This window comes from Hordeum vulgare, chromosome 7H, assembly GCF_904849725.1.
Source record: "Hordeum vulgare subsp. vulgare chromosome 7H, MorexV3_pseudomolecules_assembly, whole genome shotgun sequence".
Taxonomy (NCBI): domain Eukaryota; kingdom Viridiplantae; phylum Streptophyta; class Magnoliopsida; order Poales; family Poaceae; genus Hordeum; species Hordeum vulgare.
Window position 1 is genome coordinate 565,810,350 of NC_058524.1, and position 72,089 is coordinate 565,882,438.

At 44.5% G+C, this 72,089-nt stretch overlaps 1 protein-coding gene across 5 annotated transcripts; it reads left to right on the plus strand.

The window, feature by feature from the left end:
- The first annotated feature begins 7,141 nt into the window (after positions 1-7,141).
- LOC123410976 (protein SEMI-ROLLED LEAF 2-like) lies at positions 7,142-16,807 on the plus strand. Of its 5 annotated transcripts, none has more exons than XM_045103893.1 (20): positions 7,142-7,225; positions 8,049-8,192; positions 8,278-8,352; positions 8,443-8,558; positions 8,728-8,842; positions 8,937-9,065; positions 9,772-9,819; positions 10,362-10,552; positions 10,640-10,836; positions 10,923-11,209; positions 11,366-11,515; positions 11,634-12,155; positions 12,273-12,422; positions 12,771-12,846; positions 13,209-13,336; positions 15,033-15,233; positions 15,321-15,458; positions 15,577-15,699; positions 15,932-16,150; positions 16,231-16,807. In XM_045103893.1, exons 2-20 carry the CDS (start codon positions 8,058-8,060, stop codon positions 16,399-16,401), a joined length of 3,171 nt encoding a protein of 1,056 aa, XP_044959828.1. In that variant the 5' UTR covers positions 7,142-7,225; positions 8,049-8,057; the 3' UTR covers positions 16,402-16,807. The 5 variants fall into 5 exon arrangements, with proteins under 5 accessions (XP_044959828.1, XP_044959831.1, XP_044959826.1 ...); XM_045103896.1 differs by having other exon boundaries at positions 7,145-7,649; positions 16,234-16,807; XM_045103891.1 differs by lacking the exon at positions 7,142-7,225 and adding an exon at positions 7,319-7,649.
- The last annotated feature ends 55,282 nt before the right edge of the window (positions 16,808-72,089 follow it).

Sequence of the window (72,089 nt, forward strand, 5' to 3'; positions counted from 1 at the left end):
ACAGGCTGCAGCAACTTTATGTGAAGAAAGGTGTGCTCCCCAAGCATCTGTATATCATGCATCGGATCTTCTGCAACACCCTCTTTCCTCGCATTGGCAACTTTGACGAGGTGCATGGTTCTCTAAATGAGATGCTTCTGCTTTGTGAGGAGGCTATGACTAAGGACTCTGCCCCTCTCGATATTTCTGACGTGATGTTCACTGAGCTCTGGAACTGCATCATGAACCGCAAGGTTCTCATATACGGCCCCTACTTGTTTGCCTATATTCGCTAGAAGTGGCACGACACCTATTTGATTGAGGAGTTCCACCTTCAGGCTGATTACTTTGTGCACGATCCTATCAGGCTCCGCATCAAGGACAAATGGGCCAACCCATCCACTTCGTCTCAGCAAATGGACACTGACACAGAGACTGCTGCTGACAGAGGCACCGCTTCTCAGTCCCACTCTTCTGCTATGCCATCTTGGGCAGTGAAACTGAAGGATAAGATGAAGACTCTCTTCTGTATGCAGGCCAAAGGACAGTATCAGACTCATGTGGCCCAGAAGGAGAACCGTCAGAGGCACAAGCGTGTCCTGAGGACACTTGATGTTGAGATCTCCAGCGGCTCAGAGGACGACATCACTCCAGAGTCTGCTTGGATGCGGGATCAAGGTTATTAGTGGTCTGATGCAGAGGAGGAGGCGTCTGAGGAGGACAATGAGGAGGAGCAGGACGATCCGGATGCCACGGACGGGTCTGGGGCTGATGAGGATGAGGAGTGACCACCTGTGTCATTAGGTGTGCCCCTTTTTGGTGTCTTGTGCCAAAGGGGGAGAGAGTCTAGGAGCTGGATTTGAGAGTTGAACTTTGCTTAGCTTTGCTTATCTTTCGTGTTTGCTTTGAACTTGGTTTTCTTTTATTTGCTATCTTTGCTTTGTGTGATGTGAGACTTGAACTAGTGTGAGATTTATTTCCATCATATGTTGTGAGTCATATGCTCCTTATTTTTATATATCTCTATCTTTATGTTCACGTGCTATTCACTATGCAAATCCGGTATTGTCATCAATCCACCAAAAAGGGGGAGATTGTTAGGGCATAGTTTATGCCTAAGTAATTTTAGTGATTGATGATAGTACCGCAAAGGACTAATCGTGTGTGTTAAGATTTCAGATAACACATGTCAACGGCACAAGACGACTCGCCCCCTCTTTCCATGGAACAGACGCACGGTGTACTCTACGATTCTCTTTCTTTGAGTCATAGGAACGTCGTACTATTAAGAGGGGACCCGTAGTGGAAAGGTTTGGGTGGACTCAATTTTGCACGCACACACTTTATCTCCTTTCCCCTTACCTGCAACTTTGGAGTGGCTCCCGCCTCTGTGTTCATCTCATCTAAGCAAATGGTCCCTCAGCGGTAGTACCGCTCTGCCTAGCGGTAGTACCGCTGGAGTGCTAGCAGTAGTACCGTTGCAGCCAGCGGTAGTACCGCTAGGCTGGCGGTAGTACCGCCCATGGTTAGCGGTAGTACCGCCCCTGGTCAGCGGTAGTACCGCTCCAGGAGCTTAGTACCGCCTTCCTAGCGGTTGTACTTCGACGAACCTTTTTGCGAAGACTTTCTTGGTGGTGGTTGGCCCGGTAGTGCTTATGCACTACCATGGGCCCAGCGGTAGTACCGCTGGAGTGCCAGCGGTAGTACCGCTGCAGCCAGCGGTAGTACCCCTAGGCTCGGGCTGTGAGTGGGAAAACAGTTGGATCCCCCCCCCACTATATAAGGGGTTCTTCTAGCTATGGACCCTATCTCTTACCCTCCCAAGCTCCATTGTTGCTCCCTAAGCTCAAAAGTGCCCGATCTCTCTCCCTAGCCAATCAAACTTGTTGATTCTTTATGGATTGGTTGAGAAGGCCTAGATCTACACTTCCACCAAGAGAAAAGTTGATTCCCCCACCAATCCCTTGCGGATCTTGTTACTCTTGGGTGTTTGAGCATCCTAGACGGTTGAGGTCACCTCGGAGCCACATTCCATTGTGGTGAGGCTTCGTGGTCTTGTTGGGAGCCTCCAAGCTTTGTGTGGAGTTTGCCCAACCTTGTTTGTAAAGGTTCGGTCGCCGCCTTCAAGGGCACCTATAGTGGAATCACGGTACCTTGCATCGTGTGAGGGCGTGAGGAGAATACGGTGGCCCTAGTGGCTTATTGGGGAGCATTGTGCCTCCACACCGCTCCAACGGAGACATACTTCATGTCAAAGGGAAGGAACTTCGGTAACACATCCTCGTCTTCATTGGTTCCACTTGTGGTTATCTCTAACCTTTACTTTGTGTATGCTTATGTTGTTGTCTATCTCTTACTTGTCTTAGTAGCTCTTGTTGTTAGCTTCATAACGGTTCACCCCATTGTTGCTATTCTTGTGAACCCGTATGTTGTTTACCCTAACTTGCTAAGATTAATTAAAAAGTGGTCGTTGCCTATTCACCCCCCTCTAGTCAACCATATCGATCCTTTCAAGGTGCAACAAATCCAGATGCTACTCAGCTGCAGTGGGAGTTCGACGAGAGCAATGGTCGTATGTGCGTGACGTATCCAGATGACTAGAGGACCTTGGTCGTATCCTGGGACCAGCGAGGCGGGAACATTGCTATTTTGCTGTTTATCTTGTCCGTAGTCGGACCCTGCCTTATGAATGCTTGAATAAACGTTAAGTGGATTTGAAACTTAATTTATGGCGAGTATAAGCCAACCCATAACTCATCTCTTCTTGTATGTAACACAATGTTACCGTTCTTGCGACACGCTTAGATGCGCCCCTTTCCCCTTTTGAGGCCTCACCCCAAATAAGGAAAGAGTCGCATCTTGGATGTTACAGGATGCCCCGGAAGGCATCCCCTCTTTTCATCTCAATCCACTGGTATGTTACTTGGAGCTATATTTTTATTCATCACATGATATGAGTTTTGCTTGGGGCATCGTTTGATTTTGTTTGCTTTTACTTTCAGTTTACCACAATCATTGTTTGCTGGACACACCTATTTGAGAGAGATACCACATCAACACAATTTGTTAGAATACTCTATGTGCTTCACTTATATCTTTTGAGCTTAGCAGTTGCTCTAGTACTTCATTTACATCTTTTTTAGCACGGTGGCGTGTATATTTTATAGAAATATTATTCTCTCAGTCTTCACTTATATTTGTCTGAGAGTTGGAAAAATAGTGACGGTAATTTGCATGATTCATAAGACTAGATCAAAAATAATGAGTATCCAGACTTGGGGTGGGGGTGCCCTCATGGCTTGTGCCTCCCTTGTGGCCCTCCCGACTCCGTTCTTTGGCTTATAAATTCTTATCTACACTAAAAACACCAGAGGGAGTCCCGAAACACTTTTTAGGCTACCGCAAGTCTTTTTTTCCAATGGGAGGTCACCTGGAGCTCCGTTCCTGCACCCTGCCGGAGGGGGATCGATCATGGAGGGCCTCTTCATCAACCTTGCTTCCCTCACGATGATGTGTGAGTAGTTCACCACACACCTATGGGTCCATAGTCAGTACCTAGATGGCAATCTCTCTCTCTTTGATCTTCAATACAATGATCGTCGCATCTTTGCTTTGATCCATATGATGTACTCATTTTGTGCGGTGTGTTTGTTGGGATCCGATGAATTGTGGGTTTATGTTCAGATTATTTATGATAAATATTTGAGTCTCCTCTAAATACTTATATGATTCTTATGTGCATGATTATGATAGCTTCATAATTCTCTTCGATCTATTGAAATAGTTTGGCCAACTAGATAGATATTTCTTCGCTGAGAGAGGTGCATTGTGGTAGGTTCAACCTGGCGAATTTCCATATCCCAGTGACAAAAGAGGACAATATGTGTCTTTGTGTAGATGATACTAAGGATAAAACGATGGGGTTTATTCATATTGCTTGAGTTTACTTTGTCTACATCATGTCATTGTTCTTCATGCATTACAATGTTTTACTTAATACTCTAGATGCATGCTGGATAGCGGTCGATGAGTGGAGTAATAGTAATAGGTGCAGGCAATAGTTGGCCGATTTGTTTATGGACATGATGCCTATATATACATGATTATTGCCATCAATATCGCATAACTATCCGCTTTTCGTCAATTGCCCAACAGTAATTATCTTACCCACCGTATGCTTTTTTTCATGAGAGATGCCATTAGGGAAAGCTATGGCCCCCCGGGTCTATTCGCAACATATTGATAAAACCTTCATTACCTTGCTGCCATTTACTTGTTTTTTTATCTTGCTATCTACAATTAGCTACACACCTCACTTGCTTGCAAATAACAAGACAAGAGGATTGATAACCCTCTTGCCTGCATTGGGTGCAAGTTTTTTTTTGTGCAGCCGCTGAAGACGGTTGTGGTTGATATTCCTATTGGTTCGATAAACCTTGGCTTCATAACTGAGGGAAATACTTACCCACATTATGCTGCGATAACCTATTCCTCTTCATGGAAAATCCAACGCAGATCACAAGTATCACACTTCCCCATTCCGACAAGTCTTGCCTCCTCTAAACCCGACACGCTCCAAACCCTAGCTCCACCTCACCGCCGACCGCCATGGGTTTCCCCATCGGCCGTAAGGGCAAGAACGACCAGGAGGCCGACTCTTCCTTGGGCCCTCGTCGTCGCCCTGCCACCCCTCCACCTCCACATCCCATCCGCATTCCGCATCACGCCGCCAACGGTCCCTTCTCGCCTGAGGTCGTATGTGTCAGCCGAGGTGTGCCAACGCTATTGGGAGATGACCACGTGACTGCCATGGCCGGGCGTGCACCTCCCCAACAACTGGCACCTCTCGGTCGATCGTGTGCCTATCCCACCGATCCCGGTGACCGGTCGAGCCCGGCGCGAGGAGATTGCTCGTCGCCGCACCCGCCTGCCGACAAATCTCATCAACGACTGGAGTATGTGCCCTCCTCACCTCCCTGGGACACATGACTGTGCGTCAAGCATGATATGTGTCGGGGGGATAACCCCGGGGGTAGGCTCATAGAGCCTACTCCTTTACCTTCTACCATGAAGGAACGACATGGATCATTCTACAAAGCCCAAGTCCCCCTGGCCGGCTATGAAGCACCTGTCGGCTGGGGGCAAGACGACCAACTCTCTCTGGCCGACCAGGAAGCTCCTGCTGGCTAGAGGCGAGGCTACTACCTCCCTCTAGCCGTCTAGGCCAAGCCGGCCGGCTAGAGGCGAGGCGGCCGTGCCCAGGCCGGCTAGTTAAGCAACTAGCCGGCTAGGGAGCTCAAGTCACATGAGACCGTAGGTCATGACGAGACCCTACGGTTAAAGGTGGCTACGCGTCAGCCAAGGTACTGGATTGGAGCGCACGACAGGTACAACGTCGGCGGCCATGCCGCTGACCACCTCCGGCTCCGATCCATCATCCTGCACAGTGTGGGCCCGTCAAACTCCCACTCCATTACTGCACTCGTCATGGGAACAGTGGAGACGACCCTACTGGCGGCACATGACGAATCTCGCAAGACGACGCCGGACGTACTACACGTGTCCTCCGTCAACCTTACGCAAGAGCCTCACTGGCTAACTGGCGGGTCCTACAGCCAGGCGGGACCTCGCAGTTGGCGCGCCCCTCCAACGACAAGACAAGACCCCCGTGCCCCCCCTGGCCAGCCAGCGAGGCTGCCAGCCGGGTCCCACTTCTGTACTTTTATCCTTATTGTAGGTCGGTGAGTTCGTCTATAAAACCCCACGACCCCCTTCATGCAGAGGGTCGGTCAACTCAACACACACACACACCATACATGAGAGGTAGACGCGAGCCGGCTGCTCCTTCTTCCTCCTCCGCAGAACAGCTCCAGGAGCACATTGTAGCCTCATTGATACATTATACACTCCGGCAGGATTAGGGGTGTTATCTCTACGGAGAGCCCTGAACCTGGGTACATCGTGCGTTCCATGCTTGTACCAACCTCGTCCCCAGCGCCCTCCGGTGTCACTTCGGTTCCCACCATCTTTAGCCTACCCATGGCTTATGTTATGAGTAAACACCGACAATATGCGTCGACAGTCGTTCTTTGCGGGTCGTGCTCGGAGACCGTCACGCCATGCGCGCGCCGCAAGCCCTCCCCAACGTCGTGGACGTAGGCTGGTCCGAGGACTGACGTCGTCCCTTTCGCCATCCAGGGCACCACCCGCTCTGATGACAGTCGAGGAGGAGGAGGAGCTGGCCAGGAGGGCCATGAAGGACTCCATGAATACCCACAACGAGGCCAAGTGGGAGGGCCTCAAAGAGATGATAGCCCTCTCAGCGGCCGATGACGTTGCCATCCCGGAGTACAACGTTGCGGTGAAGGAGGATGCCATGAAGAGTGTGCAACAGCAAGAGGAGGAAGAGACCACACCATGGATCCCCACGCTGGTCGGCCAGAGGTGGTCGTGTACGCAGACCTTCCCGTGCACGACAGGGCCTGGTCACCGTCCCCGGGAGGAGGTGGTGCAGGCTCCAATGCAAGCGCCTCCGGCCACGCCTCCGGCCTGGCAGGGACTGCCGGCCCACCTGTGGCAGCCCACACCCTACATCGACCTCACAGACGACGAGGACGACGACGGTGCCAACAACTGTTGCCACGGCAGTGACTGGCTTTTTTTTATGTCGTTTTAATTTAAAGTCTGTTCTAGAAATTGCTGAACTTAACTTCGGGTGCTATTATGTTAAATTTTAAGTTTCTAAATTTGTTTGTCACGTCTATTTGCCCTGTCCAACGTGATCGACGACGAACTGGAGCTAGGGTTTAGGTCATCGGAGTATAGGACAATTTTGAAATGGACGGCCCCGTTGGACACATCCACGACAACCCCGACCGTAAAGGGACATGTGTTTCATTTTCCTATCTAAACGAATAAAAGCCGGACAAAACCGACGTTCGGATGGAACGGTGCGATTGGAGTTGGCCTTAGTACACCGATTGGTACCATGTTGAATGACTTGCGGCGTGCGGGCCGAGCGCATTGGATGGATGCCATGTGCCGCCGTGTGAATCCGCCGTCCGGTCCACAGCGCCCCCCAAGCATTTTCGCCGTGCCGCAGCTGGCAGCTTCACCTTCTGGTTCCGGTCTCTATATTCTCGCAATGATGAAAGAAGAAAAAAAGAAAGGTTTCAGTCCGTATTATGCAGTGAAAATCGCGCACGCGGCGCCGTGTGTTCCGGCGGCCACCTCGGGCGCACGAACGGTGAGGGGCGCCACCACCCCTCCCTCCCCCGTTCCTCCCACCCAACCTCTACCACCACCCCGCCCCCCCGCGCGCGCGCGCCCGTCCGGCACCAGCGCAGCACAGGCAGGGCAATGGGGGCGAAACCCGAGGCCCGTTGGTGAATAACCACCGTGGGGCGTGCCACCCCGCGTGCGAGCCTCTCTCCCACCACCACCACCCCCGCCCGCGTCTCCCTCCCCTCCACACCCACCCCCGCCCCGCGTCTCTCTCGCCCGGAGCGGCAGGCAGGAGGCGGAGAGGACGACCGCCCACCCACCCACCCACCACCGCCGGCGCCGCGGCAGGCGCCCACCGCGTCCCCCACGTCCGCCGTCGCCGCCGCAGCCCGGTCCCACCGACCGACCGACCGACAGACAGGTCGGCTTGGCCCCTCCTAGTAAATGTACGCGACTCCCTTCCCCTCGCCGTGCCTCTGAATTGTGGCTGTGTCATCGCGGACGATGGGGTCGTGTTGCAGCTCGGTTTCGATTGCGCGTTGCCGATGCTCATCGGCAAAACCACCAAAATGATTCGACTCACCGACTCGGGTTTGACCAAAATGCAGCTTGATTTGGTAGGTTTGGGGGAGAACTCGCAGCCTGATATAGTGATCAAATCTGAACCAATTGCTTTGTTATAATAATATTGGTTGGCTGATCAATCCTGACGAGTCGTTCAACCGATCTGCCTTGGGTGTTTGCATTGATGATGGCATTGCTAGGATCACGAGGTGTTTGTAAAGGCTTGCTGCAAATGTGCGTTGTGGTGGCACTGACATGTGCGTTATCAATTTTGCGTGCAGTAGTAGAGGATGGGTGTGATATCGCGGAAGGTCCTGCCGGCGTGCGGGGCCCTGTGCTACTTCTGCCCTGGGCTCAGGGCACGGTCCAGACAACCCGTTAAGCGGTACAAGAAGATCCTTGCTGAAATCTTCCCCAGAACACCGGTTGGGCCATCTCCGTCTTTCATGTTGCGGCATTACCCGGTGTTCCGGATGAACGCGGTAATCATCTTGTGCTTTTGCGACGTAGGACGAAGAACCAAATGAGAGAAGGATCGGGAAGCTGTGCGAGTATGCCGCCAAGAACCCTCTTCGAGTGCCGAAGGTTCCACCTTCTTCTCTCCGGAACCTGAAATGTTTACTTAATTGTTTTGGTAACTTGCGTGCGTTCTAATGTGTGTTCATATTTGAGTAGATCACAGTTTACCTGGAGCAAAGGATCTACAAGGAATTGAGAACTGAGCAGTATGGCTTTGCAAAAGTGGTGATGCTGATATACCGCAGACTGCTGGTTTCTTGCAAAGAACAAATGTCAGTCTTCCTTTCCAAAACTGTCTTTTTGCTCATGTCACTGGATTCCATAAGATTATTTGTAACAATGAGTCAATGAGCACCATCCTGGTGACATTTATTAGATGTGAATACAGTTAAATGTTATATCTGAATAGTTATAAATATTAAGGTGATTTGCTCAATGCAGGCCACTGTTTGCGAGTAGCTTACTAAGCATTGTACACACTCTTTTGGATCAAAAGAGGCAGGATGACATGCGCATAATAGGGTGTGAAACCTTATTTGATTTTGCTGTCAATCAGGTATGCCCGTTGGCTTGACCGTCAGTGGATGGCATTATACGATACCTAAAATGGCATAACGCCTATTTGGTGCTTACATTCTTGTGTATTCCAGGTGGATGGTACATATCAGTTCAATCTAGAAGGGCTGGTCCCAAGACTTTGTGAACTCGCTCAAGAAGCAGGAGAGGATGAGAGAGCAACTTCGCTGCGAGCTGCAGCCCTGCAAGCTCTTTCAGCTATGGTACGCTCTATCACGCCACAATATCAAACAAGTGCTACATCTTAACGTTGATTACTAAAAATGGTCAAGAAATGAATGGGACAATTTCAAGTGTAGGAGACTGTTATTGCCAAAAGTGGTTCAAAATAACACACCCGACAGACATACTTTATATTAGAATTTGATGCATTCCTTATCATGTGATGAATGAAATATCATAAGCATTAAACATTACTTCCTCCGTTCACTATTATAAGACCTTTTGGATATTTTAATATGTATTACATATGGATTGAAATGAGTGAACAAACACACTAAAACGCATCTATAATTCTCCGATTCAGAAGAAAGTTAGAACATCTTATAATAGTGAACGGAGGGAGTAAATGCTAACTAAATATCTTTCAAGCGACTTAACATCCAGTTAATGTTTCCCAACAGAAATTCTAGATAGATCCATACTATTCTCACAACTTATTTCTACAGCCAAGGATGCTCACTTCAATTGTATCCATATTATCCTCTATCGCTCTAATTTATTTTCTAGGTCTTCTATTTGTGCTCCAGTATAGTCATAGGACTCCCATGAATGATGTAAAATGGAAGTGTCATTCATTTATTATACACTAACTACTTTCCTCAAGCTTATACACTAACTACTCTGAACGTCTGGATCTTGCAAACCAAATATTATCGCCGGTCATAATATTCTTCTTGTGTTAAACAGATCTGGTTCATGGGAGAGCTTTCTCATATCTCGTCAGAGTTCGATAATGTAAGTAACATCTGCATAGTAGTTCTTTCGTTCTGTATCTTTCGTTTTCGTATTTACTACATTAAAAAAACCTATGCTTCATTCCTGGCCTATCTAAATCATAACCCAGCTATCATAGGTTTTCTCCCCTCTATTTACACTTAAGTGAAAGGACCATGAACTACCTCTCTTAAGAGGTTGTCATATAATTGTTAAGTTTTACCTCTAGCATCATTGAAATACCAAGACCACTTCTAGAGAAGAGATATGTAACTTGCTAATGCATGGGAGTTTTCTTATCGGTATTTATTTTGGTTAGTATTGTTGGAGAATGAGCAACTAACTTTCACAGAGGGCCAAAGGCCAATATATGTACATGTGTGATAAAATGCATGAAGCCCCTTATACAATGGGGATATACAGTAAAGGAGACTATACACATCTAACAAGCATCAGATTTTGAACTCCTTCCACAAGTAGACTGTATTTCCAATTGTCCATCATAGCTTTCCTTTTTATATATATTCATTTCCAGGTTGTTGATGTTTTTTTACTATGTCCAGGTTGTTGAAGTTGTATTGGAAAACTACAAACCTCAGAGGGCCCAGATTGATGACCAAGTTACCAAAGTTCCAGACAATGAATTTGCACAAGAAGTCCCGAAAACAGAGGAAAATACCTCCCCCTTTGTCATTACCGAGATTCCTTCCTGGGAGAGCATAGTTAATCCTAAGGGAGGAGTTAACCTGCCTACGTAATATAATCGCATTCCTACTCTTTGTCTGTTTGATATTTTTTCTTATTCTGTAGTTGGTTTCTCAACAGACTCCTGTTGCTGCAGGGAAGATGCTAAGGATCCTAAGCTTTGGTCCAGAATTTGTGTGCACAATATGGCCAAACTTTCTAGGGAGGCAACAACATTCCGTCGTATCTTAGAGTCTGTGTTCCGGTGCTTTGGTAGCAGTAGTTCCTGGTCACCAGATAATGGACTTGCTCTGTGTGTATTGTTAGACATGCAACTGTTAGTGGAACACTCAGGTACTTCATTTGCATTCTATGAGAGCATAGAAGTATATCGTATTAATGCAACCTAGTTTCTTATTTTGTTTAAATGACTTACACAGGGCTAAACATGCACTTACTGCTGTCTCTACTGATAAAGCATATTGAAAACAAAGCAATGGTGAAGCAACCAGACATGCAGCTTAGCATCGTGGAAGTGGCAGCTATCCTAGCAGAGCAATCCAATGCTCAGGCTTCAGCAGCAACTATAGGTGCCATAAGTGATCTAGTCAGGCATTTAAAGAGAACATTCCATATTACTCTTGGTAGCAAAGATGCGGAGCTAGTAAAAAGGAACGAAAAATTCCGGAAGGCCATAGATGAATGCTTAGTGCAACTGTCAAAGAAGGTCTGTCTTCTTTTCTGTCCATCTGAAATTTTATGTTTTATCTGCTTGTTAACTGATGCCCTCCAGAAGTCTGATCTGTGCAATTATATAATTATCTTTAAGTGAATATTTCTCCAAAATGCATGGACGTCTCATTAAGACTATTTTGTTGATCAGGTATCTGATGCTGGACCAGTTCTTGATATGATGGCGGTGATGCTAGAGAACATTGCAAGCACTCCTGTTGTGGCTAGATCAACTGCGGCTGCTGTTTATCGCACAGCTCAAATAATTGCTGCTGTACCAAATATTCAATATCAGAATAAGGTATACTCTTGAAGCAAAAAAGAAAAAGAAAAAAGAAAAAAAGTGAAGTGGTTAAATTCTTCTCAGGAAGCAGTACCATTTTCTGCTTTGGAAATTTATCTTCTTTATATGCTGTCAGGTGTTCCCAGAGGCTCTATTTCATCAGTTACTCTTAACAATGATCCACCCTGATCATGAAGCTCGTGTGGCTGCACACCGCATATTTGCTATTGTCTTGGTACCCTCCTCTGTTTCCCCTATACTTCAAGCAAGTGCTACAAGCCAGGCTAGGGCACGTGACATGCAGAGAACGCTCTCTAGGGCTGTCTCCGTGTTTTCATCTTCAGCTGCTATCTTTGACAAGTTGAAAAAGGATAAGCATTCGGACAATTCACAAGGAGAAAGCAAGAGTAATTTGCACAATGTTGGTGAAGAGACTGGAAATGCTAAACGGCAAAACCTACCTGTGTCTCAAAGCCGCCGCAGTAGCATGAGAATGCCTAACTTTTCCATGAAAAAAGGTCCATCAATGGCTTTGAGAGCTCCTTCATCTGTTAGAGCTCCCTCCATCGCTCTTAGAGGTCCTTCAATGGCTCTGAGAGCACCTTCTATGTCTGTAAAGGAAGACAAAAATTCCTCAAGCAAGTCAGATGATGAAATGGTACCTCCATAAATAATCTTTCTCCAATTCAGGATTATTAACTAAAAAGTTAATGACCTTTGAGTAAAATATTTGTTACCATGAATAATCATTTCTGCAATATGTTGATGCGTTCAGGATACACTTTTGCTGAAGTTGAGTAGTCGTCAGATCACCCTCTTGCTGACATCCATTTGGGCTCAAGCAGTATCTCCTGAAAACACTCCTGCAAACTATGAAGCCATTGCTCATACCTACAGCTTGCTTTTGTTGTTTTCTGGATGCAAGGTAACCTACTCTTCCAATCAAATTATTTTCTTTTCATCATTCTTGGCATGATTATGTGCTTGTAAAACAGACACCAGATATTTAATGCAAAACCTTAATCTCATGCTTACCAAAGATCCGCTTTGTGCAACTAAATGTTCCACTTTGCGCATGAGTGTCTGTCAACACGGGAGAACAAAGTGGTCTACATTTTCAGGCAGTTGACACCGAAAAGAGCAAAGTGTTTTATTTCTGCTTCTTCTAATGAATTAACATCTAGTCATATTTCAGCTCAAAACGAGAATGATATCTCTTATCATGAATTCATGATATCCTCTTTCTTGTGTTTTTCTTCCTTTGCTCTTCCAGGCATCAATTTTTGAGGCTCTTACCCAGAGCTTTCAGGTTGCATTTGCTTTGAGGCACTATTCACTAACTGAAGCAGGTAATACAGTCTAATTTTTTTTCCTCTTTCTTTTGAGCCCCTGTAGCCTCCTTCTCGAAGGCGCGTACTGTCCATATTCTCTCCCTTTTCAATGAAAAGAAACGCAAATCTTTGCGTTTTTCCGAAAAATACAGTCTAATTGACTATAAGCATTATTAGCTGTAAATACAAATGCAGTGTTCCACGTAACCTAAAACATGTTTTGTTGAAAATATATAACCTAAAACTTATGTTGTTCATGAATCACGATGCTGTAATAATTGTTCAACAATACAATATGATGTTGTAATAATAACCTTACACTAGAATTCAGTTTCGACTCTTTTGTACCTATCTGAGTTTTCTGTTTGTTAACCTTGTAGATTCATTACCACCGTCTCGACGCCGCTCCTTGTTTACTCTGGCTACAGCCATGACAATTTTCTCTTCAAAAGCCTTCAATGTGGCACCTCTTATTCCAATCTGTAAACAGATGATTAATGACAAAACGGTATGTGATAAAAGATCTACCTTGTTTGATTTCTGGTATATAGTTTTTGGTTATGGTAGTGTAATCTCCCAAACAAGACATGATCCTGCGAAATGATATGCTTAGATATTTGAAGTGGGATGAAGACATTTCGTTACTTTCCAGAATATCTTATTTTTCCCCTTTTTTTGAAAAGGAGGAAGATCCCCGGCCTCTGCATCTGGACAATGCATGCAACCACTTTATTAATTATTCACAAAGACCTTACAAAGTAATACATCAGTACATCTGAAGCCATCATCTTGACAACATATGTCGCTACTCCTATCCTTGATGAAGGGACGCCGATAGTCCGAGCCGAATACCAAACAGACTTCTCACCATAGCCTAACATCTACAACCGAAGGCCCCAACCGAGCCACAGTGCCGGGCCTGGGGCGTACACCGGTCCGACGCACTCTCAGAAGCCATCGCCGCTGTCTTCCACCGATCCATCTTCAGAGCTATACTGACGCATCGACCTTGCCAGGCCTACCTGCCATCGGCGGCACCACGACGCCAGACAACGCCACCATCCCGCGCTCGTCTATCATCACACGTCCACCGTCGAGACCCCGCTGCTCCATGCTGCCGAGATCCACCATTGTCGACGTGCCAGATGTTACGCCGCTCCTCCATTACGAACACCACCTGTTGCCACTGGTCCCATCCCCTCCGCCTGCAGTTTCTCTAACCGAGCACCCGAACGCCCCAGGCAGCGCCTCCAAGAAGGACACAACACACACAGTGCCGTCGCCGCCAAATCTAAGGAGATTTTGGGTCTTCACCCGGGCATGGGGTCGGGGTGGAGGGAAGGGACCTCGACAGCGCCTGCAAGGAGGACAACGGCGACCTTGGCTGTCGCCACCGTCGTGATGAGCGAATAATCGAGAGTTTCCTCCGGTCCGATGTCACCTCTACCAGCTCCTGTGAACGCACCGAGGCCGACAACCGGGATCGCAAGCCAAGTGCAGCGGGGGAGAGCCTGCAACGTGGAGGAGATCCACCGACAACTCACCACCCACGCGGTCAAGACGCCGTCCATCCGCCACCCGCGAGCGTCGCCAGCCGAGTGCGCCGTCGCCATGCCTACCGAGGCCGCCGCCCCAGATCCAGAATCCTCCACGATGACTGGAGTGACGAGATCCGCCACCGCGCGGCCCATGCCGCCGCCCGAACCTGCCGCCGCCGCCGGGAGCCGCCGCGCTACCTGAAGACCCACGCCCCATGGATCTGGGCATCCGTGCACCGCAACAAACCCGCCACCGCCGGGACTCGCCGCGTCGTCAGGAGGGCCACACCCCGCGGATCTGGGCGCCCACACCGTCCGTGGATCCGAGGGAGGGAGGAGAGGCCCTCCGCCGCCGCTATCGGACGCACGGGCTTTTCCCTAATGTTCATGTTTATATCACAAGTCCATGGCCTTTACTGAACATTTTGATTATCATATAATCACCTGAATTGTCACATTAAACATGTATAAGTATTGTATATGTTTTTAGAGTCCATTTGGTAAATACGGTGAAATTCACAGACCATGGTCATCTTCGTTTGTTTGCCCACCATGCTTATGTTACTATTCGTAATTTGTGTAACACATATGCTACATGGAGTTCAGTTGCATCTCTTTTTATTCTGGAGATTAACGAATTAGACTTGTTCATTGTGTTTTAACTAGGGCGATCCATTCCTTCATATAGTGGATGAGAGTAAACTTCAGGCTGTGAAAGATTCCCCTGAGGACCCATCCAAAACATACGGATCACCAGAGGACAATGCTAGCGCGTTGAAGGCCCTTGAAGCAATAGAAGTATCAGAAAGTCAATCTCGAGAGTGCATCGTCTCTACAATCATGAACAATATAGCAAATATTATTGATGTAATGTTCACCTTCTCACTTGCTATTAGGTTCTTCGTTTGAACCAATTTCCATGCAGCTGTGTTTTTGACTTTTCTGTTTTTGCAGGCAGAGTTGCACAGTGTGAGAAGCCAACTGCTAAGTGACTTCGCCCCCGATGACATGTGCCCAATGAGCAATCAGTTCTTTGCAGACTCTGATGAGCATTCACTATCAGGATCTCATGAGAATGGGCACCATGAAGAGGTATATGTGTCCCCTACATATATATTTGCCTACAGCTTTTACTTTTGAAACCACCATAATTTTGGACCACTGTATTCTTCGACTACTTTTGTTACTAAAATTTGAATGTGTTCAATAGGCTATGCTGATTGACCTTGGGAATGACAACGATATCTTTGGAGAAGCTTCAGAAAGTACAGCAACTTCTGCAACATCTGTACCTACTGGAGATCTTATGAGTATTGATCAGCTTCTCGAAACAGTATGTCCTTGTCAGAATCCCATGCTTTTATTTGGGTACTGTCATGATAAGATAACCTGGCATGAGTTGATTACGGGTTCTGTCAGCAATTATCTGTCCTCTAGTAGCATATCTAAAAAAATAGCACATCCAGGCACAAGACAATCAAGGTTTAGCAGGATTGAAATTGCACAATCTGAACAGAATAACCGCTTCATTAACTTACATTTGTCATCATTTTGCCATCTCATAGGTTGGCGCAGACCCTACACATCATACGGAAAGATCTCAAGTGTCAGCAGACATGCCATTCATGGAAATGACCAGCCAATGCGAAGCCCTGACGATGGGGAAACAGCAGAAGATGTCTACCTTCATGAGCTTCCAGACGAACATGCAAGCGGCTCCCCTGCCAAGCCATCAGCCCAACCAAATGGAGCTGGCTCTCTTCCATGATCCGCCGGTGCCTCAGGTATCAACTCTCAATGCCTCTGAGAAAAGCATATTAGTACATTTTAGCAAGATACTGAAATCAATGAGGCTTTGTCTAAGCAGGCTGGAGCGCAGAGCACGAACCCGTTCGCCGACGACAACTTCAAGGGCTACCCTGAGTACATGAACACCGACAACCCGCAGCCGGCAGACGACCCCTTCCAGCAACATTTCCTGAAGCTGCCGGCGTCGAGCCCCTACGACAACTTCCTCAGGGCCGCCGGCTGCTGAGGCTAATGAGCTTCAAGCCCGGAGCAGCAGCAGCAGCAGCAGCAAGTCTGTCGCGTCTCGACGCGCATCGTACCAGAAGGTCGGTCACACGGATCAGGCCTCAGGTTGGTACCCAAGACGTAGCGATCTTCCAAAAGATCTGGCCAGAAAGATGCAAACTATCCGTGCGCGCGCGCGCGCGGGGGGGTCAAGCACCGGATTGAACACCGGTTCGTTGTGTATAGTGGTATATATAGGTTGGGTTGCTGTGTTGTGGAGTAACTGTATTATGCAACGCGACGTGTAGGGGGACTGGGGGAGCAGTGCCTTCTACCATACACGAGTTTGTACATGCGTGTAAGTGTAACATGTTGCTGCAGATTGCAGGACTATATGCCGAAAATGATGTGTATAATATCTGTAAAAAGAACCCTCCCCCCCCCCCCCCCCCCCCCCCCCCAACTGAATATGCATCTGTATGGCTGCAGATGGCAGGTGCCATTGACGTTGAAATCAAACAGTTCGTAAGCAGAGCGGCGACATACGTATCACCTCAACCCGCTCGCGTCGCTCTCCAGGGGAGTGTCCCCTAGCACCGCCGCCGCCTCCCCGCCGCTGTCGGGCGCCGCTGCCGGGCAAAGCCTGTGCAGCAGCCGGCGGCGGCGGGCCCCTCTCGCGCGGATGCGTCCCGGGACCGGCCCTGGACGGTGTGGCTGCCTCGGCGAGGTTGGGCGTCGGGGCGGCGGCCCGGTGATGGCGGCATGGACGGCTTGGCGGGGCTGGGCCTCGGCGCGCCTTCTCCCCCGCTCGGGTTGGTGATGGGCGGGTCCCGTGGTGGCGGCGTGGTGCAGCGGAGCTCCGACGCGGGCTGGGTCCTCTAGCGGGCTGGAGGGCAGGGCGTCGTCCAGTGGTGCTGCCTCTGCAGCGACTGCGACCTGCCCTTGACCCCGATCTGGACCTGGATCTGGATCTGGTGGTGCTCGGGACTAGGTCATGTGGCTTCGGAGGTGTCGTGTCGCTGGGGGTGCTGCCTGGAGGACGTGCTTGGTGGCTCCCCGGTGCCGCTGGCGCGGTGGCTTCGTGGGAGGCGTGTGGGCTAGCGGAGGTGCTGTGCGTGGGGTTGTGGTGTTGGGAGGTGCTCCGGGCGAAAGCTTGCCGGGCAAGAGCTTGCCGGCCGGCGGTGGCGACGGCTATGGACGTCGTCTCACCTTCTTGGAGGCACCGTTGAGGAGTTCTCTTCCTACACACCCTCGGATCTAGTTCTTCAGGTGAAAACCTTAGGCCTGGTTGGGCTGGACGACGGCGTCGGCATCGTCGCTTCCTCCTTGGGGGTGTCGTCTTGAAGAGCTTTGGATTTCGATTGCACTCTCCAGGGGCTAGACGCTCGCGACATTGCGGTCGGCTGGGGCGCGTCCGACAATGTGGATGATCTGCGCGGCTTCTTGTGCGGCAACGATGGCCCCTTCAAGCGGAGAAGGATTTGCTGTTGGGTTCTGGTAGTCGGTCTCGTCCGGCGTGTTCGAGAGGTCGTCGTGCCTCTCTTGTCTTCTGAAGTCGAAGCTGTTTGAGGGGGATCCTTGCGGCGACGATGACGTGAAGACGGGTGGTCGGTTCTGGCGCAGGCTCGGCGCAGGTCCTGTGCTTTTCTTCCTTCAATGCTCGTCTGCTGAGTCGAAGCTGCCTGGTCGCCGGCGCGTGTGGTGGACTTTTGGCGTTGTCCGACGCAGGCCTCTACGCTTGTCTGCGGTGGAGGCTACATCGGTGGTCGTCGATGGTGAAGTCGAAGTCGCCCTCGCGGAGGCGTGATGACGATGACGCCGGATTACAACCTCGACGGAGCTCTTCCCCTAGGCGGCGTGTGTGCGTTCTTGTGTAGGTTGCCAGGTCGCTCTGTGTGCCTTGTCGTGGCGGGCGCATTGTGACGGTTTTAGTCTGGTTTTCCGATTATTAACCGGACAACTCTCTTCGACCTTTTTTAATGAGATCGGTACCTAAGGGACCGCGTTTAAAAAAAAACCCAGGCTGGTGCCAAGATCTGGACTTGACCTGACACCAGAATAGGAACATTTCCTTGTTTCCATTTTTATGCCATATTCATTGAGCCATGGCGTCATGATTATTACTCCATCCGTTCCTAAATATAAGTCTTTCTAGAGGTTTAACTAGTGAACTACATACGGATGTATATAGACATATTTTAGAGTATAGATTCATTCATTTTGCTTCGTAAAATATCTTAAAAGACTTATATTTAGGTACGGAGGGAGTATTACGTACTAGACGAGAGACGGCAAGTCTAGCTCTTGCCGCGTCCCTTTATTTTGTACTCCCTCTTCCTTCAATTATTTATCATAGAAATGTATAGAAAATGATGTATTTAGAACTAAAAATCATCTAGATACATTCGTTTATGTGGCAAGTAATTTGAGATGGAAGGAGTATGTTGTAAATGTCGTCAGCTGGCAGTTGTGTCCATGGATTTGGATCTATAGATACGAATATATGTTCCTCATATTCTCTGGGAGCTGAGTAGCATCTTTTGACCAAATCATGCAGCAGTGACTCAGCTGATTAATTAAAATTAATTAAGCTCCCCACAAAAAAAAAAAAACTGGCCATAGACCATTACAGTCTTCAGGCAAGTGTTTATCTGTCTCCATTCCATGATTTCGTTGGCCATACAACACGCCGATCGTGGAGAGACGGAACTGATATTTATTATTTTGAACACAATACAAACGCAACGTATATTCATCCTTATAAATGCACATACGCATATCATATCTCTATGAATATCTTCGAGAGACTGAACCGGCATATCATCTTAAGATTTATGAAGTCATCGTAGACGTCTCATCGTTGACGAAAATGTCTTCTTCCACTCAATACGCATCGCGGAAAATATTGAAATAAATTCAGAAATAAATGCGAGCATCAGGACTTGAATCCTGATGGATTAAGGATACCACAATCCCTCTAACCATTCAACCTTAGTTTTATAACTTCTGTATATAAAAAATGTATTGTTCTGTTCGGAAAGCCCCCTTCTACACCTGAGCTCAAATGAGCTCGGGAAGACCAGTAACTCCAAAACCATTTAAAAATGCTCAAAGAATTCTGAATTTTTTATGGCAAACTTTGGAAAAAGTTTTAAGAGATTGCAAAATTTCAGATTAGAATCACATTTGTGGAAATCGTGGCAAAAATAACAAAATCAGTGCTTTAAAATGCTTTCGAAAGTAACATTTTTAGGGTATCGATTTTGTTTTTTATCATGACTTCCAAAAATGTGATCTCATGATAAAATTTTACAAGCTCTTAGAATGTTTGTCAAAGTTTTTCATAAAAAAATCAGATTTTTAAAAACATTTTTTGAACATTTTTTGATTTTACTGTTCATCTGCTCGGGTGCAAAGACATCATGTCCGTTTTGTTCTCCCTCTTGGAGATATGTTCTCTTGTAGTAAAGCTCTAGTACACCTTTGTAGCAAAGGGTTAGGGCATCTTCAACGTTGACCCATAAATTTCCTTCTGCATCTGTTCATAAAGAGTGAGTCCGCAGACATGAATGCGAAAACCGGTTATCCAACGCTATCTGCATATCTGACCCACAATTTTTTCCTAGGTCCGTACATTCAAATAAGCGCATATATAGTTTAAAATAGTTCAAACGTCCAAATGCATCAGTAATTTTAATTTATAAAAGTTTAAATATTACACTACAAAATAGTTGTCCTCTTAACCGCATATGCTCTCAGAATTTGTGTGTACTTGTCCCACGAATCACGAGACATGCAATATGCAAGCATCCGCAGTTCGCTCATGCACTTCTGGTAACCACGGCGTCCTTCTTCAAGATGAAGCATCCATCATATGACCGGACACCATGGTAGAGACGACCGAAGACATTTGTGCATCCAAAAGCGTCGACGAAAATTGTCAACAAAGAGGGCATAGGGGGCAAAGTAGTCATCCATCAACATCAAATGGTCGCACACACTGTTTACGGTTGAGCACTCGATGATCCCTAATCGATCCCTTGAAATAGAGAACATGCACCTCCACACACTTCGCATATGCAAGCACCATCTGCATCATCACCGTCTCATCCGTGTAGTCCTCCTCATGGGACGAGTCTGACGACTCAACATAGTGCTCGTTTATGTATTCCATATCCAAATTCATTGCTTCAAAGAGGAAGGGACAAAATAATTTAGCTCGGGAAATTCACCGAACAGTTGACGGGCATGGTGAGCATCGTAGGAGCGGATGGTACCTGTGCGGCGCCGAGGAGATGTGTGGAACGACAAGGAGGAGAAGCGGTATGGAGCCCGGATGTACCGTTGAAGGTGATGGATTCGTGGAGTTTCGACAAGGATGTGGCCTTGTGACCGGGATGATGGAGCGGCGGTGAAGGAAGAGAGAGAGAAAGAATGCAGAGAAAGATGAGGCATGGACGCGCGTGGTCTGGGAGGGGTTTTGGATGGGCAGGGGGTGTCAAAGTCCTATGCGGCTGTTGCCCTGACTCCCGTAAAGCCCCCTCCCCCCTCGCCCAGTTTGTCTCGGGTTTAAGTGAAAAAGTACACCTGGACCGTTTGGCGGACCGATACAGACCCGTGTTGGATGGCTAAATACCTTCAGACAACGCAGTTCGGACGGTTGCGAGCAGTTTGATGGTCCGCTTTGAAGATGCTCTTGACGTGAGTGACTAGTTTTTTTTGCGGTGTGTGAGTGACTAGCTCTTGATGGGGTTTTTCCGAGAAAACTTTCAATCATGGTAGTACAATGAATACGAGAAATAATAAAAATTACATCTAATACGTAGTTCATCTAGCGAGGACTAGAATCACGGAAACGAGTCGAAGACGCACCACTGTCATCATCCTTCCCTCGCCGGAGCCACACAAAACTTGTTGCAGTAAACAATCGAGAATTGGTCGTGTTAAGGCCCCGTAGGACTAGTGCACCAAGACAACATCTGCCATCGATGAAAAGGCATATGTAGATTGGAAATATCAAACCTGAAGACACATGAATATTGATAAACGAAGACCACATCTGAGTAGATCCACCAAAGGCAACCACCGACTGAATCATGCGTGATCGGTCGGAGACACACCCCCACGCCCTCCAGCATTGCTATACACCAACAAAACATGGGCTAGGCGGGAAAAAGTTTATTTCATCTTCAGAAAGCTGCCGCCGTCTCGTCTTCAGCAAGACACAAACCTTAACAAAATCAAAAAAAATAAAACGAAGCCCTCCCGGTAGCACGTGTCATGATCCACCATATTTCCATGGCCTACAGCCATCGAAGACGAATCAGACCGCCGACTACGTCGACCGAAGACAAAGAGACCCTAAATTTAGAAATGGGCGGCGGCTAGCTTTTTATGAATTTTTTTTTGAGGAAAGCTTTTTATGGATTTGACTGTGAAAAGGGACAATGCTCGTCACGATTTCGCTTTGTCATTTTTTTTCTTGCGACTGATGTCATATTTTATTGTGTCATCTGCGGATATGTATGCCCACTCGTTGTCCGGCCACTGGAACGTGGCTGCCTTAACCTCAGCCGGCAGCAAAAAAGGAAAACAAAAATCACGTCTCATGATATGATATCATATTCTTCCGATAAGCCAAATGTCCAGAATGCTACTAGAACTAATAGACATGGTGCTGTTTTTCGTCTGAGAAATTCAAGCCAAAGATGCGTACATGGTAGGAGTAGTTAATTATGTTTGGTTCGGTATATATAACCCAAATAAAATCATATGGTAGTGCGTGGGAGCGGGCAGTTGAGATGGCCGTTTTCTGCTGATCTGCATACGGAAGGAAACGCGTATGCGCGTCACAACTCTCAACGAAATTAATAAAGATATATACAATAGCATGATATATCTTTTTGCGATGACATCTGCACCTGATTGCCGAGAAAATTAAGCTCACCGATCGTTCTCGGCTTAAACTGGCATTTCTTCCTAGCTGCTTCACTTTGTGGGCAGTGAAAAAAAACTGTTACTCCTACAAGATAATTATATTTAAATCGTCATTTTCTTCTTTCCAAAAGTAATCAGATGTATTGACCAAATCACCAGACATCCTGGAAATACACTGTAAGAAAATACATTCTAGTTCTACGAAATCATGGGATTTAGCTATCTCACGTATGTGAGGGCATCTCCAACCCCGACCCTCGAACCATCTGCATAGGTCCGAACCGTGTTGTTCGGACATGTTGTGTCGTGCAACGCGGACTTGTATCGGTTTGTCGAGCATTATGTATGTATTTTTTTACGAGGAAGGGGGGCTTTACGGTAGTCCGGACATCAGCCATGTAGGACTCCGACACCCCCGGCCCACTATCCTTCCTCCCAGTTCTATTTTCTTCCATTCCGTTCCTTCTCCCCCTTGCTTTGCATCCGCACCCCCTTCCTCCTCCGTCGTTGTTGTACCTCTCCAGACGTCATACATACATTGTCGGGCCTTCGCTACCAACATCGACCCACCCGCTCGCCTTTCACCTAGGCGTCATCCATCCAGGACGTGTCTGTTGGCATGTACACTATGCTCTCCTGTCGAGGTCATCCATGGCGGACACCATGCCTAGCAGGTGTTCGGTCAAATGCCATTGAGCTTATTTTTGAACCGCATGTAGTTTTTTAGAATACAAAGGATGGCGAGGTACTTGACCATGGAGAATGAGTTGTTGTGTGATGTGTGGTTGGTCGTATTCATGTATTTCATAGGCAGGAGGGGGGGGGGGTTCTTCTAGTAGCAAATGCAGGAATCGTTTCACGTGCGAAAGCCACTACGCCCTACGACATGCACATTTGAAAGTGCGTTATATCGACTAGAGTGGAGGGGGGGTGAATAGGTGATTTTTACAAATTCATCACTAAGGAAATTCCTAGTGAGGAAAGTCCTCAGTCATGAACAAAGTGCAGCGGAATAAGTACCCAAACAGATGTGCAAAAGCGGCTATAGCTTAGTCCTCAGAGTGAGGTGAAACGTTCAAGTTGCACAGGTCGCATGATCAGGATAAGGAGGTGATGAATAACTTAAGTGAAGAATTTGAGGTGAGGAATTAGAGAAAGTCTTCAGTCAAATTCTTCAAATAGTAGAGATCAAAGTCATTTCCTTCAATTGAGGAAATGAAAGAGTTGAAGAAATAGAACCCGTAGCTCGATGAAGACAATGGTTTGATGACCCAGTTCCAACTGTTGTGATAGTCGTACGTCTGGTTTGGAGTGGTTGGTATTCAAACCAAAGGACACACAGTCCCGGGACACACAGTCCCTACCGTATTCTCCTTGAGCTAAGGACACACATGTTGAAAATATGCCCTAGAGGCAATAATAAATTGGTTATTAATATATTTCCTTGTTCATAATAATCGTTTATTATCCATGCTATAATTGTATTGATTGGAAACTCAAATACATGTGTGGATACCTAGACAACACACTGTCCCTAGTGAGCCTCTAGTTGACTAGCTCGTTGATCAAAGATGGTCAATGTTTCCTAGCCATAGACAAGTGTTGTCACTTGATAACGGGATCACATCATTAGAAGAATGATGTGATGGAGAAGACCCAAACTATGGACGTAGCATATGATCATGTCAGTTTATTCCCACTGTTTTCTGCATGTCAATGTATGTTCCTATGACCACGAGATCATGCAACTCCTAGACACCGGAGGAATACCATGTGTGTTATCAAACGTCACAACGTAACTAAGTGACTATAAAGGTGCTCTACACGTATCTCCAAAGGTGTCTGTTGGGTTGGCATGTATCAAGACCGGGATTTTTCACTCCGTGTGACGACGAGGTATCTCGAGGCCCACTCGGTAATACAACATCACAACAAGCCTTGCAAGCAATGTGACTAAGGAGTTAGTTACAGGATCTTGTATTACGGAACGAGTAAAAAGACTTGCCGGTAACGAGATTGAACTAGGTATGGAGATATTGACGATCGAATCTCGGGCAAGTAACATACCGAAGGACAAAGGGAACAACATACGGGATTAACTGAATCCTTGTCATAGAGGTTCGACCGATAGAGATCTTCATAGAATATGTAGGAGCCAATATGGACATCCAGGTCCCTCTATTGGTTATTGACCGGGGAGTGTCTCAGGTCATGTCTGCATAGTTCTCGAACCCATAGGGTCTGCACACTTAAGGTTTGGTGACGTTTCAGTATAGTTGAGTTATAGGTGTTGGTGACCGAAGGTTGTTCGGAGTCCCGAATGAGGTCATGGACGTCACGAGGAGCTCCGGAGGTAAAGATTGATATATAGGAAGTCCTATTTTGGTCACCGGAAAAGTTTCGGGCTCATCGGTAGTGTACCTGGAGTGCCGGGAGGGAACCGGGGGGGCCATCGGGAGGGGTGTCTCGGCCCAACAGGCCTCATGGGATGTGGGAGGAGTCAAACCATCCCCTAGTGAGCTGGCCGAACCAACCACTAAGGCCCATGCAGCTAGAGGTGAGAAAAACCCAAAGGAAAGGAAGGGAAGGAGTCCAAGTAGGAAAGGAATCGTACTTGTAGTAGCATTGGAGGTGGACTCTTCGACCTCCTCCTAATTCGGCTGAACCCCTAGAGGATTTTTGGGCTGCCTCCTCCCCTCCCTCCCTCCTATATATACTAGAGGATTTAGAGGAAGAGCTAACCCTAATTGCCACGTGCTCCCTCTACTTCATCTAGATCGGTTTCTCCTCTAGTCTAATTCGGTGGTGCTTAGGTGAAGCTCTGCTGGATTAGTTCACCACCACCACCACCATGCTGGAGAACTCATCTACCTCTCCGCCCATCTTGCTGGACCAAGAAGGCGGGGATCGTCATCAAGCTGTATGTGTGCTGAACGCGGAGGTGCCGTCCGTTCGGCACTAGAGCGGGATGGATCTGATGGGATCGCGAGACGGATCGTGATGAGATCACGGGACGGGCTACGATTTGAATCGCGAAGATGTTCCACTACATCAACCGCATTATATGCGCTTCCGCTTAGCGATCTACAAGGGTATGTAGATTCACTCTCCTCTCTCGTAGATGATCATCACCATGGATAGGTATTGCGTGTGCGTAGGCATTTTTTGTTTCCCATGCAACGTTCCCCAACAGTGGCATCATGAGCTAGGTTCATCATGAGCTAGGTTCATGCGTAGATGATATCTCGAGTAGAAAACAAAAGAGTTTGTGGGCGTTGATGTTCAATTTGCTGCCCTCCTTAGTCTTTTCTTGATTCAACGACATTGTTGGATTGAAGCGGCCCAGACCAACTTTACTCGTATGCTTACGAGATACCGGTTTCATCGACTGACATGCAACTTGTTGCATAAAGATGACTGACGGGTGTCTGTTTTTTCAACTTTAGTTGAATCGGATTTGACCAAGGCGGTCCTTGGAGAAGGTTAAATAGCAATTTGCATATCACCGTTGTGGCTTTGTGTAAGTAAGATGCGATCATACTAGATCCCATAGCAGCCACGTAAAACATGCAACAACAAATTAGAGGACGTCTAACTTGTTTTTGCAGGGTATGCATGTGATGTGATATGACCAAAGTCATGATATGATATATTGGATGTATGAGATGATCATGTTGTAATAGTTAAATATCGACTTGCACGTTAATGCTACGGCAAACGGCAGGAGCCATAGGGTTGTCTTTAAACTAACGTTTGTGGTTGCAGATGCTTTTACTATATTGCTGGGTTGTAGCTTTAGTAGTAATAGCATAGATAGCGCGACAACCTCGATGGCGGCACGATGATGGAGATCATGGTGCGGCGCCAGTGACGATAGAGATCATGTCGGTGCTTTGGTGATGGAGATCAAGAAGCACAAGTTCATGGCCATATCATGTCACTTATGATTTGCATGTGATGTTAATCCTTTTATGCACCTTATTTTTCTTAGAACGACGACAACATTATAATGTGATCCCTCACTAAAATTGCAAGATAAAATTGTGTTCTCCCTGACTGTGCACCGTTGCGACAGTTCGTTGTTTCGAGAAACCACTTGATGATCGGGTGTGATAGACTCAACGTTCACATACAACGGGTGCAAAACAGTTGCACACACGGAGCACTTGGGTTAAACTTGACGAGCCTAGCATGTACATGCATGGCGTCGGAACACAAGAGATCGAAAGGTCGAGCATGAATCATATAGTTGATATGATCAACATGGAGATGTTCACCATTGAAACTAAACTCAACTCACGTGATGATCGGACTTGAGTTAGTGATTTTGGATCATGCGACACTCGAGTGACTAGAGGGATGTCAATTTGAGTGGGAGTTATTAGTAATATTATTAGCTAAACTCAATTATCATGAACAAAGTCAAAAGGTCTTTGAAAATAATGATGTAGCTTGCGCTGTAGCTCAACTATTTTTGATATGTTCCTAGAGAAAATTTAGTTCAAATATGATAGTGGCAATTATGCGGAATGGGTCCATAAACTGAGGATTATCCTCATTGTTGTGTAGAAGGCTTATGTCCTTAATGCACTGCTCAGTGTGCTGAACCTCGAGCGTCATCTGTGGATGTTGCGAACATCTGACATACACGTTTTTGATGACTTCGTGATAGTTTAGTGTGTAATGCTTAACGACTTAGAATTGAGGCGCCAAAGACGTTTTGAACGTCACAGAACATAAGAGATGTTCCAAGAGATGAAATTGGGATTTCATGCTCGTGCCCTTGTTGAGAGGTATGAGACCTCTGACAAGATTCTTTGTCTACAAAGTAAGGGAGAAAATCTCAATCGTTGAGCATGTGCTCAGGTTGTCTGAGTGCTACAATCGCTTGAATCGAGTGGGAGTTGATATTCCAGATGAGATAGCGATGGTTCTCCAAAGTCACTGCCACCAAGCTACTAGAGCTTCGTGATGAACTATAACAAATCAAGGATAGATTTGATGATCCTTGAGCTATTCGCAATGTTTGACATAGCAAAAGTAGAAATCAAGAAGGAGCGTCAATTGTCGATGGTTAGTAAAACCACTAGTTCCAAGAAAGTCAAGGGCAAGAAGGGATACTTCATGAAACGGTAAACCAGTTGCTTCTCTAGTGAAGAAACCCAAGGTCGAACCCAAACCCGAGACTATGTGCTTCTATGATGAGGGGAACAGTCAGTGAAGAGGAACTACCCTAGATACTTGGTAGATGAGAAGGCTGGCAAAGTCGACAAAAGTATATTGGATATACGTGATATTGATGTGTACTTTACTGGTACTCCTAGTAGCACGAGGGTATTAGATACCGGTTCGGTTGTTAAGTGTTAGTAACTCGAAATAAAAGCTACGGAATAAACGGAGACTAGCTAAAGGCGAGGTGACGATATGTGTTGGAAGTGTTTCCAAGGTTGATGTGATCAAACATCGCACGTTGCCTCTACCATCGGGATTAGTGTTAAACCTAAATAATTGTTATTTGGTGTTTGCGTTGAGCATGAACATGATTAGATCGTGTTTATTGCAATACGATTATTCATTTAAAGAGAATAATGGTTATTCTATTTGCTTGAATAAATACCTTCAATGGTTTATTGAATCTCGATCGTAGTGATACACATGTTCATAATATTGATGCCAAAACGATACAAAGTAGTAATGATAGTACCACTTACTTGTGGCACTGTCACTTGAGTTATATTGGTATAAAATGCATGAAGGAGCTCCATACTGATGGATCTTTGTACTCACTCATTTTTGAAACGTTTGAGACATGCAAACCATGCCTATTGGTATAAACACACGAAGAAACTCCATGCATATGGATCATTTGGACTCACTTGATTTTGAATCACTTGAGGCATGCAAATCATACCACATGAGCAAGATGACTGAAGGCCTCATTTTTCCAGTGAGATGGAACAAGAAAGTAACTTGTTGGAAGTAATACATTTTGATGTGTGTAGTCCAATGAGTGCTGAGGCACGCAGTGGATATTGTTATGTTCTTACTTCACTGATGATTTGAGTAGATACATGAGTATTTGCTTGATGAATCACAAGTCTAAAATATTGAAAAGTTCAAGCTATTTCAGAGTGAAGATCATCGTGACAAGAGGATAAATTGTCTACGATGTGATCATAGAGATGAATATCTGAGTTGCGAGTTTGGTACACAGTTAAGACAATGTGGAAATTGTTTCACAACTAATGCCACCTGGAGTACCATGGTGGGATGGTGTGTCCGAACATCATAGCCGCGCCCTATTGGATATGGTGCATGCTATGATGTCTCTTATCGAATTATCACTATCGTTTTTGGGTTAGGCATTAGAGACAACCGCATTCACTTTAAATAGGGCACCACGTAATTTCGTTGAGATGACACCGTATGAACTATGGTTTGGAGAAACCTAAGCTGTCGTTTCTTAAAAGTTTGGGGCTGCGATGCTTATGTGAAAAAGTTTCAGCCTAATAAGCTCGAACCCAAAGCGGATAAATGCATCTTCATAGGACACCCAAAATAGTTGGGTATACCTCAGATCCGAAAGCAAAGTGTTTGTTTCTAGAAACGGGTCCTTTCTTGAGGAAAAGTTTCTCTCGAAAGAATTGAGTGGGAGGATGGTGGAAACTTGATGAGGTTATTGAACCATCACTTCAACCAGTGTGTAGCAGGGCGCATGAAGTTGTTCTAGTGACACCTACACCAATTGAAGTGGAAGTTAATGATAGTGATCATGGAACTTCAGATCAAATTACTACAAACCTCGTAGGTTAAAAAGGTAACGTACTGCTACAGAGTGGTACTCTAACCCTGTGTTGGAGGTCATGTTGTTGAACAACAATGAACCTACGAGCTATGGAGAAGCGATGGTGGGCCCGAATTTCGACAAAATGGCTGGAGGCCATGGAATCCGAGAGATGATCCATGTATGAAAACAAAGTGTGTACTTTGGAAGAACTACTTGATGGTCACAAGACTGTTAAGTACAGATGGATCTTTAAAAGGAAGATAGACGATGATGATGAAGAGTCACCAATAAGAAAGCTCGAATTGTCGCAAAGATGTTTTCTACAAGTTCAAAGAGTTGACTACGATGAGACTTCCTCACTCGCAGCGATGCAAAAGTCTGTTGGAATTATGTTGGTAGTTGCTGCTTTATTTATGAAATCTTGCAAATAGGATGTCAAAACATTGTTTCCTCGACGGTTTGCTTGAGGAAAGGTTGTATGTGATACAACTAGAAGGTTTCGTCGATCCAAAAGATGCTAACAAGTATGCAAGCTCCAGCTATCCTTCTATGGACTGGTGCAAGCATCTCGAAGTTGGAATATACGCTTTGATGAGATGATCAAAGCTTTTGGATTTATACAAAGTTTATGAGAAATTTGTATTTCCAAGTAAGTGAGTGGGAGCAGTATAGAATTTCTGATGAGTATATGTGGTTGACATATTGTTGATCAGAAATAATGTAGAATTTCTGGAAAGCATAAAGGGTTGTTTAAAAGGATTTTTTAAAGGAAAACCTGGATTAAGCTACTTGAACATTGAGCATCAAGATCTATAGAGATAGATTAAGACGCTTAATAAAACTTTCAACGAAATGCATGCCTTGACAAGGTTTTGAAGGAATTCAAAATAGATCGGCAAAGAAGGAGTTCTTAACTATGTTGTAAGGTGTGAATTTGAGTAAGATTCAAAAGCTCGACCACGGCAGAAGAAAGAGAAAGGACGAAGGTCGCCCCCTATGCTTTAGCCATAGGCTCTATAGTATGCTATGCTGTGTACCACACCTGATGTGTGCCTTGCCATGAATCTGTCAAGGGGTACAAAAGTGATCCGGTAATGGATTAATGGACAACGGTCAAAAGTTATCCTTAGTAACTAGTGGACTAAGGAATTTTTCTCGATTATGGAGGTGATAAAGGGTTCGTCTTAAAGGGTGACGTCGATGCAAGCTTTGACACTAATCCGGATGACCCTGAGTAGTAAACCGGATTCGTATTGTGGAGTAGTCATTTGGAATAGTTCCAACTGGCGCGTGGTAGCAACATCTATAGGATGACACAGAGATTTGTAAAGCACACACGGATTAGAAAGGTTCAGACCCGTTGACTAAAACCTCTCTCACGAGCAAGGCATGATCGAACCCCAGAACTGTATGGGTGTTAGATTCATTACAATCACATAGTGATGTGAACTAGATTATTGACTCTAGTGCAAGTGGGAGCCTGTTGGAAATATGCCCTAGAGGTAAAAATAAATTGGTTATTGTTATATTTCCTTGTTCATAATAATCGTTTATTATCCATGCTATAATTGTATTGATTGGAAACTCAAATACATGTGTGGATACATAGACAAAACACTGTCCCTAGTGAGCCTCCAGTTGACTAGTTCGTTGATCAAAGATGGTCAAGGTTTCCTGGCCATAGACAAGTGTTGTCACTTGATAACAGGATCACATCATTAGAAGAATGATGTGACGGACAAGACGCAAACTATGAACGTAGCATATGATCGTGTCAGTTTATTGCTACTTTTTCTGCATGTCAATGCATATGTTCCGATGACCATGAGATCATGCAACTCCCGGACACCGGAGGAATACCTTATGTGCTATGAAACGTCGCAACGTAACTAGGTGACTATAAAGGTGCTCTACAGGTATCTCCAAAGGTGTTTGTTGGGTTGGCATGGATCAAGACTAGGATTTGTCACTCCGTGTGACGGAGAGGTATCTCGGGGCCCACTCGGTAATACAACATCACAACAAGCCTTGCAAGCAATGTGACTAAGGAGTTAGGTATGTGATCTTGTATTACGGAATGAGTAAAAAGACTTGCCGGTAACGAGATTGAACTAGGTATGGAGATACCGATGATCGAATCTCGGGCAAGTAACATACCGAAGGACAAAGGGAACAACATACGTGATTAACTAAATCCTTGACATAGAGGTTCGACCGATAGAGATCTTCGTAGAATATGTAGGACCCAATATGGACATCCAGGTCCCGCTATTGATTATTGACCGGGGAGTGTCTTAGGTCATGTCTGCATAGTTCTCGAACCCGAAGGGTCTGCACACTTAAGGTTCAGTGACATTTCAGTATAGTTGAGTTATAGGTGTTGGTGACTGAAGGTTGTTCGGAGTCCCGAATGAGATCCTGGACGTTACGAGGAGCTTCGGAGGTAAAGATTGATATATAGGAAGTCTTGTTTTGGTCACCGGAAAAGTTTCGGGTTCATCGGTAGTGTACCGGGAGTGCCGGGAGGGTACCAGGGGGCCATCGGGAGGGGTGTCTCAACCCAAAAGGACTCATGGGCTGTGCGAGGAGACAAACCAACCCCTAGTGGGCTGGCTAAACCAACCACTAAGGCCCATGCGGCTAGAGGTTGGAAAAACCCAAAGGAAAGGAAGGGAAGGAGTCCAAGTAGGAAAGGAATCCTACTTGGAGTAGGATTGGAGGTGGACTCTTCCACCTCCTCCTAGTTCGACCGAACCCCTAGAAGGTTTTTGGGCTGCCTCTTCCCCTCCCTCCCTCCTATATATACTAGAGGATTTATAGGGAAGAGCTAGCCCTAATTGCCACGTGCTCCCTCTACTTCATCTAGATCGGTTTCTCCTCTAGTCTAATTCGGCGGTGCTTAGGCGAAGCCCTGCTGGATTAGTTCACCACCACCACCATGTCGTCGTGCTGGAGAACTCATCTACCTCCCCGCCCCTCTTGCTGGACCAAGAAGGCGGGGATCGTCATCAAGCTGTACGTGTGCTGAACGTAGAGGTGCCGTCTGTTCGGCACTAGATCGGGATGGATCGTGATGGGATCGCGGGACGGATCGTGATGAGATCATGGGACGGCTGCGATTTGAATCGCGAAGTTGTTCCACTACATCAACCGTGTTATATACGCTTCCTCTTAGCGATCTACAAGGGTATGTAGATTCACTCTCCTCTCTTGTAGATGATCATTACCATGGATAGGTATTGCGTGTGCGTAGGAAATTTTTTGTTTCCCATGCAACGTTCCAAACCCTCACAAACTCGGTCACCTGACGAACCACAATTGACTACTGGATGCTCTAGACCATGATGCCTAACCGTGTGGAGGATGCACAGTCCTCAAAGGTAACAAGCGTCGGTTCGACACAGGAACAATCTCTTCAACGATGCTCAATCACTTTGGGTTTTTTGGGTTTTGGTTTGGGTGTTTGGGGTTTTTCCTCACTTGATGATTTTCACTCAAAGTGGCAGCGTTAGTTTCTCTTGGAGCAGCCAACCAACTAGTGGTTGTGGGGGGCGGCTATTTATAGCCTGGGAGCATCCCGACATGATATGTCATTAATGCCCCCAATGATATGACCATTGTGTGGATAAGATTGGGGACAGGTGGCGGGCGGCACGACAACGGTCAGATCTTTCAACTGTGAAAGTCCTCATGTCTCTCATGTTCCTCACTGATAGGGAGTTCACACTGGCGAAATCCTAACTCCTCAGTTAGTGCAATTTCTTCAGCAACCAGAAGAACTTCGTCTCTGTCACTGAAGACTTTGACTAAGCTGTGAGAAATTTTCAAAGGCTTCACTCGAAGGATTTGGTATGTGTAGGTTATGATTTGAGCATCATGAGGAAATCTTTCCTTAGTTTTACCTCGACCCCCTTTAACAGTACGGTGTTCCTATGACTCAAGAAAGAAGAAAATGAAACAAAAAGAGTAAATCTTCAAGCTTCAAAGTCTTCAGAGCATGTTCTTCGGGATACACCAAATTCCTCATTTTCAAAGTCTTCATGAGGAATAGCAATTTCTTCGCTATGAAAGTCTTCAAGTAATAACCAAAGTCTTCACCCGAAGACATACATTTTTAGGGGTCAATATTCATCGAATAACTCAGACTCCTCAGCGGCTTATAGAGCGTGTGTACACTCACAAACATATCAGTCTCTTAACCTATAAGTCTGTAATCCACCAAAATCACTAAGGGGCACTAGATGCACTTACAATCTCCCCCTTTTTGGGGATTGATGACAAATAGGTTAAGTTTTCAACGGGATAAAAATATGAAGTGTAAGTACAAAGTTTAAGGAATTTGATTGTAAGATATAGAGAAACCCCCTGAAGATGTGCATGTTTGAGGAATTTGCTTTGGACTGCAAATGCACATTGATGATTTATACCATGGAGATCTCCCCCTATATCTTGTAATTCATACACGCACTTAACATATAGCATGAGGAATTTGAAATGCATGATGAAAAATGGTGTCTCACGAATTTCAGCATGCATGCATTTAATCAACTTGAGGAATAAGCATGAGAGGAAAAACGTTCAAATGTGTCAGACCACCACCGGGCTTAAGTTACAGTTCATTACAAAAAATACTTTAGAAGAACGAGAGTTGTAACTTAACAAAGTTTATAATAGCCCATAAAGTATACCCGCTTGAACACTAACTCAAATTTCTCTCCCTTTGTCATCAAGTGACGAAAAGGGACAAAAACTGAGGACTAATGTCCCTGAAGAATTTCAACTTGTTGATGAAGGAGGAGCGCCAGCATTCTTTGGGTCATTCACTCTGGTTGGACCAACAACTGTGTCATCAAGATATTCATCTTCATCAGTAGAGCGAAATGAGGAAAATGAACTGCGCACAAAGTCAGGAATTGGGATCTTTTTAAATTTCTTCTTTGGTGGCCATGACTAGTCGAAGTCTTGAGTGAACTCCATTTCTTTCAGTTCGTCAGGAGTCTTTAGGTGTGACAGTATGGCCCAAGTGCGATCAAACACTTCATGAAGATTGTAGTGGTTTTTCTTCACAACGTTCTGAGTTGTGTTGAGGGTTTTCACAATGCAGCCAAACTGACACTTAACCCACTTATGGTTTCGATGAACTTTCTGATGAAGACTGAGGAGAAGCTCTCGGCCAGTCATCACCCGTGGGATAGCTGGGCCTGAAGATTTTGCCTTACCATTGGACTCTTTTGATGCAGTGTCTTCATTGGTAGAATATGATGCAGCCTGAAGAAATTGACCATCCAGTGTCCGAGTTCCTTCATCAATCACAGATTTCCCTTTCGCTTCAATCAGTTCAAAAGATTTCTTCAAGACTTCAATAGGAGGCAAGTAGCTGAGGTGATTCAGATAATCAGCCTGATAGTGGATTGAGGATCTGGTCGCGATGAATCTCATAATCCAAGGCGCATATATCTTCAGATCAAATGGTGACAAAGCATTTGTAGCCAAGGTCCTCATGAAGAAATCATGAAGATTTATTTGGATTCCATGAAATATGTTAAAGAGCATATTCTTCATGATCCCTACAACATCTTTTTCAGAGTCGTGACCTTTGATGGGAGTGAAGGTTTGGGCGAAGATCTTGTACACAGACCTGGGCACATATTTCAATTCCTTTACCAGGAATTGAGTCCTTGGCGGCTTGCCAGGAGCTAAGGGCTTCATGATTACTTCCATCAGATGATTGGGCAGCTCCTTTTCATCATATAAACACCTTGCCCCTTTTGAAGGCATTTGAACTGGCAGAGCTCGAAGCAGTTCAGTGGCTGGAGCAGTAAAATGAGTATTTTTGGTCATCCAGTCCAAGACCCAAGAGTTGATGTTTTTGGGGTCACCAGAGATATGCAGAGTGTCATAGAATTAAAAAAATGAGCTCTTCATTCCAGTCACAGAGGTCGGTGCAGAATTGAAGTAACCCTCCATCATAAAGAACATCCAGAGCTGGGGTAAAGCATGGAATGTTTTCCATATCTCCATGAATAATATGTCGATTGTGGAAGATCTTGTTCTTGTCAACAAGCACCGCACTGTAGTAGTTGAGTTCCATGCTTGTCCAAAACCTCTTATTCCTGATGCAAAGTTTTTCATATGGAATTGCACCAATAAAGAAGTGATGCTCATCATAGAACCTTGCCTTCTAAAACTTTGGCCTTTTGTAGTAAGGTTGCCGAGGCTTTGGTTGAGGATTTAGGTGAAGATTTTCATCATCCTGAGGAATTTGAGCCACCACAACAGCTGTTTGAGGATTTGCAACAACTCGCTCAACATGAGTTTCTTCACTTTGGGCAGGTGCAGTTTCTTCAGGCACATGTTCTTCAGTCTCACGAATATGTTGAGCCGTTGTATCAATTTCTGGCACAACAGTTTCTTTAACATTTTCAGTTTCATCACTTGATGTAGCTGATTCTTGTTCCGCGACAGACTTCACCGGAGTGCTCTTTTCTTCTGATCCAGTTAGAACTTCAGTGGCTGCAGGGGACTCATGTATTTGAGGAATTGGAGTGACCAATGGCAAATTTGGATGAGCCTTTTCCCAAAATTCATCATGTATCACTCGTGTGTTGCAGTCAATGTCCACATCTTAATCCTTTTCTTCAACATTCATCTTTGTGTTCTCAGGAGGAGGAGGAGTTGAGGCTTGAGGAATTTGATTAGCTTCAATTTCCTCATCAATGGGTGTGGAAGCAGCAGAGCGATTTTCTTCCATTTCTTCATTCCCTTCTTGGATGACATGCTCCCCACCAAAGGGCACCATCATATAGGCCGGTGCGACATTGAGAGGGGCTGCATCAATTGGAGCAGTTGAGGAAGTTGTCAAAATCCTCAAGCGTTTTGCCTCTGAGGACTCTGAAGCTGTTGATGCCTTTCTCTTCTTGGCTTCTTTTTCAGCCACTTTGGTTTTCTTCACTTCTGATGCAGAAGGAAGATTGATTTTCTTCGCAGTTGAAGACTTTGGTGATGGAGCATTTTCTTCAGGTGTGGCTGGTGCAGTCGTCCTTGTAGGAGCAGTTTCTTCAAGAACAACATGTTCTGCAGCTGGCCTCGCAGGTTCATCAGTTCCATGTTCGTCATGAGAGTCATCGGGCATTTTGATGGTGTACCTGGAAACCATTTTGTTGTGCTTTGCTACAGCTTTGGTAGCGACCTCAATGAATCTAACGTTGGCCCCTTTCCTATCAGCATGATAGCTACTAAATTTCTCACCCAGGGGTTTGATCTCAGTTTGAGTGGAGACAAGTTGCTCTGGCATCAAGGACATCAGATTTTGTTGCAACTACTTCTCCTTTTGAACCTTTTCCTTTTGATCTTATCTGGCTTGTTGGGCCTTCCATTTTTATTCATTGATGAATGTGGCCACCACGTGACTAGGTCCCGGTGGAAGCTTCAAATCATCAATGGGTGTGTTGGGATCTTTGTACCAAAGATCGATGAAGTCCAGCACCACTTTTTGATCAAGTGCGTGGGGAATGGTGGTGCCTTTTTCCTGTGCGGCCCTTTCTTGTTTGTTTCTGATGATTGCTTCAAGTGTTTGATCATCATATTCATCTTCATCCTCTGATATAAAGGAAACATTGCGAACAAATCTATTTGGGTTCGGCCTTGTTCCTGTCCCATCAGTCATCTTTTTCTTTAGAATTCCACGTGTAGAATTGTTTGCGGAGCTAGAGGCAGATGGTCTTGAGGGAATTGGGGTCCCTGTTGGATACTGACTTGACTCACGTTGTAGTGCAAGTGAAGACTTTGCTGCAGTTGATGACTTTGCAGCACTTGAGGATTTTCTAGCAACACTTGGAGCTGGTTGAAGGTTCTGCTGTTTTGAGAGAGATGTTGAGGACTTGGGCTTTACACCTGATTTGTGTTGTTGAACGTTGCATGGGAAACAAAAATAATAATCCTACACACATGTAAGATCTATCCATGGTGATGACCATCTACAAAGGAGAGATCATATCCACATAGCCTTGTAGATCACAAAGTGGGAAGCGTTAAGAAATGCAGTTGATGCAGTCGAACGTCTTCGCGATCCAAATGCAAGTCGTCCCACGATCCAATGACGATCTAGTGCCGAACGGACGACACCTCAGCGTTCAGCACACGTGCAGCTCAATGATGATCTCCACCTTCTTGATTCAGCAAGAGGGGCAAATAAATAGATGAATTCTCCGATAGCACGACAGTGTGGCTCTGATGTTGGAGAAGCTGATCTGACAGGGCTACGACATGCGCTACCGAATCAACCTACATGGCACGACGAAATAGTGGAGGGAGAAGGGCTGCATTGTGGCTTGTGGTTCGACTAGCCTCTCTCCTCTCCACTATATATAGGCGGGAGGAGGGGGGATGGGTAGCGCCCTAGGGGAAAACCCCTAGGTTTGTCCGGCGGCACACAAGGGGGAGGAGTCCTCCCCCAATTAGGTTTGGTGGTGGAGGAGTCCTCCTCCTAGTGTGTTTCCTCCCGACCTCTCCTATTCGGATGAATAGGCCCTTGAGGCTGGCCGCCCAGCCCACCAGGGGCTGGTGTGCCACCTCTAGGTCTATGTGGTTCTCCTCCGGGTGGGTGCCCCCACCCCGTGAACCCCCGGAACACATTCGTCACTCCCGGTACTTTATCGGTAATGCCCAAAATCTGTCCAAAACCCGAATATATCTTTCCTATATATCAATCTTTGTCTCCGAACCATTTTGGAACTCCTTGTGACATCCGGGATCTCATACGGGGCTCCGAACAACATTCGGTCACCAACATACATAATTCAACTATAATGAAACGTCACCGAACCTTAAGTGTGTAGACCTTGCGGGTTCGAGAACTATGTAGACATGACCGAGACACTCTCCGGTCAATAACCAATAGCGGGACCTGGATGTCCATATTGGCTCTTACATATTCTATGAAGATCTTTATCGGTTGAACATCTAATACAAGGATTCAGTTAATCCCATATAATATTCCTTTTGTCCTCCGGTATGTTACTTGCCCGAGATTCGATCGTCGGTATCTCTATACCTTGTTCAATCTCGTTACTGTCAAGTCTCTTTACTCCTTCTGTAATACAAAATCCCGTGACTAACTCTGTAGTAACATTGCTTCCAAGGATTGTTTCTGATGTTGTATTACCGAGTGGGCCCTGAGATACCTCTCCGTCAAACGGAGTGACAAATCCCAGTCTTGATCCATTCCAACTCAACAGACACCTTTAGAGATACCCGTAGAGTACTTTTATAGTCACCCATTTATGTTGTGACGTTTGATACACACAAGGTATTCCTCTGGTGTCTGTAAGTTACATGATCTCATGGTCGTCGGAACATATACTTGGCATGCAGAAAACAACAGCAATAAACTGATACGATGACATGCTACGTTCATAGTTTTGGTCTTGTCCATCACATCATTCTCCTAATGATGTCATCCCGTTATCAAGTGACAACTGTTGTCTATGTCCAGGAAACCTTGACCATCTTTGATCAACGAGCTAGTCCAATAGAGGCTTACTAGGGTTAGTGTGTTGTCTATGTATCCACACATGTATTTGAGTTTCCATTCAATACAATTCTAGCATGGATAACAAACGATTATCTTGAACAAGGAAACATAATAATTACTATTTTATTATTGCCTCTAGGGCATATTTCCAACAATTTCTTCATCAGTGCCTTCTTTGGAGCTGGTTTAGTGGCACAGGCATCAGCAGTAGAGGAGGAGGCAGCAGGAGCTGCAGCAGCAGATTCCTCATTGAAAGTCGTCACAACTTGTTTGGCAACTTTTCTTAGTTTTGCCACATACTTTGCTTTTTTTCCAGGATAGTCCTCAATACTAACCATGCTTGAGGGATGTGCACTTTTTTGATCTCCCAGAGGAGGTCTGTTGCAAGGAGGCTTGAGGGAAAATTTCTTGGCGTACTTCGGAGTGACATATTTGTATTCTTTCCACTCCTTAGCCGATCTCCGTTCAATCTTCTGAAGCTTGATTTTGCGCTTTGCATTGGTTTCTTGTCCATAGTATTTTTCATGACGAGTGCAATAGTCAGCATAAATCTCACCAGGAATCTCAAAAGCACTGTTCAATTCTGCCTTCTTGCCACCCTTCTGTTTCTTGTCATTAGCCATTTTCTTCAGTTGAGGACTTTGCTGAGGAATTTTACTTCTTGAGGAATATGATGACACACGCAGATTTTCTTCAAGCAATGCTGCAAATGAGTTAAGTTGATGATAATCTAGTGATTCATCAGCTCACATTTTGTACTTGTGAACATAGTATGGGTGTGAGGAATTTGGAGAGGTCAAATGCATTCTCAGAGTTGAGGAATTTCGAAATGACTCAAATTGAGGAATTTGACCAAGAATGTGTTGAGGAATTTGACCAATACCGTGTTGAGGAATTTCGTTGAGCATTCTTGTCTTGGGTTCCAGAGTTGTGCAGATCCGAAAATTTACACAATTCAGGAATCTCGTGAAGAATTTAGTAACTTAGAGAAATTCATCAAGTGTTCTAGACATGGAAGTGTTCATCTCATGAATTTTCGGAGGAATAATAGTTTTCACAGATCTAAAGGAAATATGAAGATCAACACGGGCAGTAAAATTAGATTTTAATTACCCTGTGTGAAGAACACGACGAACACGATGAACTGAGAAGGGTAGAATGGAAGCTCGTCAGTTTAGATCACCCACACCCAAATTTGGCGACCGAAGACAGCTACGGCGGCGGCAGAGGAAGATGATCCGCGGTTGGCGTGAGTTCGGCGATGGTGAGGTCGAGGCAGTGAAGCTGTTCCTCACCGGTACGAAGATTTCCAGTAGCGGCGCTAGGTTAGAGCTCGAGCGGGGAAAATAAAAGTGAGAGGAAGAGATTTTACTCAAGGGGCACGGGCTTGCTACGTCTCCGTCGTATCTACTTTTCCAAACTCTTTTTCCCTTGTTTTGGACTCTTATTTGCATGATTTGATTGGAACTAACCCGGACTAACATTGTTTTCAGCAGAATTGCCATGGTGTTGTTTTTGCGCAGAAATAAAAGTTCTCGGAATGACCTGGAAATTTACGAGGATTTTTTGTGGAATATATAAACATACTGACGTAAGAATCAACCGAAGGTGTGGAGCAAGGAGCCCACAAGCCCACCAGGCGCGGCCCCCCCTCCGGGCCGCGCCTAGCAGGCTTGTGGGGCCCTCGGAGCTCCGCCGCCTCCAACTCCAGCTGTAATTAGTCCCTTCCGTCCGGAAAAAAATCAAGGAGAAGAGTTCATCCCGTTTTACGATATGGAGGCGCCGCCACCACCTGTTCTTCCTCTGGAGGGCAGATCTGGAGTCCGTTCTGGGGTCCGGAGAGGGGAGATCGTCACCATCGTCATCACCAACCTTCCTTCATCGCCAATTCCATGATGCTCTTCATCGTTCGTGAGTAATCTCATCATAGGCTTGCTGGACGGTGATGGGTTGGATGAGATCTATCATGTAATGGAGTTAGTTTTGATGGGGATTGATCCCTAGTATCCACTATGTTCTGAGATTGATGTTGCTACTACTTTGCCATGCTTAATGCTTGTCACTAGGGCCCGAGTGCCATGATTTCAGGTCTGAACCTAATATGTTCTCGTCAATATATGTGTGTTCTTGATCCTATCTTGCAAGTTGTAGTCACCTACTATGTGTTATGACCCGGCAACCCCGGAGTGACAATAGCCGGAACCACTCCCGGTGATGACCATAGTATGAGGAGTTCATGTATTCACTGAGTGCTAATGCTTTGTTCCGGTTCTCTATTAAAAGGAGAACCTTAATATCCCGTAGTTTCCATTAGGACCCCGCTGCCACGGGAGGGATGGACAATAGATGTCATGCAAGTTCTTTTCCCTAAGCACATATGACTATAGACGGAATACATGCCTACATTACATTGACGAACTGGAGCTAGTTGCATATCTCTCCGTGTTATAACTGTTGCATGATGAATGTCATCCGACATAATTATCCATCACCGATCCAATGCCTACAAGTTTTTCCTACTGGTCCTTGCTACGTTACTTTGCTGCTACTGCTATCACTGCTGCTACTGTTACTCTGTCACTACTGTTGTCACTGCTGCTACTGTTACTCTGTCACTACTACTGTCACTACTGCTACTGTTACTGTTGCTACTGTTGGTATCACACCACCTTGCTACTGATACTTTACTGCAGATACTAAGTCTTTCAGGTGTGGTTGAATTGACAACTCAACTGCTAATACTCGAGAATATTCTTTGGCTTCCCCTTGTGTCGAAGAACAAATTTGGGCTGAATAGTCTACCCTCGAAAGCTGTTGCGATCCCCTATACTTGTGGGTTATCAAGACTATTTTCTGGCGCCGTTGTCGGGGAGGCATAGCTCTATTCTCTGAGTCACTTGGGATTTACGTCTGCTGATCACTATGAGGAATCCGAGAGATCCAAAAACTAAAGTCTTGCCCTCAACTACGAGGACAGGTAAGGAACTGCCATCTAGCTTTGCACTTGATTCACCTTCAGTTATGAGTATGTTTGCGACACCACCTCTTGCTAGAAATTTTGATGTGTCGCCTGTGCTTGATGATGCTACTTCTGCTGTCCTTGATGCTTGTGATGATGCTTTGCTTGATACTGCTTTGCCACTAGGTGCATTCCTTGATGCACAAATTGCTAGAGTTGCTGCTGAATGTGATGATACTTTTGAAACTGCTGAGATTATTAAAGTAGAACCTACTATTTCGCCTGTTAGAAATAGCTCTCCTAGATATGAATTGCTTGATATGCCTGAGGGCTATGTTATGGAGGGAGAGATAGCTAAGGACTTTCTTGCTTGTAAGGATAGCTATGATCTTGAGCAATTACTGCGCAAGTGGAAAGAAAAATCTTTGAACGCTAGGATGAAATACGACGCGGAGTTTGCTACTTCGCCTATCTTTGTGACCGATAAGGATTATGAATTCTCTGTCGACCCTGAGTTAATCACTTTGGTCGAATCTGATCCTTTTCATGGTTATGAGTCTGAAACGGTTGTAGCACATCTTACTAAGCTGCACGATATAGTCACCCTATTCACGAGTGAGGAAAAGATCCGCCACTACTATATCCTTAAGTTGTTTCCTTTCTCGCTAAAGGATGATGCTAATACTTGGTTCACTTCTCTTGCTCCTGGTTGTGTGCGTAGTCCCCAGGATATGATCTACTACTTCTCAGAGAAATATTTTCCTGCCCATAAGAAGCAAGCTGTCTTGCAGGAAATATATAACTTTGCGCAAGTTGAAGAAGAGAGTCCCCCACAAGCTTGGGGGAGGCTTGTCCAGCTACTGAATGCTTTGCCCGATCACCCTCTTGAGAAGAATGAAATACTTGATATCTTCTATAATGGACTAACTGATGCTTCTAAGGACCACCTAGATAGTTGCGATGGTTGTGTTTTCAGGGAACGAACTATAGAACAAGCAGGGATCCTATTGAATAATATCTTGTGCAATGAGAATGCTTGTACTATTCCCGAACCACCTCTGAAGCCAACTCCGAAGAAAAGAGGTATTCTATTCCTCAGTCCCGAAGATATGCAAGAAGCTAAGAAATCTATGAAAGAGAAAGGCATTAAATCTGAAGATGTCAAAAATCTACCACCTATCCAAGAGATCCATGGTCTTGATAACCCGACAGAGGTAGTAGAGGTAAATTCTCTTCGTAGATTCAATGAGAGTGATATTCCTTTTGATAAACCTGCTAGCTTATGCCTGGATGAATTTGCTAACTTTTTTGCCAAACAACAAAGTTTCAATGATTATGTTAGCAGACAATTGGAACAGAATGCTCATATGCTTAGTCATTTAAGTGCTTGTGTGGACAGAAACGTCAATGATCTTAAGCTTTTGAGTAAACATGCCTCTATGGTTACTACTCAAGTAGAACAAGTACTTAAGGCTCAAAATGACTTGGTCAATGAGTTGAATGACAATTCTGTCAGAGTCATCACTAGAGGCGGTAGAATGGCCCAAGAACTTTTGTATCCTGAGGGTCATCCTAAGAGAATTGAACAAGATTCTCAAGGAGTTAGCATCGAGGCACCTAGTCATCCTAGAATGAAAAATAAAGATGACAGGAACCTGCAGGCTAGCAACCCTGTTGCTGTTACACCCGAGAATCCAAACGATATATCTGTTTCTGATGCCGAAACACAATCTGGTGATTGATACGTCCATTTTGTATCATGTTTTCATGTTGATATTTATCGCTTCTTTGGCTATTATTTCACTGCACAGTACAATTCTTATGCCTTTTCTCTCTTATTTTGCAAGGTTTACAAGAAGAGGGAGAATGCCGGCAACTGGAATTCTGGCCTGAAAGTGGAGCAAAGTTGAGATACCTATTCTGCGCAACTCCAAACGCCGTAAAAATCAACGAGGATTTTTTTCCGGATTTATAAAAAATACTGGGCCGAAGAAGTGCCACAGGGGCGCGTGCAGGTGTCCACAAGCCTGCACGACGCGGCCACCCCCCCAGGCCGCGCCATGAGGGCTTGTGGGCAGCCTGCTGGCCCACTGGCCCCCCTCTTTTTCTATATGAAGGGTTTCGTCCAGGAAAAAATCAGGGATGAGCTTTTTCATGGATTCGCCGCCGCCACGAGGCGGAACTTGAGCAGAACCAATCTAGAGCTCCGGCAGGACGATCCTGTCGGGGAAACTTCCCTCCCAAAGGGGGAAATCGTCGCCATCGTCATCACCAACACTCCTCTCATCGGAGGGGACTCGTCACCATCAACATCTTCATCAGCACCATCTCATCTCCAAACCCTAGTTCATCACTTGTAACCAATCTCCGTCTCGCGACTCCGATTGGTACTTGTAAGGTTGCTAGTAGTGTTGATTACTCTTTGTAGTTGATGCTAGTTGGATTATTTGGTAGAAGAGTTTATGTTCAGATCCTTGATGCTACTCATTACCTCTCTGGTCATGAATATGATTATGCTTTGTGAGTAGTTACTTTTGTTCCCGAGGACCTGGGATAAGTCATGCTAATAGTAGTCATGTGAATTTGGTATTCGTTCGGTATTTTGATATGTTGTATGTTGTTTTTCCTCTAGTGGTGTTGTGTGAACTTCGACTACATAACACTTCACCATTATTTGGGCCTAGAGGAAGGCATTGGGAAGTAGTAAGTAGATGATAGGTTGCTAGAGTGACAGAAGCTTAAACCCTAGTTTATTCGTTGCTTCGTAAGGGGCTGATTTGGATCCACTAGTTTAATGCTATGGTTAGACTTTGTCTTAATTCTTCTTTCGTAGTTGCGAATGCTTGCGAGAGGGGTTAATCATAAGTGGGATGCTTGTCCAAGTAAGGGCAGTACCCAAGCGTCGGTCCACCCACATATCAAACTATCAAAGTAACGAACGCGAATCATATGAACATGATGAAACTAGCATGACAGAAATTCCCGTGTGTCCTCGGGAGCGTTTTTCCTCCTATAAGACTTCGTCCAAGCTTGTCCCTTGCTACAAAAGGGATTGGGCCACTTTTCTGCACCGTTGCTACTTTTGTTACTTGTTGCTTGCTACGAATCATCTCACCACACAATCACTTGTTACCGATAATTTCAGTGCTTACACATATTTCCTTGCTGAAAACCACTTGTCAGATCCTTCTGCTCCTCGTTGGGTTCGACACTCTTACTTATCGAAAGGACTACGATTGATCACCTATACTTGTGGGTCATCAAGACTCTTTTCTGGCGCCGTTGCCGGAGAGTGAAGTGCCTTTGGTAAGTGGAACTTGGTAAGGAAACATTCATATAGTGTGCTGAAATTTATTGTCACTTGTCACTATGGATACTAATCCTTTGAGGGGCTTGTTCGGGGTATCTTCACATCAAACGGAAGCACAAAGAGTTGCTCCTCAACCTGCTGCACCTACTGAAAATATTTGCTTTGAATTTCCTTCAGGTATGCTTGAGAAACTGCTGGCTAATCCTTTTACAGGAGATGGAACATCACATCCACACTTGCATTTAATCTATGTAGATGAAGTTTGTGGTTTATTTAAGCTTGCAGGTTTGTCCGAGGATGAGGTCAAGAAGAGGGTCTTTCCTTTATCTTTGAAGGATAAGGCGTTGACATGGTATAGGCTATGTGATGACACTAGATCATGGGACTACAATCGGTTGAAATTGGAATTTCATCAAAAGTGTTATCCTATGCATTTAGTACATCGTGATAGGAATTATATTTACAATTTTTGGCCTCGTGACAGAGAAAGCATCGCTCAAGCTTGGGGGAGGCTTAAATCAATGTTATATTCATGCCCCAATCATGAGCTCTCGAGAGAAATTATCATTCAGAACTTCTATGCTCGGCTTTCTCATGATGACCGCACCATGCTTGACACTTCTTGTACCGTTTCTTTTATGAAGAGAGATATTGACTTCAAATGGAATTTATTGGAGAGAATTAAACGCAACTCTGAAGATTGGGAGCTTGAAGAAGGTAAGGAGTCAGGTATGTATTTCACGTTTGATTGTGTTAAATCCTTTGTTGAGACAAATACCTTTAGTGATTTTAGCGCTAAGTATGGACTTGACTCTGAGATAGTAGCTTCATTGTGTGAATCCTTTGCTGCTCATATTGATCTCCCCAAAGAGAAGTGGTTTAAATATCCTCCTACTTTAGAGGTCAATGTAGTTAAACCCGTTCCAGTTGAAGAGAAAGTCATTGCTTATACTGATCCTGTTGTTCCCAGTGCTTACATTGAGAAACCACCTTTCCCTGTTAGGATAAAGAATCATTCTAAAGCTTCAACTGTGATACATAGAGGCTATATTAGAACACCTACACCCCCTGAGCAAATTAGAGTTGAACCTAGCATTTCTATTATCAAAGATCTTCTGTCCGACGATGTTGAGGGACATAATATTCACTTCTGTGAACATGCTGCTAGAATTGCTAAACCTCACGTTAGAGACAAACATAGGCTTGTTGTTGGCATGCCAGTTGTTTCTGTTAAGATAGGAGATCATTGTTATCATGGCTTATGTGACGTGGGTGCTAGTGTTAGTGCAATACCTCAATCCTTATACGATGAAATCAAAGATGAGATTGCACCTGTTGAGATAGAGCCTATTGATGTCACTATTTAGCTTGCCAATAGAGATACTATCTGCCTTGTGGGAATTGTTAGGGATGTTGAAGTCTTGTGTGGTAAAACGAAGTATCCTGCTGATTTCCTCGTTCTTGCTACCGCACAAGATAGCTTTTGTCCCATCATATTTGGTAGACCCTTTTTCAATACCGTCAATGCTCATATTGACTGCGAGAAGCAAACTGTCACTGTTGGCTTTGAAAGTGTGTCACACGAGTTCAATTTCTCTAAGTTTGATAGACAACCTCATGAAAAGGAGTTGCCTAGTAGGGATGAAACTATAGCCTTAGCCTCTATTGCCGTGCCCCCTACTGATCCCTTAGAGCAATACTTGCTTGAGCATGAAAATGATATGCACATGGATGAAAGGGATGAGATAGATAGAGTTGTCTTAGAACAATATCCTATCCTTAAGAATAACTTTCCTATTGAACTGCTTGGGGATCCACCCCCACCAAAAGGTGATCTTGTGTTCGAGCTTAAACAGTTGCCTGATACTCTTAAGTATGCCTATCTTGATGAAAAGGAGATATATCCTGTTATTATTAGTGCTAGCCTCTCAGAGCATGAAGAAAAGAAGTTACTAAAAACTCTGAGGAAGCACCGTGCTGCTATTGGATATACTCTAGATGATCTTAAGGGCATTAGTCCCACTCTATGCCAGCACAAGATTAAAACTGATCCTGATTTCAAACCAGTTGCTCATCATCAAAGGAGATTAAATCCTAAGATGAAAGAAGTAGTAAGAAAAGAAATACTAAAGCTCCAGGAAGCGGGTATTATCTATCCTGTTGCTCATAGTGATTGGGTGAGTGTGGTGCATTGCATCCCTAAGAAGGGAGGCATTACCGTTGTCCTTAATGATAAGGATGAATTGATCCCACACAGGATTATTACTAGCTATAGGATGGTGATCGATTTTAGGAAATTGAATAAAGCCACCAGGAAAGATCATTACCCTTTGCCTTTTATCGACCAAATGCTAGAAAGGCTGTCCAAACACACATACTTCTGCTTTCTAGACGGTTATTCTGGTTTCTCCCAAATACCAGTTGCACAATCTGATCAGGAGAAAACCACTTTCACCTTCCCTTTCGGTACCTTTGCTTATAGACGTATGCCTTTTGGCTTATGTAATGCACCTGCCACCTTTCAAAGATGTATGTTGGCTATATTCTCTGGCTTTTGTGAAAAGATTGTTGAGGTTTTCATGGATGACTTCTCCGTCTATGGGTCTTCCTTTGATGATTGCCTCAGCAACCTTGATCGAGTCTTGCAGAGATGTAAAGACACCAATCTTGTCTTGAATTGGGAGAAGTGCCACTTTATGGTTAATGAAGGCATCGTGTTAGGACATAAATTTTTTGAAAGAGGTATTGAAGTTGATAAGGCTAATGTTGATGCAATCGAGAAAATGCCATACCTCACAGATATCAAAGGTATAAGAAGTTTCCTTGGTCATGCTGGTTTCTATAGAAGGTTCATTAAAGACTTCTCTAATATTTCTAGGCCTCTTACCAATCTCTTACAAAAGGATATTCCTTTTGTCTTTGACGATGATTGTGAGGAAGCCTTCGAAATACTTAAGAGGGCTTTTATAACCGCAGCAATTTTTCAACCACCTGATTGGAACATGCCTTTTGAGATTATGTGTGATGCTAGTGATTATGCTGTTGGTGCTGTTCTAGGGCAAAGAGTCGACAAGATGTTGAATGTTATTCACTATGCTAGTAAAACTCTAGACAGTGCCCAAAGAAACTATGCCACTACGGAAAAGGAGTTCTTAGCAGTCGTGTTTGCATGTGAAAAGTTCAGGTCTTACATAGTTGATTCCAAAGTCACTATTCACACTAATCATGCTGCTATTAAGTACCTCATGGAGAAGAAGGACACTAAACCTAGACTTATCAGATGGGTTCTCTTGCTACAAGAATTTGATTTGCACGTTGTCGACAGGAAGGGTGCTGATAACCCCGTAGCAGATAACTTGTCTAGGTTGGAGAACGTTCTTGATGACCCACAACCTATTGATGATAGCTTTCCTGATTAGCAATTGAATGTCATCAATGTTTCACGTAGTGCACCGTGGTATGCTGATTATGCAAACTATATTGTTGCCAAATATATACCACCTAGTTTCACATACCAGCAAAAGAAGAAGTTCTTCTTTGACTTGAGGCATTACTTTTGGGATGATCCTCACCTTTATAAGAAAGGAGTAGATGGTGTTATTAGACGTTGTGTACCTGAACATGAACAGGGACATATCCTATAGAAGTGTCACTCCGAGGCCTACGAAGGACACCATGCAGGAGATAGAACTGCACACAAGGTATTGCAATCAGGTTTCTATTGGCTCACTCTCTTCAAGGATGCCTATAAGTTTGTCTTGTCTTGTGATGAATGTCAAAGAATAGGTAATATTAGCAAACGACAGGAAATACCTATGAACTATTCACTTGTCATTGAACCATTTGATATTTGGGGCTTTGATTATATGGGACCTTTTCCAAAATCCAATGGGTATACTCACATCTTAGTTGCTGTTGATTATGTCACTAAGTGGGTAGAAGCTATCCCCACTAGTAGTGCTGATCACAACACCTCTATCAAGATGCTGAAAGAAGTTATCTTCCCTAGATTTGGAGTCCCTAGATATCTAATGACCGACGGTGGTTCACACTTCATTCATGGTGCTTTTCGTAAAACGCTTGCTAAGTACGATGTCAACCATAGAATTGCGTCTCCCTATCACCCTCAGTCCAGTGGTCAAGTAGAGCTAAGTAATAGAGAGATTAAACTAATTCTGCAAAAGACTGTCAATAGGTCTAGAAAGAATTGGTCTAAGAAGCTCGATGATGCAATGTGGGCTTATAGAACTGCCTATAAGAATCCCATGGGCATGTCTCCGTACAAAATGGTGTATGGGAAAGCATGTCACTTACCTCTTGAGCTAGAGCATAAAGCTTATTGGGCAATCAAAGAGCTCAACTTTGATTTCAAACTTGCCGGTGAGAAGAGGTTATTTGATATTAGCTCGCTTGATGAGTGGAGAACTCATGCATATGAGAATGCCAAGCTGTTCAAAGAGAAGGTTAAGAGGTGGCATGATAAGAGGATACAAAAGCGTGAGTTCAATGTAGGTGATTATGTCTTGCTATATAACTCTCGTTTAAGATTCTTTGCAGGCAAGCTTCTCTCTAAATGGGAAGGTCCCAATGTTGTTGAGGAAGTATATCGTTCCGGTGCTATCAAGATCAACAACACGGAAGGTAATCGTCCGAGAGTGGTAAATGGGCAGAGAATCAAGCATTATATCTCAGGTACTCCCATAAATGTTGAAAGCAATATTATCAATACCATAACTCCGAAAGAATACCTAAGGGATATTTATGAGCCTGTTTGAGACTCCGAAAACGAAGAGGTATGTGATTCGGTAAGAAACAGAGTCCAAAACTTTTCCAGTAGGAAATTTTCTCCGTTTTGGAATATTTGAAAAATACAAAAAATGGAAGTAGTCCGGAAAGTGCGCGAGGAGGCGACAAGCCTGCACGACGCGGGCCCTCGCCCTGGCTGCGCCGTGAGGGCTTGTGGCCACCTCGTGCGCCTCCCGGACTCTGTTTTCGTGCGGAGTACTCCTTCTGGTCTGAAAAAAAATCATTATATATACTCCCGTTTGGTCTGACCCCTGCATCACGTAGATCTCTTCTGGTTTTCGTTTTGAGCCTGTTTTCTGCCGCAGATCTAGATCAAGATGTCTTCTCAGGATTTAGAGGGGGAGAGCTATGTGGCTGATTACCTTTCTAATCCCAAGGTCTATGGGGACTTGGATCCTTATGGAGGACCACTGATGAGGAAGAAGATTATGATCCGAAGGGGAAGGAACAAACAAGTTGCGATGAAGAGGAGGCTCCTCTACCTCAACTTGGACACACTCATGTGGAGTTCAAGAAGTCGAGCCTCCCTGAGTCAAGGACGAAGCCTAAGACCTTGTTTATCCCTTCTCGTCTCTTGCAGGAAAGTAAGCAGGAATTATGCCAAAGGGTGTTGAAGCTTGAAGAGGAAAATGATGATCTGAGGGAGCAGAATTTTATGCTCAAGTGGAAATTAAACAAACTCAAGACCTCTTCAACAACTCCACCACCATCACCACCAAAGGAAGACAACTGAGCATTGGTATGGGCAATCCCCTTGGCTTGTGCCAAGCTTGGGGGAGTTGCCCCGGTATCGTATCACCATCACATCTTTTGCCTTTACCTTTGTTTTAGTTTTCCTTTTCGGTTCTCTTTTTCTCCAGTAGATTAAAATTCTTAGTGTTTTAGTCTTGATTTTTACTTTGTGTCACCCCGATGTATTCGAGCTCGTGAGCCATACAATAAAGAGTGTCTTAGTTGAAGGGCTTTGCCTCTTGCCATGATCAAAAGAGTGAGAATAGAACAAAAGCATGAAAGATCATGTAATGATCTTCTGGGAAGTGATGGCTTCACATATAAAAAGAATGAGGATTGAAACTTGTTGAGGGTAGGAAAACGTAGCCCTTGGTCATTGTTTCAATTAATAGGAAGTGATAAAGGAGGAGAGGTTCACATATAAATATATCATGTTTGACACCATCTATGATTGTGAACACTCACCAAACTATTACATGCCTAGAAGTAGATGTTGGACAAGGAAGACAACATAATGAATTGTGCTTGCTTGGCTCTGAACAATGTTATATGATTATAGATCCCTTAGCATGTGACGATTGCTTCCACCTCATATTAGCCAAAACTCTCGCAGCAAGTAGAGATACTACTTGTGCATCCATAAACCTTCAAACCAGTTTTGCCATGAGTGTCCACCATACCTACCTATGGATTGAATAAGATCCCTCAAGTAAGTTGTCATCAATGCAAGCAATAAAAATTGCTCTCTAATATGTACGATCTATTAGTGTGTGGAAAATAAGCTTTATACGAACCTGTGACGAGGAAGACATAAAAGCGACAGACTGCATAATAAAGTTCTTTATCATAGGAGGCAATATAAAGTGACGTTCCTCCGCACTAAGAGGACACGCATCCAAACCTTAAAAGCGCATGACAACCTCTGCTCCCCTCTGCGAAGGGCCTATCTTGTACCTTTACTTTTTGCTCTTGAAAGAGTCATGGTGATCTTCACCAATTCCTTATCTCGCCTTTATCTTGGCTAACATCATATTCTAGGGAAAGATCTATATTCATATGTCAACTTGGAGGTAAGTATTCATGAATTATTATTGTTGACATTACCCTTCAGGTAAGCAGTTGGGAGGCAAAACTGTAAGCCCCTATCTTTCTCTGTGTCCAACTGAAACTTTGATCCCATGAGTACCACATGAGTTGTAGCAATCGTAGAGAACGAAAGAATGATTGAGTATGTGGATTTGCTTTACAAGCTCTTATTTAACTCTTTCTGATGTTGTGATAAATTGCAATTGCTTCAATGACTAAAGGCTATCGATTGTTACTTCTCAGTAAGGTTCTTGATCCATGCTTTACTTTGTGAAGGAATTATCACTTTAGCATGAGACATTATATGTTGGTATTGTTGTTCTGATCATGATCATGATGCATGCATGTTCGTGTCTTGTTTTGTCGACACCTCTCTCCCTAAACATGTGGACATATTTATTGAGCTACGCTTTCGCTTGAGGACAAGCGAGGTCTAAGCTTGGGGGAGTTGATACGTCCATTTTGCATCATGTTTTCATGTTGATATTTATCGCTTCTTTGGCTGTTGTTTCACTTCACGATACAATTCTTATGCCTTTTCTCTCTTATTTTGCAAGGTTTACATGAAGAGGGAGAATGCCGGCAACTGGAATTCTGGCCTAAAAGTGGAGCAAAGTTGAGATACCTATTCTGCGCAACTCCAAACGCCATATAAATCAACGAGGATATTTTTCCGGATTTATACAAAATACTGGGCCGAAGAAGTGCCACACGGAAGCGTGCATGTGGCCACAAGCCTGCACGGCGCGACCACCCCCAGGCCGCGCCATGAGGGCTTGTGGGCAGCCTGCTGGACCACTGGCCCCCCTCTTTTGCTATATGAAGGGTTTCGTCCAGGAATAAATCAGGGAGGAGCTTTTTCGTGGATTCGCCGCCGCCACGAGGCGGAACTTGAGCAGAACCAATCTAGAGCTCCAGCAGGATGATCCTGCCGGGGAAACTTCCCTCCCGGAGGGGGGAAATTGTCGCCATCGTCATCACCAACACTCCTCTCATCGGAGGGGATTCATCACCATCAACATCTTCATCAGCACCATCTCATCTCCAAACCCTAGTTCATCACTTGTAACCAATCTTCGTCTCGCGACTCCGACTGGTACTTGTAAAGTTGCTAGTAGTGTTGATTACTCTTTGTAGTTGATGCTAGTTGGATTATTTGGTGGAAGAGTTTATGTTTAGATCATTGATGCTACTCATTACCTCTCTGGTCATGAATTTGATTATGCTTTGTGAGTAGTTACTTTTGTTCCTGAGGACATGGGATAAGTCATGCTAATAATAGTCATGTGAATTTGGTATTTGTTCGGTATTTTGATATGTTGTATGTTGTTTTTCCTCTAGTGGTGTTATGTGAACGTCGACTACATAACACTTCACCATTATTTGGGCCTAGAGGAAGGCATTGGGAAGTAGTAAGTAGATGATGGGTTGCTAGAGTGACAGAAGCTTAAACCCTAGTTTATGCGTTGCTTCGTAAGGGGCTGATTTGGATCCACTAGTTTAATGCTATGGTTAGACTTTGTCTTTATTCTTCTTTCGTAGTTGCAGATGCTTGAGAGAGGGGTTAATCATAAGTGGGATGCTTGTCCAAGTAAGGGCAGTACCCAAGTGCCGGTCCACCCACATATCAAACTACCAAAGTAACGGACGTGAATCATATGAACATGATGAAACTAGCATGACAGAAATTCCCGTGTGTCCTCGGGAGCGTTTTTCCTCCTATAAGACTTTGTCCAAGCTTGTACCTTGCTACAAAAGGGATTGGGCCACTTTGCTGCACCGTTGCTACTTTTGTTACTTGTTGCTTGCTACGAATCATCTCACCACACAATCACTTGTTACCGATAATTTCAGTGTTTGCAGATATTTCCTTGCTGAAAACCACTTGTCAGATCCTTCTGCTCCTCGTTGGGTTCGACACTCTTACTTATTGAAAGGACTACGATTGATCCCCTATACTTGTGGGTCATCAGTGATGAACATGAGCCTAATGATAACATCGATAGTGATGTTCATGATGATGCTCAACCTAGCAATGATAAGGATATGGAGATTGAACCAGCTAATCTTGATAACCCACAACCTAAGAATAGGAGGTACGATAAGAACGACTTAATTGCTAGGAAGCATGGTGAAGAAAGGGAACCATGGGTTCAGAAACCCATGCCCTTTCCTCCCAAACCATCCAAGAAAAAGGATGATGAGGATTTTGAGCGATTTGTTGAAATGATTAGACCTGTGTTTCTGCAAATGCGTTTGACAGATATGCTCAAAATGTCTCTGTATGCTAAGTACATGAAGGATATTCTGACTAATAAGAGGAGGATACCTGAGGTTGAGATTTCCACCATGCTCGCTAATTACACCTTCAAGGGTGGAACTCCTAAGAAACTAGGTGATCCCGGAGTGCCCACTATACCTTGCTCCATTAAAGGCAACCACGTTAGAACTGCTTTATGCAACCTTGGAGCCGGTGTGAGTGTTATGCCTCTCTCTCTTTTTCGTAGATTTGAACTGGATAAGTTGACACCCACTGAAATCTCTCCGCAAATGGCCGACAAATCAACTGCTTTCCTTATCATTATTTGCGAGGATGTGCCTGTTGTGGTTGCTAACGTTACTATCTTAACGGACTTTGTTATTCTAGACATTCCCGAGGATGATGCCATGGCGGTCATCCTTGGAAGACCCTTTTTAAACACTGCAGGGGCTGTTATTGATTGCAACAAAGGCAATGTCACTTTCCATGTCAATGTTAATGAGCATACGTTGCACTTTCCAAAGAAACAATATCGGGTACATTGCATCAATGCTATTGAAAAAACTTCATCGATTCTTATTGGGAGCTTTGAATGCCCTATACCTACTGTTAAGATGAAGTATGATTTGCTTATTGGGGATATGCACATCCCCATTGAGGTAACCTAGTGACTATTCGAAAATTCTCCGTTTTTATGCGATTCGAAAAAAGTTTGTCAAGGAGACTTGATCAACCTCATTGATGGATTTCTTTTGATGACCATGAGATGGATGAATCTGAGAGTCACAACCCTCTGTTCCAAACCTTTACCTTCGGTAGCTTAGAAGAAAAATGATAGATTTAGCTTTAGTGTCTCCTGTTTTTCTGTTTTTGCTTTTGTTATTCTAGACAAGCCCAGGAGGCGCGGGCACCCCCCTGGCCGCGCCTACCAGGCTTGTGGGGCCCATGTGTCCCCCTCCACTTATTCCAGCTCCCATCTCCTTCTCCTACCTCCAGAAAAATTCATTCTATAGCTCAAACCCGCGTTCTTGCTCTTCTTACTGCGATTTTCGATCTCCTTGTGCAAAGCCCCATTCACCAAACTGTTTTGGGGGAAATTGCTCCTTGGTATGTGACTCCTCCATTTGTCCAATTAGTTTTTGCTCTAGTGCCTTATTCGTTGCGTATTTTTGCTGCCTTGGTGACCCTGTTCTTGAGCTTTGCATGCTAATTTTAGCTAGTCCCAAGTAGTTTTGATGCGTGATATGGCCTCTAGGCACTTGTCGGAGTAGTTGCTATGAGTTTCATTGAGCCTTGTTCACTTTTCCTTAGAGTCACTAAAAATTTCAGAAAATTTAAGAAAAAGGAAAAGATGAGGAGGTTCTTAAGAGGCTCTTCAAGCCGTGACCCCAAGGATGATGAAAATGAGAAGAAGAAACCCAAGTATCTGGTCCCCCAAGTTGCAGAAGTTCGAGCGTGCGAGTGGCCAAGCGATGTGTTCTTACGCGCCGCCGGAATTTATGAGGACTTTTACTACTTGGTGGAGAACGCAAGCCTTACCGCCTTCGTTGAAGATAAGTGTCCGCAATACCTCCTCCTCACTAATGTTTTCGTGCAAAGCTTTAATTTCTATCGAAGGAAGAGTCCTCCTATGGTTGAGTTCAAATTATATGATATCCCCCAGCGCATTTCACTTCAGGATTTTTGCAATGTTTGTAAATTACCTTATGTTGGGGATATTCATGAACCTCGTCCACGGGACTTGGAGGCTTTCATTGATACTATTGCTGTAGGAGAGGAGAGAGGAGTGTCTTGCGCTAGAGCTGCTAGCATACATTTTCCTATGCTTCGGTACTTCTCATTATTCATGGGAAAATGTTTGATTGGCCGTGGGAAAGCTGGGGCCCTTAGCTCCCCAGATCTTGCAGTTTTGTGCGAAGACCTTTATAATGATAAAACTTATAGCTTGGGCGCTATAGTAGCTCAACGGTTGAACACAAACCGTTCTAAAGGCGTTGTTTATGGAGGCATCTATGCTGCCCGTCTTGTTAGACATTTTGAGATACCTATTAGACTGCACGAGGAAGAAGAGATTCTTCTTCCTGAGAGATATCTAGATTATGATAGCATGGTTCCCCATGACTTTCTTGATAAAGATATAAATAAGAGGATGATTTATAACCTGGTATTTAGTCAGGGTACTCGTGAGACTATTACTTTGCCTGCTCCTTCTTTGTTCAATCTTCATCTAGGCAGGTACATTATTATGCCCTAGGACATCTATGCATATTGGGGCATATCACCACCACAGGCGCCCGTGCCCGGGCTACCAGTCGAGTACCAGACGCCAGTTTATCAGTGGGAGCCAGAGGAGCTCACACAGCAGTGGCACCCTCAGTACACTCCGGAGTACTCCGGAGACGGTTATTTCCTTCCATGGGAGTAGACCAACTTAGGCCAAAAGCCTAAGCTTGGGGGAGTACGTGTTTCTCACCGACTTTATATTGTTGCTTACACTTTCACTTTGATAGTTGGTGTTCACACTTTGTCACTGTATCATCCATGCTAGTTTATTTCTTTTTCTCACTTTCTTCTCGTGTGTTTGTCTAGTTTGAGAAAACCCAAAAATATTTCTTGTTCTTCTTTTGCTTGTTGGGAGCTTTCCCGTGTAAATAGTTTTCTTTTTCTTTGGGTCAAGGTAGAAGACCATAGTTACAATGTTTAGTGGCTCTCGCATGCATATATGTTTATCTGTCAAAGAGCCATATTACTTTGTCTTCTCCTTTGTGTTGGCTTGCAGATTCCAGCTTGTCCCAATGCACGAACACTCTTATTATTGTTCTCATCATTCGTCGTGCAAGTGAAAGGCAATAATGACGATATATGATGAAGTGATTGAGCCTGTAAAAGCTGGTAAGAACTCGATCTATTTTGGTTTTGTAAATATGACTAGCTCATCGTTCCTAATTCGGATTTGTTGTGAGAGAAACATGTTTGCAATGACAACTTAGAGATCATAGTTCTGATGCCATGCTTAATTAGCTAGGAGCTTATAATAGTTTGTCTTGGATGCCAACATGAATTTCGAGATGATTATGATATAGTATGATAGGATGTTATACTCCTTTGAATGATTCAAGTGGCTTGACTTGGCACATGTTCACGCATGTAGTTGAAACAAAATCAACATAGCCTCTATGATATTCATGTTTATGGTGATTTATGTCCTACTCATGCTTGCACTCAATGTTGGTTAATTTCAATGCATTTTGATGACTGTTGTCGCTCTCTAGTTGGTCGCTTCCCAGTCTTTTGCTAGCCTTCACTTGTACTAAGCAGGAATACTGCTTGTGCATCCACTTCCATAAACCCAAAGTTGTTCCATTTGAGTCCACCATACCTACCTATATGCGGTATCTACCTGCCGTTCCAAGTAAATTTGCATGTGCCACTCTCTAAACCTTCAAGAAATAATCTGTTTTGCATGCCCGAACCGCTCATGTCGCGACAAGGGGCGACCAATATCTTCCATTCTAGGTGTGTTATCCTCGATACGTGTTTATTCACTATCACTAACGAGAAAGGGGCCGGTAATTGGAATGCCCAGTTCCATGCTCAAATCGAAAAGATAATTGCAAACAAAACTCCCCCTGGATTGTTGTTGGTATGGACGGCACCCGAGTATTCGGCTAGTCGTGGAGTGTGATTGATCGGTGGTGGGGGAGTCAAAACTTTACTTTTCTGTTTAGGAACCGCCTATAGTATGTGTAGCATGGAAGATGATGAAAACACTTGGTCATTGCGTTGACAATGAAAGCATGCCACCCAAAATTATTTATCTCTGTTTTAAAAGCTTGAGCTCTCGCACGTGTGCAAACCAATGCTTCCCTCTGCGAAGGGCCTATCTATTTATGTTTCTGTTGAGTCATCCTCTTCTTATAAAAGCACCAATTAGAGAGCACCTCTGTCATTTCTATGCTTTGCTTTTAATTGATATTGAGTATGACTGTGACTGGATGTTCTTTGCCTTGAATTACAATGTTCAGTCATCCCTTGGTCTTTGAAGGTGCTCTGCATTTATGTTTTGCAGTCTCAGAAAGAGCTAGCGAGATACCATCTGTTCTTATTGCTTCATGATTGTTTTGATTGAAGTGTTGACATTTGAAACTCATTATTATTGCTCGCTAGTTGATTATGTCATTGATATGAGTTCCTCTTGAGACCTAAATGTCATTGCTTATGTGGTTAGCTTATGATCTTGCTGAAAATATGAATATGAGTTAGACATAATTACAGCAACAAGATCAAACAGAGTTCATAAAAGTTTTTCTTTTGTCTCTTTCAGTTTGTCAACTGAATTGCTTGAGGACAAGCAAGGCTTTAAGTTTGGGGAGTTGATACGTCTCCGTCGTATGTACTTTTCCAAACTCTTTTGCCCTTGTTTTGGACTCTAATTTGCATGATTTGAATGGAACTAACCCGGACTAACGCTGTTTTCAGCAGAATTGCCATGTTGTTGTTTTTGCACAGAAATAAAAGTTCTCGGAATGACTTGGAAATTTACGAGGATTTTTTGTGGAATATATAAAAAAATACTGGCGCAAGAATCAACCGGAGGTGTGGAGCGAGGAGCCCACAAGCCCACCAGGCGCGACCCCCCTGGCCACGCCTAGCAGGCTTGTGGGCCCCTCAGAGCTTCGCCGCCTCCAACTCCAGCTCTATTTAGTCCCTCCCGTCCGGAAAAAAATCAAGGAGAAGAGTTCATCGCATTTTACGATACATAGGCTCCGCCACCACCTCATCTTCCTTTGGAGGGCAGATCTGGAGTCCGTTCTGGGCTCCGGAGAGGGGAGATCATCGCCATCGTCATCACCAACCTTCCTTAATCGCCAATTCCATGATGCTCTTCATCGTTCGTGAGTAATCTCATCATAGGCTTGCTGGACGGTGATGGGTTGGATGAGATCTATCATGTAATCGAGTTAGTTTTGATGGGGATTGATCCCTAGTATCCACTATGTTCTGAGATTGATGTTGCTACTACTTTGCCATGCTTAATGCTTGTCACTAGGGCCCAAGTGCCATGATTTTAGATCTGAACCTATTATGTTCTCATCAATATATGTGTGTTCTTGATCCTATCTTGCAAGTTGTAGTCACCTACTATGTGTTATAACCCGGCAACCCCGGAGTGACAATTGTCGGAACCACTCCCGGTGATGACCATAGTATGAGGAGTTCATGTATTCACTGAGTGCTAATTCTTTGTTCCAGTTCTCTATTAAAAGGAGAACCTTAATATCTCGTAGTTTCCATTAGGACCCCGCTGCCACGGGAGGGATGGACAATAGATGTCATGCAAGTTCTTTTCCCTAAGCATGTATGACTATATACGGAATACATACCTACATTACATTGACGAACTGGAGCTAGTTGCATATCTCTCCGTGTTATAACTGTTGCATGATGAATGTCATCCGGCATAATTATCCATCATCGATCCAATGCCTACAAGTTTTTCCTGCTGGTCCTTGCTACGTTACTTTGCTGCTACTGTTACTCTGTCACTACTGCTGTCAGTGCTGCTACTGTTACTCTGTCACTACTGCTGTCAGTGCTGCTACTGTTACTCTGTCACTACTGCTATCACTGCTGCTAGTTTTACTGTTGCTATCACACCACCTTGCTACTGATACTTTATTGCAGATACTAAGTCTTTTAGGTGTGGTTGAACTGACAACTCAACTGCTAATACTCGAGAATATTCTTTGGCTTCCCCTTGTGTCGAATCAAATTTGGGTTGAATACTCTACCCTCGAAAATTGTTGCGATCCCCTACACTTGAGGGTTATCAGGGCTATTTATAGCTCAGGTGAAAAACGGTGCGGAGCAAAAGTTTTGGACCGAAATGCCCCTGACCCTTCCTTTCTGCTGGACAGGCGTCACCCACATATGAAGCGGTGGATTTATTGGAGATCATGCTTATCCTATCGTGGGTAGTGGGTGCCGTTAGAGTGGTAACATCTGAAAAAATTTGAGTTTAATTTTTTTGAGGATTTTGTTAGTAAAGTCTTCAGCTGACAAGGACTCACTGAGAAATTTGAACAAGTGTCAAATAGAACGCATATGAAGAGTTCACAATAGTTTGGGTTGAGCTTAGCATAGAGGGGAGACGGGTCCGATCAAATTCACTTAGAGAAAAAAACCAACTACAAGACTTAGCAATAAGTGAATGTTGTTGAGGACTTTGAAAGCTAATATCTTAGTAGATAGTCAATGTAGAACATCACAGAAAAAATTGAAGAATTTGAACTTTTTGAAGAATTAGCAATTTTGAGGATTTTGAAAATTTTGAAGACTTTGAAGATTTTAAATTTTTTGCAAAATGTGTGAGTTATGAAGAATTTCAACTTGAAGAATTTCAAAGTTGGTGGTGGCGTGACCCACCGTATAAGAATGATGATTTCAGGCACCACGTACAATCGTCGTAGGGCCATGAGAATCAAACTCTTCATTAACTTCTTCACACTTAGAGTGTTACTATTCATTGATTGAAGAAAAAACGTTACTTTGTGTGTTGCACATCCAAGTCATCAATTTTGCATAAGTGTTAGGATGTGTGTCTTTTCACAGAACATTTGAAGATTCTAAGATATTTAGCTCACACCACAATTTGCAAAATCTCTTCTCATCCAAGGACTTAGTGAAGATATCCGCTAGCTCGCCTTCAGTCTTCATGTGGTCGATGACGATGTTGCCCTTGAGTACATGATCATGAAGACAATGATGAAGAATCTGGATGTGCTTGGTCTTCGAGTCTTGTACATGGTTGTAAGCACTCTTGATTACACTCTCATTGTCGCAGTAGAGGGGCACATTCTTCATGTTGATGTCGTAGACCTTGAGGATTTTCTTCATCCACAGCGGTTGAGCACATCAAGAGCCAGCAACAATGTACTCAGCTTCGGCAGTGGAAAGTGACACACATTTCTGCTTCTTTGAGGAACCCCAGACTAAGGATCGTCCGAGGAAATGACACGTGCCTGATGTTGACTTGCGATCCACACGATCACGAGCATAATCAGAACCAGAATATTGAACGAGGTGAAGATTTGAGCCCTTGGGGTACCATAATCCAAATGTTGGTGTATGAGCTAGATATCGAAGAATATGTTTCACAGCCTTATGGTGTGATTCCTTCGGTTTTTCTTGGAAACGTGCACACATGCAAACATTAAGCATAATTTCTAGCCTAGATGCACACAGGTACAATGCAGAGCCAATCATAGAGCGATATACCTGTTGATCGAAATCTTTACAATTTTTCTTAGGGCACAGGTGGTCGTTGGTAGGCATGGGAATTTTGACACCTTTGCATTCATACATGTCGAATTTCTTCAGGACATCCTTGAGGTATTTATTTTGAGAGATGAAGATGCCATTGCGTTATTGACGAATTTGAAGCCCTAGGAAGAATTTCAGCTCCCCCATCATTGACATTTGATATTCTTCACCCATCATGTGGGCAAATTCGTCACTATAACGTTTGTTAGTACAACCAAAGATGATATCGTCCACATATATTTGGCATACAAAAAGTTCATTATCATAGGATTTTGTGAAAAGAGTGGGATCAAGTGAACCGGGTTTGAAGCCTTTCTTCACTAGGAATGCCTTCAATGTATCATACCACGCTCGAGGGGCTTGCTTGAGACCATAGAGTGCCTTTTTGAGTCTGAAGACTTTGTCAGGATGCTTCGGGTCTTCAAAACCTGGGGGCTGAGCAACATATACTTCTTCTTCAAGCTTACCATTGAGGAATGCACTTTTCACATCCATTTGATACGGAGTTATATTGTGATGATTAGCATATGCAAGAAATATACGAATATCTTCAAGTCTAGCAAGAGGTGCAAAAGTTTCATCAAAGTCAATTCCTTCAACCTGTGTGTAGCCTTGGGCTACAAGTCGTGCCTTGTTCCTGACTACCTGACCGTCCTCATCTTGCTTCTTTCGGTAAATACACTTGGTACCGATGACATTGTTCTTGTGAGGATTTGGCCGTTTGACGAGTTCCCAGACGTTGTTCAGCTTGAATTGATGGAGTTCATCTTGCATGACTTGAATCCACTCAGGTTCCATGAAGGCCTCATCAACTTTTGAGAGTTCTCTGATAGACACAAAGGAGAAATGCCCACAAAAGTTAATTAAATGTGAAGCTTTTGAGTTCTTGAGGGTACCTGGTGCATTGATGTCATTGATGATTTTGTCAATTTCTACTTCATTTGCAATACTTGGATGCGTAGTTTGAAGACTTTGGTTGGGTTGAGGAATTTGATCTGGAGCAATTTCCTCAGGTGCACCCGCTTGAATTTCGTCATTCTTGGGGACGCCTTTTGTTGGAAATATGCCCTAGAAGCAATGATAAATAGTTATTATTATATTTCCTGTTTAAAGATAATCATTTATTATCCATGCTATAATTGTATTGAATGAAAACATAGATACATGTGTGGATACATAGACAAAACAATGTCCCTAGCAAGCCTCTAGTTGGCTAGCCAGTTGATCAATGATAGTCAAGGTTTTCTCGCTATGTGCAAGTGTTGTCACTTGATAACTGGATCACATCATTACGAGAATCATGTGTTGGACTAGACCCAAACTATGAACGTAGCGTATTGATCGTGTCGTTTTATTGCTATTGTTTTCTGCGTGTCAAGTATTTGTTCCTATGACCATGCGATTATGTAACTCACTAGCACCGGAGGAATACCTTGTGTGCATCAAACGTCGCAACGTAACTGGGTGAATATAAAGGTGCTCTACAGGTATCTTCGAAGGTGTCCGTTGAGTTAGTATGGATCAAGACTAGGATTTGTCACTCCGTGGGACGGAGAGGTATCTCGGGGCCCACTCGGTAATACAACATCACACACAAGCCTTGCAAGCAATGTGACTAAGGGTAAGTCACGGGATCTTGTATTACAGAACGAGTAAAGAGACTTGCCGGTAACAAGATTGAAATAGGTATGCGGTTACCCACGATCAAATCCAGGCAAGTAACATACCAAAGGATAATGGGAATGACATACGGGATTATATGAATCCTTGACACTGAGGTTCAACTGATAAGATCTTCGCATAATATGTAGGATCCAATATGGGCATCCAGGTCCCGCTATTGGATGTTGATCGAGGAGTGCCCCGGGGCATGTCTACATAGTTCTCGAACCCGCAGGGTCTGCACACTTAAGGTTCGATAATGTTTTAGTATAGTTGAGTTATATGTGTGGTTACCGAATGTTTTTCGGAGTCCCGGATGAGATCATGGACGTCACGAGGGTTTCCAAAATGGTCCAGAAACGAAGATTGATATATAGGATGGTTGCATTTGGTTACGAGAAAGTTTTCGGGCATTATCGGCATTGTACCGGGAGTGACGAATGGGTTCCGGAAGTTCACCGGGAGGGGGAAACCCACCCGGAGGGAGCCCAATGGCTTTAGGGTGGCGCACCAGCCCTTAGTGGGCTGGTGGGACAGCCCAAGAAGGCCTTGGCGCCAAGAGAAGAAAAAACAAAGAGAAAAAAAAGAGGGGAGGTGGGAAGGAAGAGAAGGACTCCACTTTCCAATCCTAATTGGAGTAGGATTCCTCCTCTCCTCCTGGCCGGCGCACCCTTGAGGGCTTGGCCCTCAAGGCAAGCCCCCCTCCCTCCTATATATAGTGGTGAGTTAGGGCTGATTTGAGACAACTTTTGCCACGTGCAACTCAACCCTAGACCACATAGTTCTACCTCTAGATCGGATTTCTGCTGAGCTCGGGCGGAGCCCTGCAGGAGTAGATCATCACCACCACCGGCGCGCTTACACGCTGCCGGAGAACTCATCTACTTTTTCGTATTTATTGCTGGATCATGAAGGCCGAGATCATCATCGACCTGTACGTGGAGGTGCCGTCCGTTCGGCGCTAGATCAGAAAGGATCGTGAGACGGATCGCGGGACGGTTCGTGGGGTGGATCGAGGGAAGTGAAGACGTTCCACTACATCAACCACGTTTCTTAACGCTTCCTGCTGTGCAATCTACAAGGGTACGTAGATCCAAATCTCCTCTCGTAGATGGACATCACCATGATAGGTGTTCGTGTGCGTAGGAAATTTTTTGTTTCGCATGCAACGATCCCCAACAGTGGCATCATGAGCTAGCTTCATGCGTATATGTTATCTCGAGTAGAACACAAAGGGTTTTGTGGACGGTGATGTTTGATTTCCTGCCCTCCTTAGTATTTTCTCGATTCGGCGGTATTGTTGGATTGAAGCGGCCCGGACTGACATTATTCTTACGCTTACGAAAGACTGGTTTCATCGATTGACATGCAACCTCGTTGCATAAAGATGACTGGCGAGTGTCGGTTTCTTCAACTTTAGTTGAATTGGTTTTGACCGACGCGGTCCTTGGAGAGGTTAAATGGCAATTTGCACATCCCCGTTGTGGTTTTTGCGTAAGTAAGATGCGATCATACTAGATACGTATAGCAGCCACGTAAAACATGCAACAACAAATTAGAGGACGTGTAACTTGTTTTGCAGGGTATGCTTGTGATATGATATGGCCAATGACGTGATGTGATATATTGGGTGCATGAGATGATCATGTTGTAATAGTTAATATCGACTTGCACGTCGATGGTATGGCAACCGGCAGGAGCCATAGGGTTGTCTTTAAAATAACATTTGTGTTTGCAGATGTGTTTACTATATTGCTACGACGTAACTTTACTAGTAATAGCATAATTAGCACGACAACCTCGATGGCGACACGTTGATGGAGATCATGGTGTGGCGCCGGTGACAAGAAGATCGTGCTGGTGCTTTGGTGATGGAGATTAAGAAGCACATGATGATGGCCATATCATGTCACTTATGAATTGCATGTGATGTTAATCCTTTTATGCACCTTACTTTGCTTAGAACGACGGTAGAATTATAAGGTGATCTCTCACTAAAATTCCAAGACGAAATTGTGTTCTCGCCGACTGTGCACCATTGCTACAGTTCATCATTTCAAGCCACCACGTGATGATCGGGTGTGATAGACTCAACATTCACATACAACGGGTGCAAAACAGTTGCACACGCGGAACACTCGGTTTAAGCTTGACGAGCCTAGCATGTGCAGACATGGCCTCGGAACACATGAGACCGAAAGGTCGAGCATGAATCATATAGTTGATATGATTAGCATAGAGATGCTTACAACTGAAACTATTCTCAACTCACGTGATGATCAGACTTGAGTTAGTGAATTTGGATCATGTACCACTCAAATGACTAGAGAGATGTACTTTTTGAGTGGGAGTTTAACAAGTAATTTAATTAGTTAAACTCTAATTATCTTGAACATATTCTAAGCCCATTTGGAAATATTTGTGTTGTAGATCAATGGCTCACGCGACAGTCACCCTGAATTTTAATACGTTCCTAGAGAAATCTAAGTTGAAAGATGATGGAAGCAACTTTGTAGACTAGGCTCGTAATCTTAAGTTGCTCCTGCAAGCTGGGAAGAAGGATTATGTCCTTAATGCTGCGCTAGGAGATGAACCACCCGCTACGGCTGATCAAGATGTTAAGAACGCTTGGTTAACACGTAAGGAGGACTACTCAGTAGTTCAATGTGCAGTCTTGTATGGCTTAGAGCCGGGACATCAACGTCGCTTTGAGCGTCATGGAGCATTTGAGATGTTCCAGGAGTTGAAGTTTATCTTTCAAAAGAATGCCCGGATCGAGAGGTATGAGACCTCTGATAAATTCTATGCTTGCAAGATGGAGGAGAATTCGTCTGTCAGTGAACATGTGCTCAAAATGTCTGGGTACTCAAACCGTCTAGTTGAGCTGGGGATTGAACTCCCTCAAGAGGCTATCACTGACAGAATTCTTCAATCACTGCCACCAAGCTACAAAAGCTTTGTGTTGAACTATAACATGCAAGGGATGAACAAGTCACCCGGCGAGTTATTCGCAATGCTGAAAGTCGCAGAGTCAGAACTCCGTAAAGAGCATCAAGTGTTGATGGTGAATATGACCACTAGTTTCAAGAGAAACGACAAAGGAAAGAAGGGTAATTCCAAGAAGAGCGGCAAGCCTGTTGCCAATCCGACGAAGAAACCCAAACCATGACCTAAGCCTGGAACGAAGTTTTATTATTGCAAGGGTATGGGTCACTGGAAGCGCAACTTGCCCAAGTATTTGGCTGATAAGAAGGCGGCCAAGGAAAAAACAGGTATATTTGATATACATGTTATTGATGTGTACTTAACAAGCTCTCGTAGTAGTGCCTGGGTATTCGACACTAGTTCTGTTGCTCATATTTACAACTCGAAACAGGAACTGCGGAATAAGCGAAGGCTGGCGAAGGATGAAGTGACGATGCGCGCGGGAAATGGTTCCAAGGTTGATGCAATCGCCGTCGGCGCAGTTTCACTTCAGTTACCATCAGGATTAGTTATGAACTTAAATAATTGTTATTTAGTGCCTACGTTAAGCATGAATGTTATATCTGGATCTTGTTTATTGCGAGACGGTTACTCGTTTAAGTCAGAGAATAATGGTTGTTCTATTTTTGTGAGTAATATCATTTATGGTCATGCACCCAATGTGAGAGCATTGTTCATATTGAATCTTGATAGCGACAATACACATATACATAACACTGAGACCAAGAGAGTTAGAGTTAACAATGATAGTGCCATGTTTTTGTGGCACTGCCGCTTAGGTCATATTGTTATAAAGAGCATGAAGAAACTCCATTCCGATGGACTTTTGGAGACACTTGACTTTGATTCACATGACACGTGCAAACCATACCTCATGGGCAATATGACTAAGACTCCGTTCTCCGAAACAATGGAGCGTGCAAGTGACTTATTGGAAATCATACATACCGATGTATGCGGTCCGATCAGTGTGGAGGCGCGCGGCGGATATCGTTATTTTCTCACCTTCACTGACGATTTGAGTAGATATGGTTACGTTTACTTGATGAAGCACAAGTCTGAAACATTTGAGAAGTGCAAGCAATTTCAGAGTGAAGTTGAAAATCATCGTAACAAGAAGATCAAGTTCCTACGGTCTGATCGTGGGGGTGAATATCTGAGTTTCGAGTTTGGTGCTCACTTAAGACAATGTGGAATTGTTTCACAGTTAACACCGCCTGGAGCACCACAGCGTAATGGTGTGTCCGAACGTCGTAATCGTACTTTATTAGAGATGGTGTGATCTATGATGTCTCTTACCGATTTGCCATTATCGTTTTGGGGTTATGCATTAGAGACAGCTGCATTCTCTTTAAATAGGGCACCATCAAAATCTGTTGAGACGACACCATACGAACTATGGTATGGAAAAAGACCAAAATTGTCGTTTCTTAAAGTTTGGGGATGTGATGCTTATGGCAAAAAGCTTCAACCTGAAAAGCTGGAACCCAAAGCGGAAAAGTACGTCTTCATAGGTTACCCAAAAGAGACAGTTGGGTATACCTTCTATCTCAAATCGGAGGGCAAAGTGTTTGTTGCTAAAAACGGAGCTTTTCTTGAGAAGGAGTTTCTCTCAAAAGAATTGAGTGGGAGGAAGATAGAACTTGATGAGGTTGTCGAACCTCTAATCCCTCCAGATGGTGGTGCAGGGCAAGGGGAATCCCCTGTCGTTGCGACACGGATTGAGGAGGAAGTTGATGATGATGATCATGAAACTTCGGATCAAGTTCCTATCGGACCTTGCAGGTCGACAAGATCACGTACTGCTCCTGAGTGGTACGATAATCTTGTCTTATCAATTATGTTGTTGGACAACAATGAACCTGCGAATTATGAAGAAGCAATGATGGTCCCGGATTCCAACAAATGGCTAGAGGCCATGAAGTCCGAGATAGGATCCATGTACGAGAACAAAGTGTGAACTTTGGAAGTACTACCTGAAGGCCGCAAGGCTATTCATAACAAATGGATCTTTAAGAAGAAGACGGACGCAGACGGTAATGTGACCGTTTATGAAGCTCGACTTGTGGAAAAGGGTTTTTCACAACTTCAAGGAGTTGACTACGATGAGACATTCTCACCGGTAGCGATGCTTAAGTCCGTCCGAATCATGTTAGCAATAGGTGCCTTTTACGATTATGAAATGTGACATATGGATGTCATAACGGCGTTCCGTAATGGTTTTCTTAAGGAAGAGTTGTATATGATGCACCCCGAAGGTTTTTTCAATCCAAAGAATGCTAACAAAGTATGCAAGCTCCAGCGATCCATTTATGGACTGGTGCAAGCATCTCGGAGTTGGAATAAGCGCTTTGATGAGGTGATCAACGCATTTGGGGTTTATACAAGTGGTTGGAGAATCTTGTATTTACAAGAAAGTGAGTGGAAGCTATGTGGTGTTTCTAATATTATATGTGGATGACATATTGCTGATTGGAAACAACGTGGAGCTTTTGGAGAGCATAAAGGATTACTAGAATAAAAGTTTCTCTATGAAGGACCTAGGAGAAGCTGCTTACATTCTAGGCATTAAGATCTATAGGGATAGATCGAGACGCATGATATGACTTTCACAAAGCACGTACCTTGATAAAGTTTTGAAGAAGTTCAAAATGGATCAGTCCAAGAAAGGGTTCTTGCCAGAATTACAAGGTATAAAATTAAGTAAGACTCTTTGCCCAGCAACTGCAGAAGATAGAGAACAAATGAGTTCCGTCCCCTACGCTTCAGCCGTAGGTTCTATCATGTATGCAATGCTGTGCACTAGACCAGACGTCAGCTTGGCCATAAGTATGGTAGGCAGGTTTAAGAGTAATCCAGGAGTGGATCACTGGACGACGGTCAAGAATATTCTGAAGTACCTGAAAAGGACTAAGGAAATGTTTCTCGTTTATGGAGGTGACAAAGAGCTCGTCGTAAAAGGTTACGTCGACGCTAGTTTTGGCACCGATCCGGATGACTCTAAGTCGCAAACCGGATACGTATTTATTCTTAATGGGGGGCAGTAAGCTGGTGCTGTTCCAAGCAGAGCGTCGTAGCAGATTCTACATGTGAAGCGGAGTACATGGTTGCCTCGGAGGCTGCAAAGGAGGGTGTCTGGATGAAGCAGTTCATGACAGATCTTGGAGTTGTGCCAAGCGCACTAAATCCATTAACTCTGTTATGTGACAACACTCGTGACATTGTCTTAGCAAAGGAACCAAGGTTTCACAACAAGACCAAACACATCAAACGACACTTCAACCTCATCCGCGACTACGTCGAAGGAGAGGACGTGAATATTTGCAAAGTGCAGACGGATCTGAATGTAGCAGACCCGCTGACTAAACCTCTTCCACGGGCAAAACATGATCAACACCAGAACTGTATGGGTGTTCGATTTATTACAATGTAAATCGCATGGCGATGTGAGGACTATATTATTGACTCTAGTGGAAGTGGGAGACTGTTGGAAATATGCCCTAGAAGCAATGATAAATAGTTACTATTATATTTCCTGTTTAAATATAATCGTTTATTATCCATGCTATAATTGTATTGAATGAAAACATAGATACATGTGTGGATACATAGACAAAACAATGTCCCTAGCAAGCCTCTAGTTGGCTAGCCAGTTGATCAATGATAGCCAAGGTTTTCTGGCTATGTGCAAGTGTTGTCACTTGATAACTGGATCACATCATTAGGAGAATCATGTGTTGGACTAGACCCAAACTATGAACGTAGCGTATTGATCGTGTCGTTTTATTGCTATTGTTTTCTGCGTGTCAAGTATTTGTTCCTATGACCATGCGATTATGTAACTCACTAGCACCGGAGGAATACCTTGTGTGCATCAAACGTCGCAACGTAACTGGGTGAATATAAAGGTGCTCTACAGGTATCTTCGAAGGTGTCCGTTGAGTTAGTATGGATCAAGACTAGGATTTGTCACTCCGTGGGACGGAGAGGTATCTCGGGGCCCACTCGGTAATACAACATCACACACAAGCCTTGCAAGCAATGTGACTAAGTGTAAGTCACGGGATCTTGTATTACAGAACGAGTAAAGAGACTTGTCGGTAACGAGATTGAAATAGGTATGCGGATACCGACGATCAAATCTCGGGCAAGTAACATACCGAAGGACACAGGGAATGACATACGGGATTATATGAATCCTTGACACTGAGGTTCAACCGATAAGATCTTCGGAGAATATGTAGGATCCAATATGGGCATCCAGGTCCCGCTATTGGATATTGAACGAGGAGTGCCTCGGGGCATGTCTACATAGTTCTCGAGCCCGCAGGGTCTGCACACATAAGGTTCGATAATGTTTTAGTATAGTTGAGTTATATGTGTGGTTACTGAATGTTGTTCGGAGTCCCGGATGAGATCACAAATGTTACGAGGGTTTCCAGAATGGTCCGGAAACGAAGATTGATATATAGGATGGTTTCATTTGGTTACCGGAAAGTTTTCGGGCATTACCGGCATTGTACCGGGAGTGACGAATGGGTTCCGGAAGTTCACCGGGAGGGGGGAAACCCACCCGGAGGGAGCCCAATGGCTTTAGGGTGGCGCACCAGCCCTTAGTGGGCTGGTGGGACAGCCCAAGAAGGCCTTGGAGCCAAGAGAAGAAAAACCAAAGAGAAAAAAAGAGGGGAGGTGGGAAGGAAGAGAAGGACTCCACTTTCCAATCCTAATTGGAGTAGGATTCCTCCTCTCCTCCTGGCCTGCGCACCCTTGAGGGCTTGGCCCTCAAGGCAAGCCTCCTCCCCCTCCCTCCTATATATATTGGTGATTTAGAGCTGATTTGAGACAACTTTTGCCTCGTGCAACTCAACCCTAGACCACATAGTTCTACCTCTAGATCGGATTTCTGCGGAGCTCGGGCGGAGCCCTGCAGGAGTAGATCATCACCACCACCAGCGCGCCGTCACGCTGCCGGAGAACTCATCTACTTCTCCGTCTTGCTTGCTGGATCAAGAAGGCCGAGATCATCGTCGAGCTATACTTGTGCTGAACGCAGAGGTGCCATCCGTTCGGTGCTAGATCGGAACGGATCATGGGACGGATCGCGGGACGGTTCGTGGGGCGGATCGAGGGACGTGAAGACGTTCCACTACATCAACCGCGTTTCTTAATGCTTCCTGCTCTGCGGTCTACTAGGGATGTAGATCAAAATCTCCTCTCGTAGATGGCATCACCATGATAGGTCTTCGTGTTTGTAGGAAATTTTTTGTTTCCCATCCAACGATCCCCAACAACTTCTTCAATAGGAGGTTGTTCCTTAATAGGAATGATATCTTCAGTAGTCTTGTGCTTAATAGCTTCCTCAAGAGTCAATTTATCTGTCACAGGAGGCAGCTGCTCTCTTTGTGAGCCATTAGTTTCATCGAACCGCACATCTACCGTTTCAACAACCTTGTTGTGGTAGCTATTGAAGAGTCTGTAGGTGTGCGAGTACTTTCCGTAACCGAGCATAAAACCCTCATGTGTTTCGGTGCAAATTTACTAATGTGGTGAGGATCTCTAATCCAGCATATTGCACCGAAGACTTTGAAATAACTTATCTTGGGTTTCCTGTCACCTAGGAGTTCTTATGAAGTCTTCTTGAAGAATTTGTGAATATATACCCTGTTGATGATGTGGAAGGCAGTGTTGATTGCCTCAGGCCAGAAGCGGCCTATGAGTCTGATATTCTTCAAGCATAGTCCATGCCATTTCAACCAGAGTCTCCTTCTTTCGCTCGACGATGCCATTCTGTTGAGGAGTATAAGGAGCAGACAATTCATGAGTAATACCAAGTTCATCAAGATAGTCATCAAGGGATGTATTCTTGAACTCTGTCCCATTGTCACTCCTAATTTGTTTGATCTTGACGCCGAAGTTCGTCGAGGCCCTTGAGGAAAATCGTTTGAAGACTTCCCGCGGTTTAGTTTTGTAAAGAATGACATGCACCCAAGTATAAAGAGAATAGTCGTCAATGATGACAAAGCCATATAGAGATGATGCATTGGTTAGAGTAGCATAATGAGTAGGTCCAAAGAGATCCATGTGAAGAAATTCAAAAGGACGAGTAGTAGTCATGATAGTCTTCGAGGGGTGCTTGGATCTGGTCATCTTTCCAAACTCGCAAGCCCCGCAGAGGTGGTCCTTGAGGAATTTGACGGTTTTGATACCAATGACATGCTTCTTCTTTGATAGTGTGTGCAAATTTTTCATGCTTGCATGACCAAGTCATCGATGCTATAGCCAGCCATGTGAGGCTTTTGCAAGAAGACACGTGGTTGGCTGAGGACCTGCA

Excerpts from the sequence above, each read along its gene's own strand:
- LOC123410976 (XM_045103893.1), top strand. The coding sequence starts at position 8,058 with ATGGGTGTGATATCGCGGAAGGTCCTGCCGGCGTGCGGGGCCCTGTGC. Across the intron at positions 8,559-8,727 it reads GTTTCTTGCAAAGAACAAAT|GCCACTGTTTGCGAGTAGCT; the intron begins GTCAGTCTTCCT and ends TGCTCAATGCAG. Across the intron at positions 10,553-10,639 it reads GGAGGAGTTAACCTGCCTAC|GGAAGATGCTAAGGATCCTA; the intron begins GTAATATAATCG and ends CTGTTGCTGCAG.